General features: G+C 39.1%; 1 protein-coding gene across 1 annotated transcript; it reads left to right on the top strand.

Annotated features, from left to right (window-relative positions):
* Nucleotides 1–13,515: 13,515 nt before the first annotated feature.
* Nucleotides 13,516–18,992, top strand: LOC148011514 (alcohol dehydrogenase 2-like). The gene is made up of 10 exons (XM_087670872.1): nt 13,516–13,673; nt 13,849–13,985; nt 14,085–14,122; nt 14,415–14,755; nt 14,922–15,004; nt 15,284–15,359; nt 15,574–15,635; nt 15,910–16,005; nt 18,443–18,604; nt 18,725–18,992. Exons 1-10 carry the CDS (start codon nt 13,610–13,612, stop codon nt 18,851–18,853), a joined length of 1,188 nt encoding a protein of 395 aa, XP_087526998.1. The 5' UTR covers nt 13,516–13,609; the 3' UTR covers nt 18,854–18,992.
* The last annotated feature ends 53,097 nt before the right edge of the window (nt 18,993–72,089 follow it).

Raw genomic sequence — 72,089 nt, forward strand, 5'->3', positions numbered from 1 at the left:
CTTGAATAAGAATCCTTTCGCGCTTCTGTCCTTCTTCTTCTTCTTCTTCACTGGTTCCCTCCTTCTTCTTTGCAGTTGTCCCCTCTCATTTTGTGGTGGATTAGTGGTGGCAGTGACCTTTGTCTCTCTTTCTCTCTCTCAATCTCCCTTACGCATGTTGATCTCTCTCACTTCTTCTCTCTATACACTTCATCAACAAAAAGAAAGAGAGAGGTAAAGAAAAGAGAAAAACAAAGAGAGAAAAGATAATGTACTTACCTCAAAGCTTGAAGAAGAATCCTTTCGTGCTTCTCTCCTTCTTCTTCTTCTCCTTCATGGGTTCTCTCCTTCTTCTTTGCAGTTGTCCCCTCTCTTTTTGTGGTGGATTGGCGGTGGCAGCGACCTCTCTCTCTCTCTCTCTCAATCTCCCTCTTGTGCATGTTGATCTCTCTCACTTCTTCTCTCTATGCACTCTTCATCAACAGAAAGAAAAAGAAAAGTAAAAAAAAGAAAAAAACAAGGAGAGAAGAGATAATGCACTTACCTCAAAGCTTGAAGAAGAATCCCTGCAGTGACCTCTCTCTCTCTCTCTCTCTCTCTCTCTCTCTCTCTCAATCTCAATCTCCCTTGCGCACGTTGATCTCTCTCACTTCTTCTCTCTATACACTCTTCATCAACAAAAAGAAAGAGAGAAGTAAAGAAAAGAGAAAAACAAAGAGAAAAGAGATAATGCACTTAACACTTGAAGAGGAATCCTTTCGCGCTTCTGTCCTTCTTCTTCTTCTCCTTCACGGGTTCCCTCCTTCTTCTTTGCAGTTGTCCCCTCTTTTTCTGTGGTGGATTAGCAGTGGCAGCGACCACTTCTCTATCTTTCTCTCTCTCAATCTCCCTTGCGCATGTTGATCTCTCACACTTCTTCTCTCTATACAGTCTTCATCAACAAAAAGAAAGAGAAAAGTAAAGAAAATAGAAAAACAAAGAGAGAAGAGATAATGCACTTACCTCAAAGCTTGAAGAAGAATCCCCGCAGCGACCTCTCTCTCTCTCTCTCTCTCTCTCTCTCTCTCTCTCTCTCTATCTATCTCAATCTCCCTTGCGCATGTTGATCTCTCTTACTCTTCTCTCCATACACTCTTCATCAACAAAAAGAAAGAGAGAATTAAAGAAAAGAGAAAAACAAAGAGAGAAGAGATAATGCATTTACCTCAAAGCTTGAAGAAGAATCCTTTCGTTGTTCTCTCCTTCTTCTTCTCCTTCACGGGTTCCCTCCTTCTTTGTTGCAATTGTCCCCTCTCTTTTTGTGGTGAATTAGCGGTTGCAGCGACCTTTCTCTCTCTTTCTCTCTCTCAATCTCCCTTACGCACGTTGATCTCTCTCACTTCTTCTGTCTATACACTCTTCATCAACATAAAGAAAGAGAGAAGTAAAGAAAATAGAAAAACAAAGAGAGAAGAGATAATGCACTTACCTCAAAGCTTGAAGAAGAATCCTTTCGTGCTTCTCTCCTTCTTCTTCTCCTTCACAGGTTCCCTCCTTATTCTTTGCAGTTGTCCCCTCTCTTTTTGTGGTGGGTTAGCGGTGGCAGTGACCTCTCTCTCTCTCTCTCTCTCTCAATCTCCCTTGCGCACGTTGATCTCTCTCACTTCTTCTCTTTATACACTCTTCATCAACAAAAAGAAAGAGAAAAGTAAAGAAAATAGAAAAACAAAGAGAGAGATAATACACTTACCTCAAATCTTGAAGAAGAATCCTTTCGCACTTCTCTCCTTCTTCTTCTTTTCCTTCACGGTTTCCCTCCTTTTTCTTTGTAGTTGTCCCCTCTCTTTTTGTGGTGGATTGGTGCTGGCAGTGACCTCTCTCTCTCTCTCTCTCTCTCTCTCTCTCTCTCTCTCCCCCCTTTGCGCACATTGATCTCTCTCACTTCTTCTCTCTATGCACTCTTCATCGACAAAAAGAAAAAGAAAAGTAAAAATAAGAGAAAAACAAAGAGAGAAGAGATAATGCACTTACCTCAAAGCTTGGAGAAGAATCCCCACAGCAACCTATCTCTCTCTATCTCTCTTAATCTCCCTTGCGCACGTTGATCTCTCTCACTTCTTCTCTCTATACACTCTTCATCAACAAAAAGAAAGAGAGAATTAAAGATAAGAGAAAAACAAAGAGAGAAGAGATAATGCACTTACCTCACAGCTTGAAGAAGAATCCCCACAGTGACCTCTCTCTCTCTCTCTCTCTCTCTCTCTCTCTCTCTCAATCTCCCTTGCGCACGTTGATCTCTCTCACTTCTTCTCTCTATACACTCTTCATCAAAAAAAAGAAAGAGAGAAGTAAAGAAAAGAGTAAAACAAAGAGAGAAGAGATAATGCACTTACCTCAAAGCTTGAAGAAGAATCCCCGCAATGACCTCTCTCTCTCTCTCTCTCTCTCTCTCTCTCTTAATCTCCCTTGCGCACGTTGATCTCTCTTTCTTCTTCTCTCTATACACTCTTCATCAACAAAAAGAAAGAGAGAAGTAAAGAAAAGAGAAAAACATAGAGAGAAGAGATAATGCACTTACCTCAAAGCTTGAAGAAGAATCCTTTTGCGCTTATCTCCTTCTTCTTCTTCTCCTTCACGGGTTCCCTCCTTCTTCTTTGCAGTTGTCCCCTCTCTTTTTGTGGTGGATTGGTAGTGGTAGTGACCTCTCTCTCTCTGTCTCTCTGTCTCTCTCTGTGAATCTTCCTTACGTACGTTTAACTCTCTCACTTCTTCTCTCTATACACTCTTCATCAACAAAAAGAAAGAGAGAAGTAAAGAAAAGAGAAAACAAAGAGAAAAGAGATAATGCACTTACCTCAAAGCTTGAAGAAGAATCATTTCGTGCTTCTTTCATTCTTCTTCTTCTCCTTCATGGGTTCCCTCCTTCTTCTTTGCAGTTGTCCCCTCTCTTTTTGTGGTGGCTTGGCGGTGGCAGCGACCTCTCTTTCTCTCTCTCTCTCTCTCTCTCTCTCTCTCTCTCTCTCTCTCTCTCTCTCTCTCTCTCTCTCGTGCACGTTGATCTCTCGCACTTCTTCTCTCTATGCACTCTTCATCAATGGAAAGAAAAAGAAAAGTAAAAAAAAGAGAAAACAAGGAGAGAAGAGATAATGCACTTATGTCAAAGCTTGAAGAAGAATCCCCGCAGTGACCTCTCTCTCACTCACTCTCTCTCTCTCTCTCTCTCTCTCTCTCTCTCTCTCTCAATCTCCCTTGCGTACGTTGATCTCTCTCACTTCTTCTCTCTATATACTCTTCATCAAAAAAAAGAAAGAGAGAAGTAAAGGAAAGAGAAAAACAAAGAGAGAAGAGATAATGCACTTACCTCAAAGCTTGAAGAGGAATCCTTTCGCGCTTCTGTCCTTCTTCTTCTTCTCCTTCACGGGTTCCCTCCTTCTTCTTTGCAATTGTCCCCTCTCTTTTTGTGGTGGATTAGCAGTGGCAGCGACCACTTCTCTATCTTTCTCTCTCTCAATCTCCCTTGTGCACGTTGATCTCTCTCACTTCTTCTCTCTATACAGTCTTCATCAATAAAAAGAACGAGAAAAGTAAAGAAAATAGAAAAACAAAGAGAGAAGAGATAATGCACTTACCTCAAAGCTTGAAGAAGAATCCCGGCAACGACCTCTCTCTCTCTCTCTCTCTCTCTCTCTCTCTCTCCCTCTCTCTCTCTCAATCTCCCTTGCGCATGTTGATCTCTCTCACTCTTCTCTCCATACACTCTTCATCAACAAAAAGAAAGAGAGAATTAAAGAAAAGAGAAAAACAAAGAGAGAAGAGATAATGCATTTACCTCAAAGCTTGAAGAAGAATCTTTTCGTTGTTTTCTCCTTCTTCTTCTGAATCGAACTGTAACACACAATCTCTTTTCATAAAACATAAATCCATCATTATAAGATAGTGAATCAATAGGAATTAAGTTATTTTGAACTAATTTATTCTAGTCAGCATGAAAAGTAATATCTTGATGATAAGTATCTTTCATAGCAATCAAAGAATCAAAAGATATAACATAAATATTATGAATGGCAGGTCTTCTACTTAATGCATCAGCCACTACATTTTCTTTTTCAGGTTGATATTGAATGATGATAGGATGAAAACTTTGAATAAAGGATGCCCATTTGATATGTCGGTCAGATATTTGAGGTTGGCTAAGTAAATGTCTAATACTTTGCTGATCGGTCTTAATCATAAATTCAGAGCCCATTAAGTAGTGTTTCCACTATCTTAAGGCTTGTACAACAGCTAATAATTCTTTGTCGTATATGAAATATTTCAGTTCAGAGGGTTTCAGCTTACAACTAGAATAGGCTATAGGATGATTGTCCTGCATAAGTACGGCTCCTATTCCTGATCCACTAGCATCAGTCACTACTAAAAAGAATGGTCTATTAAAATCAGGCAACTGTAGGACACGGGCATGGGTTAATGCATGTTTCAATAAGTCAAAGGATTTCTATTGATTATCGAACCAATGATAAACAATACCTTTCTTCAGAAGTTTGGTTAATGGTAAAGCAAGTAATGAAAAATTACGCACAAACTTCCTATAGAAACTAGCAAGACCTAGAAATGATCGTAACTCATGCACATTTTTAGATACAGGCCAATCCAATATTGCATCTATTTTCTTAGGGTCAACTTTAATTCCATCAGATGATACAATATGACCTAAATACTCAATTTTTGTTTTAAAGAATTCACTCTTTTCAGGATTTGCATACAGTTGATTATCTTTTAATAATTGAAAAACCAATGATAAATGCTCATAATGTTCTTTCTCATTTTGACTAAACACCAAAATATCATCAAAAAAGAAAATAACACAATACTGATATTTCAAAAATATATGATTCATCAATCTACTAAACATAGCAGGTGCATTAGTCAATCCAAATGGCATCACAAAAAATTCATAATGACCAAACTGTGTCCTAAATGCAGTCTTGAATATGTCAGTCTTGAATATGTCAGACTTATCTAGTCTCACCTGATGATAACCAGACTTAAGGTCTATTTTACTAAATATAGCAGAACCTTGCAGCTTGTCCATAAGGTCATCGACTCTAGGAATTTGATACCTATTCTTTACAGTGATCTTATTTAAAGCTTGATAGTCAATGCACATACGATAGGTATTATTATTCTTCTTTACTAACAGAACAGGTGCACCAAATGGAGAACTACTAGGTCTAATCAATCCTCTATTTAGTAATTCCTCAACTTGACTTTGAATTTCTTTTTGCTCTATTTGGTTATGCCTATATGGTGCTTTGCAAGGTGGTTGGGTACCAGGAATCAAATCTATTTTATGGTCTTCTGGACATGAAGGAGGTAAACCAGGTGGTAGATCTTCAGCAAAACAGTCTTTAAAATGTGCAAGAAATTCTTTATGCCTAGGGTGCATATGATTGTCTTTTACTTGCAGTTCATTCACCCAAATGAGATAAGATTTACTACTCTTGCATAATGCTCATTTAGCTTGAGTATGCGAAAGTAGTGGAAAAGCATTAAATGCATGCATACCATACAATGTAATATATTTTCCTTGAAATTTAATATTAATTGAATGTGTGAAATAATCTATATCTAGATTATGCTGATGACGCCAAGCCATACCTAAAATAATGTCACTCGACTGTAATGGGACAACTAGAAAATTTCTTCTTTTAGTGTATTGACCAATTTGAATTTCTAAATCATGCACTTCATGTGTACCATTATACCTAGTGCCTAAGAATGCTGCTTTAATGCGATAATGCGTAGGAACAGTCTGTAACTTCAATTCTTTCACTAGCTTTGTAGAAATAAAATCATGAGTGCTACCATCATCATGCAAAATAATCTTTTCCTTTCCATGCACTAAACATTTCATTGTCAATAAAGAATGTGGAGTTGGCATACCTGGTAAAGTATCCGAAGGAGTAGTAATGTCATCTTCATCTTCCGTGAAATCAGGCATTTCTTCATGTTTGTCATCTTCCATTGCTCCAAGGTAGTTGATATGGGCAAGTGGCTTCTTCGAATGGCAATTTGCTGCTAGATATCCAGGTTGGTGGCATTTATAACATACTATAGGTTTGGCTTTGGTTACATTGTTTGCAATGGCAGGAAGTCTAGATACATTAGGATTTGGCTGTGGAATAGGCTTAGGGTTTTGATTGGCATTGGATGGTAAAGCAGGTGGTTTTGCCCAATTCTTATGGAAAGATGATGAAGTGAAACGACCTTGATTAAATATTCTAAAATTTGAGTTGAATTGCTTAGATCCATAATTACCATTGGCTTGGAATTGCTGTGGACGTCTGTCTCTACCTCATAGCTTGTCTTCAGTGTCGTGAGCTAATGAAATTGTGTCTTCAAGAGTAACAGGCTTGAACATATTAACTTCAGTGTAGTAATGCCCAAGGAGTCCACACATATACTTATGCTTGTGTGTCGCTTCAAGTACGTCTTCAAGCATGCATAACTGGAGTAATGCATTCCAAAAACGCTCGGTGTACTGAGGGATAGGCTCACAATCCCGTTGTTGAAGAAGGTCCCATTGCTTTATAGCTTTCTCATGAAATTGTGGAGGAAGGAAATTTTGCATGAACTTCTTCTTGAAATTCTCCCAGGTAGTGGGACAATCTATACTCTTGTGAACCACAGTCCACCAAAGAGATGCTCTATCCACTAAATGATTAGTGACACACTTGATTTTATCTTTTTCTGCATAGGTTTCCTCATGAAAGTAGTCATCAAACTGACTAATGAATGCAAGAACAGTTTTTCCCTCTCGAGTGCCATTGAAAGTACGGAATTTGAAACTTCTTTTACTTATCTTTGATTCCTTGCGGATAGTTTGAGCTTCGAGATTCGCGTCGATGGTACGTAGGATAATATCTTTAGATTAAGATTCCTCTTTATCGGTAGTCGATATTTGTAAATTTGCCAATTGAACTTGCAATGCTTGCCTAGCTCGTCGTTCTTCATTCAATTGCATCATAATTAAATCCAACTTTTGCTCCATTGTAGGTTCAGGTAGGTCGTCTTCAACCATTAAATCATCTATATGTGGTTCCATTATCCTGCAAAACTCAAAAGACCCCACACTCTCAAAATCAAATTAGCAGGATGAGCGTAGCTCAAGATCGAAAATACAAGGCTTATATATCTTTGGGTGTGGCTTTCACAATCTTTGAAAAATCTGTGTTTTATCATTCTTCGTATGCTAAAAATGCTTCAGCAAACCTGCGTATGCGTAGAGTACCTTCCAATGAACAACTTTGCAGTTCGGAGTTTCTGCGCAGGAACAGCCCTTCTATGAGTTTTGAACAGAAGTCAGTTTTGACTTCAGATGACTTGTCTAACTTGCAAAGTACCAGACTTATGTGACTTGCAGAGTACCAGACTTATGTGACTTGCAGAGTTTGTAGACTTGCAGAACTTGGTTGCTTTATGTAACTTGCAGAACTTTGACTTAGAATACTTGCAGAATTTGATTGGTTGTCTGTGACTTGCAGGATTGAGAGAACTAAGGTGATTGGAGCTTAGGTGATTAAGCTTTAGGCTTAATCTTACTGAAAACGGCAATTCGTGGGGGGGGGAGGGGGTGTTTTTTCAGCCGGCGGAAAAATCGCGGGCATATTCTTGTACCTCACGATGAATTTGAGAAGCTTAAAGCTTCTTTAAGCTTTAGTTGAGCTTCTTAAGCTTTTAAACTTATGATTAGAAGACTTATCTCTCTGAAACTCCATGACTTGATGAAGAGGATGTAGGAGTGGTCCTCCACCTCTACAGGTTGGTCCTTCGCAGTCTGATGATGGAAACAGAGGTTCTTGATTGCCAGGAATCCAACTGTATCGACCGTTCGCGACGAAATTGATCGTAGAGCTCGATCGTTCCAGGAGCTCTGCCTTCGCACAAGATGGGTAGCAATTGGAAGCTATTGATCTCAGCTTCGCTCTGATACCACTGGTGCGCAAATCGGATGATGTACGCTCGCGTAGTGAATGCCGGAAGGTTGCCAAGAACAATAGAACTCTACTTTTTGCACAAAATTCAATGTAAAAAGCATGAATGACATGAACAAGAGACCAATTGGGTGCAATCTCCCCCCATGCCTTGTATGAGCACTCCACAAAGCATGTATTTTATGTATTATTCATCTTCAAGCTCCAATAATATCCCAAATTACAAAATAGCAAGCTTTTAGCTTTTGAGTTTGCTTTAACATAAAATAGGAATAAAGCTAACGGACAGTGCCCAAAGAGTCTGGCATGCCCAATACAATGTCCAAGTATAAATAACATAATCGTGCACCCATGCACATACAAAATAATAATAAATATCCAACGCCTCAATAAATAGGCGTGATAAAATATAGGCGTGGCGCCCATCAAAATATAAATGATAAATCGAATACTCGCTATCCTCCAATGCTTTCCTCCGCCACTGCTGCTATCTCTACACATCAACTGAAGCATTCACAATCGTTAGTAAAATAATACAATTAAACCGACAAAAGTGAATACCTAGCACTCTTCAGCTACATAAATAAATCAACTGGTTAGAAATCAATCCTAACCTTAATTTATTACGAGTGCGCACTCTAAACTCATAAACGTTTATTAATTTAATATGCATTTTGCGGAATCACCCGCTATGGAATTACCCATGTATACACTAAATTAATGAAACACCCGAAAAGCATAGGCATCCCCATCAACTTGTTGCACAAAGAATCCACTTTGTGTATGAGCCCCGATCATCAAAGTTTACGGAATTCACAGTAAAACCTCACGGAATCCACCATGGCACGGAATCCACCATGAAATATGCCTCCTAGCATCAACATATTTGAGCATGTGTAGTTGTAGTAGGGCATTCCAGAAACGTTCAGTGTATTGGGAAATAGGTTCGCAATCTCTTTGCTGTAAAAGATCCCATTGCTTAATGGCTTTTTCATGGAACTGAGGAGGAAGGAAATTCTGCAAAAACTTCTTTTGGAAAGTCTCCCAGGTAGTGGGACAATCAATGCTCTTGCGGACCACAGTCCTCCATAAGGATGCTCGATTAACTAAATGGTTAGTGACACAATTAATTTTGCCTTTCTCAGCATATGTTTCTTCATGGATGTAGTCATCAAATTGACTGATAAATGCAAGTACAACATTTTCATCTCATCATCCATTGAAAGTATGAAATTTGAAATTTCTTTTACTTATCTTTGTTTCTTTGCGGTTGGATTGGGCTTCAAGTGTCGCATCGATGGTACGTCGTATAAGATCTTCGGGTTGCGGTCCATCTTGGTCGGTGGTAGATCATTGCAAATTGGCCAATTGAACTTGCAAAGCTTGTCGGGCTCTTCGTTCTTCTTCAAGCTGCATCATAATCAAATCCAACTTTTGTTCCATTGTTGGTTCGAGTAAATCACCTTCAGCCCATAAAATCGTCCATGTTTGGATCGGTCATCCTGTAAAATTCAAAAGACCTCACACTCTCGAAATCTTATTAGCGGGATGAGCGTGGCTCAAAGACGGGTATACAAGGCTTGTAAATTTTGTTTGGCTTTTGTAGTCTTTGTCCTTTGCGTATGCGGTATTCATTGTCACAACCGTTGTCACAACTCTATAGAAACAGAATTTGTATCCTTTTTCACTAATTTGTCTATATAATGATTTATTAAATTTATTTCCTTTGCACTAATTAGATATAAAGAAAAGTGCATTGGAGCTAGCCACTGATGAGTGGTCACAGGTTATGGTGGACCCACGCGGTGGGTTAAAGAAAAGATAGTTCACACTTCCACCTATATGACCCGATTGGGTGCCTGTGACTAGAACTCACGCATATCAAGGTTAGACTCGCACATAGAAAGGATTGATGCCTTGAAGTGTGGGCTAGATCCACCAGAACAAACAGTTACAATCAACAAGATGGCATGATCATGAAATGCTTGTATAATGTGCATGTGTGAGCTGAAAGCTTGAAATGCACATTTCTTTGCACAGGAAAGTCACATGAAGATTCGGATACCATTTTTGCGATGTACATGGAAAAAGCTTTCATATGACACCCATATTAGGGGGGTTCCTAAATTTTAGGAGATCCCTAAATTTTAGGGACCTCCTAAAATTTAGGAGCCTCAAATTAGCCTAAAAATGCTAGTCCTAAAAAATAGGGATGTCATTCTAAAAATAGTAAGTTCTGTACTCTGACTGTGCTTACTAAATTTGGTTGTTTCTATTCTTGACAGTATTCAACACAAAAAGGAAGGCCATAGAGAAGAGACAAGTGTCAAGACACTTGTCACACAAGTTTCCAAGTGTCCCACCACTTGTCACATCTCATGACATGTGGCTGGACACTTGTCTTGTGCTACTCCACTTTTCCCTTTTGTACTAGCTCTCCCCTCTCCTATAAATAAGAGCTCGTTTTTCTTCATTCAACATCATTTTTCTTTGCTGTAAACTCATGTATAGCACCCACAGATAGCCAGAAACTGGCCCCATCCATCCCCATCATCATCCCCCACTTCTCCATTATCAAATTCCTCCATATTCCCTCTTCTATCACTGCTGTTTTACAAGACAACAAGCCTGTAAATTCATTACAATACCTTCTTCTCGAGCTATTTCTTCCATTTTAGCTACAAGAAGCAAGCCCTATCCATGTACTGCTGATCAACGATGGAGAAAGGCTGAATTCCCCTTTTTCTTCTCTCATACTGTAAAGAAATCAGTTCTTATCATTGCATAATAGATAATGCATGTGTGTTTGTACATCTTTGCATGATCTTGTGAGAGTGAGAATTACTTCTTCTCACTCTCAGGTTGATTGTAACTGAGCTCTTCCCTAAGGGACTTGGATTGAGCAGAAATACATTCCTTCGGGGGGGGGGGGGGGGGGGGGTTGCCCATCTTCAACCCTCAATCTTGTCTCCATTAGTTTTACATTTTCATGGCTGTAATTTTGTGAGTAATTTTCATTTTCAGCTTTAAGTGTTCATTCTCTTTTATATTAAATCTCGAAAACCAGCGAATATCATAATTGTTAAGCATACTACGTTGTTCGGGGCGTTTACAACCGTCTTCGTAGAAATGGTGTATAATCTTCGTATGACCTGCGTATGAACTTCTGTTCTTGTTGAAATTGGTTCAGCAAGTCTGCAAGTGTGAACAGAGTCTACCAAAGAGCAATAAACTGATTCTGTGCTTCTGTGTGTGAACTACCTTTATGGGAGTTATTGAATAAGTCTGTAGTGACTTTTGTGACTTGCAAAATTTAGTAGACTTGGAATACTTGGAGGATTAAAGAGCTTTTCAACTTTATGTAGCTTACGTTATTTTTGGGTATCTAAGGATGTTGGCGACGGATTCGATGTCGTCCAGGACATGCTCTTGCCGCCGATCATCTGATTCGTTTAAGTAATCTTTTTAAAGCTTACTATTAAGCTTAATAAACTTTGAGATAAAGCTTTTAAGCTTTTTGACTATGGAGCTTACTGTTTGTCTGTTTCAAAACGACTTAAAGAAGGAGATGTCCACGTGGTCCTCCGCCTCCACAGATTGGTCCTTCGCGATCAAAGAGTGTAGGTGGGGGTTTTTGACCACCAGGAATACATTGGTATCAACCGTTCGTGACGAAACTGACTATAGAGCTCGATCGTTCCAGGAGCTTCGCCTTCGCCCAAGATGGTAAGTGATTGGAAGCTCTCAATGTCAGCTTTACTCTGATACCATTGGTGCACAAATCGGATGTCGTAAGCGCGCGTAGTGACGTCAAAAGGTCCCCAAGAACAAAAGAACTCTACTTTTTGCACACAAATTAATGTAGAAAGCTTGTACGACATGAACAAGAGACCAATTGGGTGCAATCTCCCCCCATGCCTTGTGTGAGTGCTCCACAAAGCATGTATTTCATATATTAATCATGTTCAAGCTCAAATAATAACCCAAATTACAAAATAGCACGCTTTAGCTTTTGAGTTTGCTTTTGTGCCAAATAGAATTAAAGCTAATGGGCACCCAAGAAGTCAGGCGTACCCAAATACAATGTCCAATACAAATATCTAAATCGTGTGCCCATGTGCATACAAAAATAATAAATAAATATCAGCGCTTTGATAAATAAGTGCCATGCCTAAGATATATGCCCATCAAAATATTGACGATAACTTGAATACACGCTATCCTCCAATGCTTTCCACTGCCACCGCTGCTATCTCTACACATCAACTGAAGCATTCACAATTGTTAGTAAAATAATACAATTAAACCAACAAAAGTGGATACCTAGCAGTCTTCAGCTACATAAATAAATTGGTTAGAAATCAATCCTAACCTTAATTTATCACGAGTACGCACTCTAAACTTATAAACGTTTATTAATTTAAATATGTATTTTGCGGAATCACCCGCTATGGAATCACCCATGTACATACAAAATTAACAAGACACTCGAAAAAGATAGGCGTCCCCATCGACTTCTCGCACAAAGAATCCACTTTGTGTATGAGCCCCGGTAACAAAATCTTACGGAATCCACTGTAAAACCTCACGGAATCCACTGAGGAATATGCCTCCTGGCATCATATGTTGTGTATGCATGTGTATATACATGTATGCATGTGTGTATGCATTGCATGTATTTGTACATGTATATTTGTGTGTCTACATGTGTATGTGTGTGCATGTTTGTAAGTATGTATTTTATAAGTGTATTCATTCTCGATCCTTCTCTCTCTCTCTCTCTCTCCAATTTTTCTCTCATATATATCTACATGTGTATGAGCATGTATGCATATGTCTATGGGTGTATATGCACTCATGTGTGTATGTATTTACACATGTACATATATATGTATGTGTACATGTATATTGTTCATGTGTTTTTATAGTCTATATGCATTTGTGCATGGTTTTAGACTATATATGGATTGCATAGACATGTTCAACAGTTAAAATTATTATCTCATTTCACACATTCAATTTTAAAAAATTCTACTTTATTTTTATAGTGTAAGTGCGTTTGTGGGTGTTTTAGAATATGTACATGTTGCATGCACATATTCAACTATTGAAATATCATATCATTTTATATGTTTAATTGAAAAAGAAATCCATCTCTCTTGTTAGGGGAGAGAGGGAGAGAGAGAGAATATAAATTAACCCTCACTCACCCTTTTAAAAAAAGTCATCTCTATTTCTTGAATACTAAACTTCTCCTCCTCGTGCCACATAGGCTTAGGAGTCTTATTATAGGTTTGGGGTTCCCCAACCAAACCTCCAAATAATGTATAGAAAAAGTAATTCACACCTTTCATATAAAAGGTAAAACTTTCAGGGCCAAGGATTACTTGGGAAGGCTTCAACTTTGACCAACGAATCTAGTTCCTTTAATGCCCTTCAAATTATGCGCAGACCCTTCCACAGTCCACTTAAGGCAAGAAAGCACTGATTGGAAAGGACGCAGGATGATTGAAGCGCCCCCCCCCCCCCCCCGGAAAAAGCCCCTCCGGGTATATAAACCAAGGCCAAACCCCCCACCCCCCCCGGAAAGAAACCCATCTATCCAAACTTAGCTAATAAGGTAGATATCTACATTTAGCTATACCTTCACACACATAATGGGCAGCTTGTCGGACACTACCTTGCCTAACTTGACTGCAGGTCAAGTGATAACATGCAGAGGTTAGCTGCCATTTTTCGTTGTCGTCATCATCATCTTCTTTCAAGCATCCAATTTTTATGCCTTTGGAGCTGTATTAGTCTCTGTCTTACTTGGCTGCTGTAGCTTGGAAGCCCAATTAGCAGCTGTGTTAGTCTCTGTCTTACATGTTCTGTTTCTGATGTCCTTCCGCCATAGCTGCTGTCGCTTGGAAGCCCAAGGAGCCCCTGGTGATTCAGGAGGTGCAGGTCGATCCCCCGCAGGCCGGCGAGGTCCGAATCAAGATCACGCACACGTCCCTCTGCCACACCGATGTATTCTTCTGGGAGAACGAGGTATTGTTTGCAGCCTCATGGGTGATTATCTTAATTCTGCGTTGGGGGCTTGTTGCTGATGACTATTTTCTTTTGTGTTTTTGGTTTGATTAATGGCAGGGTTTGTTTCCTCGGATTCTCGGGCATGAGGCAGCCGGGTGAGGGTCTCTTGAGTGTGATCATCTGAGAGAGAGAGAGAGGGGGGGGGGGGGCGGGGGGCAACACTCTGATGGATTGATTGATCAATCTCAGATGATGATCTGCACTCAGAGAGACTGAGTGATGATCATATGTGTGTGTGAGGGAGAGAGAGAGAGAGAGAGAGAGAGAGAGAGAGAGAGAGAGAGTGTGTGTGTGAGGGAGAGAGATTGATTGATCACTTTTACATGATGATCTCTGGAGCGAGAGAGACACCGAGAGAAGATCATGTACTGCATATCAACTCTGCAGGATTGTGGAGAGCGTGGGCGAAGGCGTGACAGATTTGAGAGAAGGGGATCATGTCGTCCCAGTATTCACAGGCGAGTGTGGTGAGTGCCGGCAGTGCAAGTCGGAAAAGACCAATCTCTGCGCCAAGCTCAAGGTGAATCCTGGCCGGACTTTCATGTTGCACGATGGGAAGTCCCGCTTCTCGATCAGAACCAGTGGCGGGGAGCAGATCCCTGTTCACCATTTCTTGAGTGTGTCGAGCTTCTCGGAGTACACGGTGATGGAGGCCGGCTGTGTTGCCAAAGTCAATTCAGAGGCACCTCTGGAGAAGATCTGCCTCTTTGCCTGTGGAGTTCCCACAGGTAGGGACGTTTCTGAAAGTTGTCACAGCTAAACATGTGAAAATTATGTTACAGCGATCGTATATGTATAGATAGATGTATATGATCACGATTATATACCAGTTCCAGCAATCATCTACTTGTATTGATTCCATGATCATCCAACATATGTGTGTACATATTATAGGAGTTGGAGCTGCCTGGAACTGTGCCAAGGTGGAGAAGGGGTCTACTGTTGTCATCTTCGGGCTGGGGGCTGTGGGTTTAGCGGTAATTGCTGAAGTTTTCAAAATCTCATCTCTTCTTAGATGCGAGTAGATTGGTGCCACCCAGGGATCGAACTCATGCATCTCAGCCCAACTGGGCTATGACCCCAGTCACAAATTTCATCTCTGCTTATATACATACATACATATATATATATATATATATATATATTCCTGAAAAGGACAAAGGAGAAATGAAAGATGGCGCTCATGTGGGTTGTCCGATAGTGTGCTCTCTCATGTGGGTTGTCTGATCATGTGCTCTCTCAATTCTGTTGTTTAGGTTGCGGTGGGAGCCAAGATCGCAGGGGCGTCTCGCATCATTGGGATTGACATCAACCCAGCAAAGTTTGACACAGGTGAACACACACACACACACACAGAGACACTCAGAGGAGGAGAGTCTTTGCACCGATGAAAACAAGCCATCGTTTATTACTGGTCATACAAACATAAAGTATGGATCCAAACAAACTACTGTTCATTACTGGTTATACAAACATAAAGTAGGAGACTTTTTCTTGTCTCATCTCATCTCATGTGGTGTAATTTGTGTGTGTGTGTGTGTGACAGCAAAACCTTTTGGCGTTTCTGAATTTGTTAATCCTCGGGACCACACCAAACCAATCCAGGACGTAAGGCTCGTTTCTGTAACCATCCATTGTTGACAAGATGCATAATTGATAATGTTGCTGAAAAGACCCTTTTCCATAAAATCTATATATTTGCAGTGACTATGGGTGGTACCTTCAGTGCTAGAAAGTGGAGATGTGATGTGGTGTGTCTTTGAGATGCATGTGTCCGTCACTTAGGGTATCTCATGAAGTAATTTTGTGTGTGCCTCGAGGGTTGTAATGCCATGAGCTTTAACTTTTCCTTTTGCGTTTGCTTGTGCACATGTGGAGGCAGGTGGTGAAAGAGCTAACTGGTGGGGGTGCGGATTATTGTTTCGAGTGCGTGGGCAATGCTGACCTTATGTTATCTGCATTTGGAAGTTGCCATGAGGTGAGTATTCATACTTGCATGCACACACACGCAACACATTGATTTTCATACTGGAAGCAACTTGCAACTTCTATAAATTCCATTATTGCTTTACATAACTAGCTAATAAGTAGTTTAAATTTAAATGCCAAAGCCTTAGTAATTGGGTCTGACTCATGCCACTCCTAATACACGTTGTTGTACAATACATATTAGCAACTCTGCCATGTAGCCTTAGTAATTGGGTCACTAACTCTTGCCACTCCTAATACGCATTCTTATACAATATGCATGAAGGCAGGACTTAAGTTTATTTGAGCAAAATTCAATAACTAAAATGAAGCATGTATAGCTAATATTTTAAGACATTACTAAACGCGCTATATATGCATGCCTATAGCAACTCAAGGGTATTTGCATCTTACTTCACATTCACAGCACTCACACACACTCTCGATCTATCTATTTCTTGTTTAACATCAAATGCATAACAAAGTTAATTAACACAATTGGAAAATCCTATTCACCTCAATTAAAGACGGTTAATTACCAACTATTCATGTAGGGAAGATACAACTCATTTCAATCAAAAAGAGAATCCGTTAGTTGCATCATTTTGAATCAAGAGGAACAACTAGGACAAAAAGTATGTCTGTCAATAATTAATCAAAAAGATATTCAATCTCCTTTATTGTTAGACTTGGTAGATATATGCATGCTTATTGAAAAAGAACATTCTAGTTGCATGATTTTGGATTCAGAGGGGCAACTAGGGACAAAGTATATGCCTATCTACAACTAGTCCAAAAAAATAAATAAATCCCCTCTTTATTGAATCATAGACTTAGTGAAAGCATACATGCTTGTTTTGTGGTTTGGACTCTTTGCTTAAACTCCATCACAATTATACTTAGTCTTGAACAAAGTTATACCTTTAAATCACAAAGGGAAATGCTTAATCCTCTCAACTTGCTTAGTCAACATGCACAAGTTTTGCCACTCATGACCTTGGTTGGTTTATAGCTTATGTCCATTTTGTCATTGTGGTTTTGGGCTTTAATCCATTATATACAATCCATTATGCATGCCTTTCATGACCATGACTAGACTTGATGAGTATTCTGTATTCTATTTTGTGGTGTTGGCTTTGGCCCATCTTCATATGCAATTTAACTTTTTGGTTTTGGGCTTTCACCCACCTTTATGTGATGTTTTAACTTTATAGACACACCACATGCTCTTATGTGCAGTGTACTTTTAGATATCTTGGATTTTCAACATATGCACTTACCTAGTAAAAAGAGTAGTAAAAAGAGTGTTCATAAGCGTTCGAAAGTTGTGGGACAGTCTACAAATTATGTGTTGATATCTTCTTACACTATGTACTCTTTGTACATGATATAATGTAGTTCATTATTTCTTTGTTTTTGAAATATTCATGAATGTGCATAGTTGAGACTTGAAAAGGAAAAAAGCTATTGTTCTTTAAAGTAAAGTACTCTCTTCTAGAAACAAAAGAGGTTGAGATTTTATTACTTCTCTTATCATATCTTTGTATTTGAGTTGCTAAAATTTAGCAAGATGCTAAAAGTTCGTGTGATTCATTTGAACTATAATATTTTAGGCAAGTTCCTTTAAATATTGAGTAACAAATGTTTTGAATGTTAGTCTTCTAACATTGCTCATTACATTATAAATGTTTGTCACATCAATAGACATCAAGTCATGCATTAGTGCTCTATGTTTCTCTCTCTCTCTCTCTCTCTCTCTCTCTTTGCCACATGTAAATAAATAAATAAATAAAGTTAAATAGGCATATTGTAATGACCATAAATCTCATATTGCATAGATAAAATTGAATGAACTATCATTTGTGTTAGTCACCACTATAAAACCCTTAGAACTCTTAACCAAGTTACTAAATGTCCTAAATCATAGTTCTTTTCCAATTAGTCACACATTCATAGGATAAATGTTAGGACATGTTTTAACTTCTTATGTCGTGACACTAGTAAGGTTCTTGAATCACTATAATCCTAGAACTATGATATGTGTGCTCTTAGGGACCTAATGATAAATTAAGAGAAGCTAATATTTGTATATGGGTGTTAAAGGTCTATTTATTATGTAACAAAGAATAAGGAGTAGATTTGATCTCAATATGATGAATCTTTTAAGTATCATCATAATGTAAGGTTGATATGGGCTTTACTATTGTGTATGAAAAAATGTCCCCATAACACATATCCTTAATGTGTGTTTCTCTAGCTTGCTTATATCCTTTTGAATGCACCCACACACAAAGTAAACGATTGTATGAATGAATAGATATACATAGTCAATCATTGATATAATCATAGTGGGCGATAAAGTTCTTCCCTTGTTCCTTCTTTTGTAACACGTGCATAAGATTTTGGTGCATGTCTTAACCTAGATAAATTTCTATTGATTCATGTAGGGATGGGGAAAGACAATATTGGTGGGCATCGAAGTTAGAAGGGATAAGTTGCTAAATTTGCACCCCATGCAATTTTTTGATGGAATTGAGATCAAAGGCTCTACTTTGGGTGAGTTCAAAAGGTCGCAAATTCCAAAACTTGTGGACATGTATATGGACAAGGTATGTTACATGGTTTCAAAAGTTAAATAGTAGTTGGCATTTTAATGTATTGTCCATGACGTATGTTGATGTGGTTTTGTGTTGTATTCTTTTGTAATTGGGTGGGAAAATGACATGAAGACATTGAGAGTGGATGGTTTTGTGACACATGAGCTACCTTTTGAACAAATCAATGATGCTTTCAAGCTTCTTATGGAGGGAAAAAGTTTGCGATGTGTCATGCACACAACACATGCTGAAAATTTGTAATTCAAAACATGTTCTCCAAAGTGAATACTTTTATTTTTTTTGGTCTAGTTAATATCAACTATTTGTATCAACTAGCATTGCATAACTTTTTGCATATGGAAACTAATGAGGAATGCTAATACAAGTAATATTGAAAGTTGTACCAACTTTACACAAATAGTAGAATCAAATAACTTTTTGCAAATGGAAACTAATGTGGAATGCTAATACGAGTATTGTGAAACTTTATACAATCTTCCATGGATGATTATGGGATGAAAACTTCTTGTTCACTTAGTATTAATATTACTTTATTGCATGAATCAATTACGATGGTCTTTATGTAATGTCACAATGTTTTTCAATAAAAGCATATAAAGCAATTATTAGGTTAGATTGTTCCTACTCATTCCTCATTCTAGTTATCGTGGAAATTTAAACCACCTTTCATAGATAATGAACGGGTAAAATAGTTCCTGATAAATTAGTACAAGTTCACTTTTTTGCACGAAACAATTACAAGGGTCTTTATGTAATGCTACAATTACAATGTTTTGAATGAAATAAGTTGGGAGAGCACAACTGGCAAGAAATCGGCGGTTCTCGACAAAACAGTGTGTTGAATGTCAGGCAATTCTCACAAGATTGTATTGCATGCCTTGTCTTTTCCTTGGTTGCATGAAGAGGAAAAGACCTCCAAATCCTCTGATTGTTTCTCTTGAGGAAAAGAAAGCTCAGAAGGAAGGGCAAGATGATGAGATGGAAATAGCATCTTTGTCAAACATGTGAAAAGACCCATCTATGATAGAAGATGTGTTTAAGTCTATGGTTACTGACCTTAAGGGGATTTTTGCCAAGGTTCTAAGGAAGGCTTTAGGTGAGGGTAAGAATTCATAAAGCTCAAATTGCACTATTCATCTTGGGGGGGTGTACCTATAAGAAATTATCCATATCACATATGTAAAAGATTATTTAAAAATTCATTTACATATTAAATGTATTAAGATGACCCCTATTTTTGTAGGAAAATTATGGTCTATCTTCAAATTGTCATAAAAAATCAATTTGGTAAATGTAGTCATGTAAATTTTAATAATTAAAATAGCCCCTTTGATGATCACACTTTGTATGCTTACATCTCGAGGTGCACTCCCAGAGTTGTCCATGGAGTTGATGTGTCACATGTATTTTGAATATTCTACTTTCAGGAGATGCTCGAGTTGGTTGATGGTATGGCAATCAAGATTGTGTGCATTCTCAAGTTCTCACCATTACCTAACTTGTGCTATGTATACATGGGCATTTTGCCAAGAGTTTTCCCAAGAAACAAAACATACAAGTGGAAAAGAAAGAAGATAAGAAATTGGAGGAGAAGCCATTAGACAAAGTGGTAGGTCCTTTGGTAGTAGAGAAACCAAAAGAGGCAGGTCGAGCTTGGAGTGGAGATAAAGATCCTAAGAAGAATCCTGAGAAGATTTAGTTGCCAAGTCACGTTGAGAAGCAAGTTAAGTCTAAATAGACTTTTTATGATAATAAAAAGAACAAGACTCCAAATCAAGAAAGAAGCTCAGATTGGCAAAAAAGGCTCAAAGACCAAGACAAATGACTTGATCACTCAAAAAGTTAGCTAGAAAAAGCCAAAATTTTGTCAATGTTTATGTGTCTCTGGGGGAATTCGATATAAACATGTAACTTAGACATGAAATGACTTGAGATGATGTCTTGGGATGTCTGAGGGATTGGAGCTTACCCCAAGAAAGAAGTTGATATAGCCTTGATTAAGAAAAGGAAAGTAGATGTGATGGCCTTACAGGACAAGAAATAAATTATTAAAGACTCAATTAAGAAAAGAAAAGTAGGTGTGATGGTCTTATAAGAGATAATATGGCGGAAATTTCCCTATTCGCTTAATGACTACTCAATCTATAAGAATGCCCCCAAAAGAGTGAAATCATACTTTGCAAAAAAGATTTGGAGACTATTCTAATTAGTCATAGTGAGAGAAGCAAATTTGTCACAATGAAAGTTAAGTTTAATAATGTAGAATTAGCCATCATCTCGATTATGCACCCAATTAGTTCGAGGGTAGGGCTATTGTGTGGGACAAACTTGCCTCAATGGATATAGGTACATATATGATTTTTCTAGGTGATTTGAATATGGCATTGGCCCTCTTTTTATTGCTCACATAAGTCAAAGACCAACAATGTTGAGGGTGTTGAAAATCCAAGTCCTAATGATGTTGCTATAACTAATTGTAAAAAGTTGTGTGACATTCATTAGGGGAGTTTTGAGGTCTCGAAAATGCATTTTAGGATGTGGAGAGAGAGTGCTCTAGACCAATAGGAGTAAAACCTCCGTAACAGAACTTCTATTTTTTAAAATTTTATTTTATTTTACAAAAATATATAAATATAATAATATTACGAATTTGTATTTTTATTATCTATTTTTAGTCTCTTATATTCGTAATTATGACATCTTTTGCATTAATGGCATAGAGTCTCGGTTACTTTTATTTAATGATATATCTAGATTAATGATAATGACTGATGTAATCTAAATTCAAATTAGTGAAAAGCATGGCACTCAGTTTTTTCCCTCCTTTCTTTTATTCCTCTATTGCTTTTCCCTCCGTTGTGGTAGCCTAGTCCTCTCTCTCTCTCTCTCTCTCTCTCTCTCTCTCTCTCTCTCTCTCTCTCTCTCTCTCTCTCTCTCTCTCTCTCTCTCTCTCTCTCTCTCTTCTACTATGGATATAGAAATTTGACCTTCAACAAGGCATCCAAGCTCCCAAATCATATCCATATCAGTGTTTAACTCATTCCAAACTGATGGAAGATGGATTCCTACTATCATTAGCAAAGGTAGTTGGATCACCATGCAATAAGCAAAACGTGGAAAAAGGCAAAGACATGAGAGCTCATTTATCTCTGCTTGGAAGGGCAGAATCCGAGATTTTAAGCTTGGAGCAAATAAGAATAGCATCTAAGAGGTACTAGTGCAACATGTGTTCATGCATAGAGAGCTCTGTTTAGAACTTGGATCTTCAAAGCTTCCAATGCATAGACCAAATTGTAAGAATTTGATTCTTAAAGTTTTTCCTTTCTTAAACATGGTTTAGGTTTTTCCATTATAATATTTGTTTGTCTTGTAGATGTCTATCCCTCTAATCTTGAGGGATGGCAACCACTGGAGTCTATTGTTGATATTATTGATGTTATACATGGTTCAATTCGAGAAGAAATGTATAGAGGCAGAAAGAAGACAGAGCTTACAAAGAATGGAATATTCTTTTATGACCATTCTTATGTTATTCCTATACGGCATTGCCAATGGGGATCAATAAACCTCCTTCATTTTGCTAGATTTTTCAAGCTTTGAGTGGCCTTTGCCAAGTCCAGCTACTAATGAGGGCTATAGATGTAAGATATTATCTGAGATCCAGAAAGCATTCAAATGTAATATCTCGTAGGCTAAGCAAACTTACTTTGTTTTGCCTATTAATATATTTATTGAGTTCTTCTCTAATATGGAGATAAGAATAACAAAAACCATGCTTTCAGTGATGAAGAGACTAACATATGATCATGTCATACAATTTGTTGATGAAGGATGGGATACAAGGACAGAAGGAAAATTTATATGTAAGATAGATCAAGACTCTATAGCTTGTAAATATATGATTGCTACTCAAAATTTTATCCTTAGCTTTTACTATAGTTGATAGCATTTTGTTGGTAATAGTCTAGTTGCTTTAGACCAGAATCTTAATGATTTCCGCAAAGATCCTATAGTGGATCTTGATATTTGGTTCAATGAGGATATTATTGCAATCTTAAAGATCAGAAAATCATGTACGCTACATCAAGTGAGGATGGATTTACAAAATGAAGACGTTGAACTACCATGCTCCATTGTATTCCAACTTGACAAGAAACGAGTAAGTTTTCACATCATATTATATCTACTTAGATGTATATCAAGATCTCACTTCCTAACTAACAAAAATTTGTAATTTATTTTTTGCAGATATCGAAAAGGAGAGAAAAGAATATACACTACAAGGACATTCAAGAAAAGATATATTTACTGTCAATATAAAATATATGTACAAATTTTGTAGCAGATGTCTATCTGCCATCTCTATGAGATATACAAGGACTGAAGGGCAAATTTATATATATGAAGGCTTACAAGGTGATATAGAAAAGCTATTTCTTTTTTCGAGAACCATCCTTTCTAAGAGTCCTTTTGCCTTTCTTTGATGCCTTGGGTATAGAAGGTGTGGGTAAATGTGTTGAAGCTGTGGCTTCACCTTCCGTGGTTATAGGCACTGCATCTCCTTCATTGTGTAAATCGCCACCAATCTCTGTTGTTGGTTGTATATAATTGACCATTATATACTTCAAGAGCTTTTCTTTGACGTACCAAACATGCTCAGATGCATAGCAATCCTTCGAAAACTGCCACACATTTATAGGAAAAAGAGTTTTAGTTCATTATTCTTACAATAGACTATATTTTTATCATCAATGGACTATTTGCAATGAATATCTATCTTAAAGTTTAGCATCTTTCATATTACCTTTACATGTTTATCATCATTAAGATAAACAAAGTTAACTATTCTTCTAGCATTTGCAATCACCCTCTAGCCACAAGAATGGCTATCATCCTGATGAGGACACTGCAATCACCAACACAAAGTAAAACTATGAAATTTACGGATTGTAGTTCATAGAGTAAACTTATGTTTCAATTATTTTAATCAATAACTTACCACAACTTGTCTATATTGCATTGTTGTAAGCAAATCAGATGGCATAGGGAGCCTTTTCTCTAGCTCTTCAATTAATCTTTTTTCACCTCTATATATAAAATATATTGAAATTTAGAGTACTTAAAAAAAAAGAATTGAAATATCAAGGAGCCCTTGGATAATATAACTTACAATTTAGCATTTCCATGGCTTTCTTTCATAGAGTTGATTTAAAAACATTGCTTATCCACACAGTCTATTGCAATCAAGCTGCAATGAGAACTGAAAGCAATCATATCTCAACAAATTAGTAGGATAAAATCTCAAAAACTCTAATAGAATATTGAATCACTTACTTTTCATTATATGGAATTATAAGGAGCTCCAAAGTATCGAAGTCAATTAGATTGAACCACTGCTCAACAAAACTTGTATCAAGCTCGTTCCTCATAAAGTATGAGATAGATGGATCAAGAACCTCAATTTTTTGTTGCATATTCAAAGGAAACTCATGCATTACACACCTAGAAAAGGCATAGAAATAGTGAGTATAAACAAGAAAAATCTTATTGTTAAAAAATAATCAAAAAGTAAAAGTAACTATATGTGGATATACCTTAGGCTAGCAAGAATAATACTGTCATTTATTTCTCTTCTTTTATCCTCAAGAATCTGAACACAGGTAGTATCAAAGGAGATAATCTCAGCTCTTTTACCTAAGTCACAAGGTAAGAAATAAAACTCATTGAATCCTTTTGGATTAGCTGCTTCAAGAAGGGTGGCCAACTCATTTTCAAAGGGCTCTAGTTGCTCTGCTTCCCTTTCTTCAGCCCTTTGCCTCCTATACTCTCTCCATTTATCTACATGTTCCTCTTTAGCTTTCTTCTCTTTTTCATGTTGCCTTCTATCTCTCTCATGGGTGGCATCCTCAACCTTGGGACCAGAATCATCTTTCTTTCTCCTAGCTGGGGGCACATTAAGGATATTAAATGTCTTCTCATCAGTGAGAGGGGAACTGGCTCAAGGACCTTTGAAAATCTTTATCTTAGCCTCCTAAGAATTACCATATCCTTGTCCATGAGTGTGAGCCTATGAGCATGAGCAGCACAAATATAGGCATCTTGAAAAAACTCAACTAAAAAATCCTCTGTGGCTTCCTGTATGCAATTAAGGGTTGTTCTTGTCCATCTAAAACTATTCAAACTATATTTGTCATAATCTCCTTGACAAGCCTTTGAAAAGACAGCTTTGGAATTGCATTGTTAAGAGCCTAGAAAACTTTCTCCTTGGCTTTGACTTTCTAGAGAGCTTCTGAGGCTTTGAAGATTGATGAATCTTTGATGCTAAACCCCTAGGATCAATCTTCTCCTTCCTTGATGTTGCTTTAGTCCTAACCATTTGCCAAAAAAAGACATGCTATTTCTTGTCCAGTGAAACACGAGTTTCAAAAAAGAGACCTCCTTGCATCATGTTATTTTCGTGTTTCACCAGACAACACATAAATAGCAAAACAATCAACAAAACCAAGGAAAACAAAACATTAACCTAAGGAATACCATAACAATTACCTACAATCTCTACACCATTAAAGCCATAGAAGCAATGTTATAAAACATTAGGGAAAAATAATTCTTTATAGTACCACCAGATTATATCATAGACATGAACTTTTCAAACGCGAGTCAAAGGAAAAGTGTAGAAAACCATACCTTGTCTCGCGCTTTGCTGGAAAAAGTCCGTTTAAAACCAATTTTGTGAATAACTCTGGTGAAACACGAATACGGTCTTCACAACCACAGCTCGAAGACCCTGCTGCATGACCACGAAAATGTGTTGCATGACCACGAAAATGTGAAACAAAATTGGCCGTTGTTTTCCTTTATTGGGGGACTTTTCTAAAAATTGATGGTACATGGATTACTTGGCGCTATGTTAAGTGGAACACATGCGACGTATTCTGAGACTGTTATTCCCGTAAAAAGGGAGTGCGCACGTATTCTGAGATATTTCATGCGGTGTGTTAAGTGGAACACGTACGCATGTTGTTACGCGAGTGGTGATCGAGAGCAAGCCTCACTCACAACCCGATAACGAGATGTTAAGGAGTGCCAGTTGGGGTAATTAACTTTGTCGAATGCACAACACAACTTGAAAATTTCAAATATTTGATAATACACTGCAAGCCACATATAAAAACAAGACAAAACACAATGCCTCTTGAAGCTTAAAATAAGTAAAAACCCGAATGCGGTAGAGTATCACACAACCACAACACAATGAAAATACCAATACTCGGAACGCATTTGGTCGACAAGCCATCGTGAGTAGAATTACAAAAATCCATAAAAAATTGGCAAAAGTATTGATATTCATAAATCACATCATTTTTCTCCATCTTTTATCTTAGACGACTTATTCTCTTCCTTGGCCTGTTGTTCTTGTAATTACATATACTTTCAGCACACATGTCCTCTTTTTCTTCAAGAAATACTTGCTGACGATGTAAAACGTACGACCTTTTCCTTTGATCCTTGAGTCTTCAAAATAAATATTCTTTGGATATGAACCTGTTTTTTAATGCAGTTTGCCGTGGCAGGAATATGCTATGAAATAGAACTTTGTGCTCAACCATTCATGATTTGGAAAAATATGCAATGTTGGATCCATGATATGCAACCAATCAATTGATGCTACACACAAAAATAATGTATGCATTGAAGAAATTGTGCCTAGTCTATCTACATGTGATCGTGTATCATGCAAAGTGCAAACAAAAGTTCATTGATTATTTTAATCCTTAGCCTCACCTCTCAACTCTCATAAAAAAATATCAATCTCCGCTCCACCCATCCAAAGTCTCACAATCACTCAAGAATTTGATGATCCTCAAGATGTTGACCAAATATGAGCAATCCTTCTCACAATTGATGGCATCCTTCATGACCCTCTAACTCACCCAACCTCCTTACACACTCAACCAGAGGTTCCTAACTTTGTGATGAACATCCCAAATATCATGTATGCAAGAAATGTGTGTGCTCAATGATAGGTGCTCTCTCATGTGCGCGTGCATCTAAAACTTATTGCATATAGCTGCAGTGGACCTCATGTCATGCTAGTGCTCAACGATGGTGCCAAGTGTGCATAATCCCAACCCATGGCATGGAAATATTTGATAGGAACAGGAGATGACCCCTGAGTGTAGTGCATCAACAAGTGCAACGTGAAGTGCTCGTGAACCCATAGTCCCTGTGATGTGCAAGAGTCTCGACAAGAAAATATACATTGTTCCTCAATGTTCGATAGCTAATAACAAACTTCTACTTCAACCTGTCCAAAAAAATACCAGGCTTGACCAAGGCTATCAAGTTTCGCACTCAACAAATCAAACAAAATGACAGAAGCAAATCCTAGGCTAAACAAACACAAGAAATCCAACTACGAAATAACAAAACAAACTTTCACACAAATAGCTGAGCTAGCAAAGATAAAAACTAACTATAGTTTGACTAGGGCTTTTCAGTTTTCAGAAAAACACTTGACAACATATTCTGAGATATTTCATGCGTGCGAAAATATTGGAAATTTTCTCGAAATTTGCGATCGCCTTTATTTTACCATCATTACGTTAAGTTTTTCATTGGAACTATCAAAACGCGTTTGACAATCAATATAAAAGCTTTTCGAAATCATCTTCTCCGATATTATCTTTCTTTCTTCCAAAATTTTGCTTCAATTTTTCTTCAAGGTCCTTGCTTCCTGTTTGAAGAGCACTTCAACAATTTCTGATAGGTAATAAAATTTTGTTATTACAAGTATCTGAACAAAATTTCATTGATTAGTATAGAAAGAATTTTTAATAACACTTGAAAAATCACAGATGTCATGTGCTTTGTGTCTTTCAAAAGGAGCATGGCACTTTCAGAAAGGATTTTATCATAAATTTTTGTGTTTTAATAGAATTAATTCATAGTTCATGTTTCTCTTCTTATTTTGCAGCTATTGACCGATGAAACGTGAAATAATGTCTGTGGTTAGTGATGTCTTGCTAACTATCGTATTTCACCAGTCAAATGTTGAAATAACGCTTGTTTTCAAGTAGTGTCCGATGAAATACGAGTTCTTCACTGGCTTTGGCCTTTGGACACCTGTTTTTGTGTTTTATAGTGTTTTACCGGTCACATAAAAAAATTTCTCATTTTTCGATCTTTTGTCTTGTGAAACACGATTTTGGGGCTTGTTTCCATGGTTTTATCGCATTTGATTGGACATTGTTGCTATTCTGCTTTGTTTGTAGGGATAAATATTTTGTTGGTCAAGATGACAAAGAGAAAGCTATCTTTGGAAGAAATGGATGAGGAGGAGCTAATGGAGACTTCTGATGATAGGCTCTTTGATTTCTTACATACAACTGGAAATTCTTCCAAGTTTAGCTATATCAGGGAAATTTTCAATGTTCCTTTTGATTTGAAAGAGTTATTGGAGGATCTTGAAGAAAAACTTAAGGAGTACAAATATTTTTATGATAGACATGTGCAAGGTTTAGAAGTTAATGGATTTGTTCATTATAGTGATGTCATGGGAGCCACCAGTACAGCCAGATCAACTTTGCTAGGCAGGTTCAACCTCATTGATGAGGAATTCAGGAAGAGAGAAACATATTGCCCTTTCCACAGGTATCAACACCAATGCCTTCTGATCCACAAGGATGTTGGATTTATTGTGTATCTTCAGTACATGAAAAATTATTCTCCAGATGCAGCCCAATAGAGAAAGCTAGAGGATATTGCAAGTATGGATAAGGAGGTCAAAGAGAAGGAGGAGATGTTCCAAGAAGATATTGAGAATCAACTTGTCCAAGGTTTTGATGTAGGTTTGTTTAAGAGTGACAATATCACAATGGTGGAAGAAAAGGAGATCGAGCCAAGTGCACAGGTTGATGAAGAAGGTCCTCTTGCATGTGTTCCAACATTTCCCACTTATCTTATCAACAAGAAGAGATATGCGTTGCTAAATAATATTCAACATATTTTTTATCTTAGAGAAGATTATTGCTTGGCAATCCTTGTAGGTTGGGGCCAAAATGACATGAATTTTATAGGTTATGAACAAGAACCACTAGCAAGTCTTGATGTTGAGGGAGAGAATTTCCAAGACAGCTCTATAGCCTTACATACATGTATTAATCAGATTGTAGAATACAAAAAGTGGGGGCTATCTACAGAAGAAGAGTTCTTGCAGGTCTAGAAGAGACTTTGTATTGATGATATAGGGTATGAAGAGAGATTGAAGTCTCCATCAGATGAGAAACCCAAGAGTTCAATAAATCTTTATGATGATAGTCTTCTCAAAGAAGACGAACACCCTAAGATATGAAATATAATTTGAAGTTACCCATTGAGTTTAAGTTAGACTTTATTATGCATTATAGATAAATATCTTATATCTTATACTATTTTGGTTTGTTGTGTAGATTGAGATTGAAGATCTGGACAAGTTTCTTGGAAGGGCCAAAGGCTCTAGGCCAATGAAACTTGGGAAAAATCAAAGCCTTGGCCATTATATTGCAAACTTAAACAATCAAACAATTGTAATATATCATAGTAGATTGTCAAGCTCTCCAAGTCTACCAATGATGCCTTTGAGAACTATCTCGAAGGTAATTGGATCTCAAGTTTTCAGTAGAGGTTTGGATAAGATCATTTTAGTGGAGAAGGAAGAAGCCATAAGAGTTTTTGGCTTCATGCCTGGATACTGTAGATCTAGAGCTGGATATTTTGGAGTTCTTGGCTTCTATTTGCTCTCTTATGTAGGAGATAGTAAGAATTTGAAGCTTCTTCCAGGCTATCGGAAATAGGAGTTTTTGAAATACAGAGGTCTTATTGAGTGGGATGAAACAAAAGATTCCTCTAGAGGCCATGTCGAGCTACTTGAAACCAAGGACTCCTCTGAAGGCCCTGTTGAGGTGCCTGAAACTAAGGACTCCTCTGGAGGCCCTTTCAAGGTGCCTGAAACTAAGGACTCTTCTGCAACACAATTAGACTAGAAGATGCCAAAGATCAAGGGTTTCTTGAAACCTATCTTTTCCCAACTCTTTGTTTAGTTTGTAACCATTCTGTAAATCTTTCCTTTGCACAAGAATTTAAATATCTATCTTTTCTTCTTTGGGTAACAATTTGTATAGTCCTTGCTAAAGATGATGTATTGCTTGATGTGGTTGTATCTTTAAGCTTGAATTTATACCAAATTTTTCGATAGAACCATTGAAAGACCTCTAATAAACTATTGGTTTTGTGTCTTCCACCTCCATGTCTTGTGTGTCTGAAATACTTTGTTCTTGCTTAATAATGTGATTTTTCCATACCTTGGGTTGACCAGATAGACAGAGATCCATATTGTTTAATAAAGTATGGAGCATGGTTGTATAAAATATGCTGCATAGTCAATAAATAAATAAAGTGATTAAAAAACATTATATGAGTTTGACAATGAAGAAACAGACATATACAAACTTCTTACCATATAGTGAGTAAAGTGTTGATCACCCCAAGCTTCTGTCATTGCCTTTTTGAAAAGGTTCAATTGGTTTTTAAAGTCTTTGAGATCATCATCATTCCATTCAATCTTATCACAATAAAAAAACACTTTGTCTAATGTTTTCCAAACTTTAGCTTTTCTATTCTGAGCTTGTCCATTATTAGTGTGATCCTTAACTGCATTATGTAGGGATTTCCACTCATTAAATTTAATAGTTGAGCCACCATTTCTCGAGTTTATCTTTCCAAGTCTCCCATGAAAGCCTAGAAACCTTCTAGCCTTCTCTCCACCAATAGATGGTTTTTTTGGGACACAATTACCATCCTTAGACTTCTGAAGATCTGGTTTAATAACAACATTGTCACCATGAAAATCAATTGTAGAGAGAACTTTTTCAACCTTTGTTATAGCATCTGTTCTAGTTGATAATGGCTTCAGCTTCCATGCAAATCCTATATAGAGATGAACAAGCTTTTCAATTATCCTGCAAAGTGCATGAAGTGTACAAATATGGGCATTCGCTAAAGGAATGTCCAAGACTAGTTTAAACTATGGATTCTTATTGTGCCTAGAGGGAGCTCTATTCCAATTGCTTGAGTTTAACTCTGCAGCTGGCGACATGTAGTATAAGCAAGGAGATCTCGAGTTGGCTCCCTTTGATACATTATACATACATTTGAGTGTCTTTAGATCACCAGCTATGTGCCACTCAATCCTATAGTTCCCAAATCCTTCAACAAATAGCTCTTCTCCTGCTTGTTGCCTTTGAATAACATTAGGTATTGATGTTTGATGAAAAACCCAATATAATATATCAAAATTCTCAGTATCTACCTCAAATGCTCCTAGCCACCAGATGTTATATTCAGATTGAACACTAAATGATGTTGAGTGATTGCAATGACCTGACGAAAGTGCTCTATTCATCAAGGTGATAGATATTCTCTTCAAATTTTTACATTTCAGAATCTCACTTTCATTAAGTTTAATCACAAATCTAGCCACTCCTTGTGCCTCTGCTATTGACAAGTCATAAAATTTGATCATTAAAAATTGTAGGGTGGGAAAATCAAGGAAAATATTGTTAAATTCATTGAATGTAACCTCCTTTTTCTTGCCCTTGAAGGTAGCCTTGATATGAAAAGGCTCACCTAGAATCCCCATCACTTTGTTATTAACTCTTTGTCTGATAGTCCTAACCACAAATGGCTTCGGAAGTATGCGATTGCGTACCTGTCCTTGCTTCATATTTGATTGTAAAAGCTAGAAAAGTTGCATATAAGCATCTCGGCTGATACCAATACTATCCAGTGTCTTCTGTACTAACTCAGAATCCAAAGAATGATCCTTTACAAATGACTCCAAGCATTGTTTCTTTGCCTTTTTTAATTTCTTCTTCTCCAAAATATCCTTTGAAACTACTCAAGGAAGAAGATGATAATAAAACCGAGCTGCTTTTAAAGGATCTCTTTAGCATCCAAATTTCCGTTAAAAAGGAGGCTTACCTCCATTTTTCATGTTTTGCATCTCAAGAATTGATTTTATGGACAGTGATCAAACCCACCATTGGTCTCCAAATAGCGTTGGCCATCACTACTTAGCATGGGCATGGTTCCACATCAATTTGATTCAAGCCGGTCAACTGATCTCCATCCCAATCTTCTCTAAATAATTCCAATATGAACTACCCATTTGAAGGAGAGAGAAAGACTAATCTTCCAGCTTCCTAATCAAGGCATCATTTGGGGAGCTAATATTAGCAATTGGAGATGAAAATTTTGAGGAAGAGACTAGTGAGATTGGATTATATGAGTATTCTTTACCTTATTAGCTCCCCCCTCCATTTACTATCATTGCTTGTTAGGACGCCATGCCTTTTTTTGGTTAAAAAACACCCCCCTCAATGCATGAGTTTTTTGGGGGTTGGGGGCTCCTAAAGGTCACACCCCTTCCCCCTTTTAGTCTTTTTACATTGCACTTTGGACCCTTCTTGCTTAGATAGAGCTATCTCATGCATTCGACGACCAAATCACGATCCAAAAATTTCTATCTGTCCACCTCGGAGTCTTGCACTACTAGAACTTGTTCCACTTTATTTTAAGCAGTTGTGGAAGGCACTTTTAAATCTTGCCTTCCACAACTGCTTAAAATCATCAAATTTGCATTTGTGCCGCTTCCAACGAGCTTCAATTTATGCCTCAAATTAATAGAATTTGGCACTTTTTTGGCTCTTCTCTAGGCTTAAAATTGTACTCTCACTTCAAGAATCTATAGGTTGATCCTCGTGAGATGAGGCTAGATGCTTCGCTTGTGACATGAATGTAGGGAACACCTAGTTGCCTATACATGCTTAGAAGTAGCATGAATGGTCATTGTTAGTATCAAGTCCCTAGATGACTACCAAATTGCCTACCCTATGATTTAGGGTCTCGCACATTTCAGTAAGATTGGTGGCCAAAGTATTTAAGCAAGGAAAAGATATGGATCGTGATGAGATCTTTTCATTTGCTGTGAAATTAACTACTTTTTTCCCTATCCTTTTTTCCTCTTGTAAAAGAGTGTCAAGTTCCCTCCCGTGCAAGTTGTAAATGAAAAGGCGCCATATTAGTCATTAGTGTCAGTGTACGTATTGTGGATAGTTCAAAAATACTAGATTTTTGGACAAGTTTAGCCTATTTTGATATTTTTGATATTATTTCTTGTAAAAATCTAAAAGCTACTGACCACTTCTAGAATAGGATGACATGTAAAAAAAGCAAGTGGCTTTCAATCATTTTTGAGGGATTTTATGCAAAAATAAAGATTGACAAAATCGTGCGACGTGCGATCATAGTTCACAGGTAGCAAACAACACTCCAAACTGGGAGGAGGAGTGACATGGGAGAATTCTGACTAGGTGTCCTTATGGACCTTGTACATCTATAATTACTTTGGTTGCTTAGGATGACATGGGGCTTGTAAACTTGGATATTAATACAATATTTCTATACAGTAGTCTCCATGGTGAGACCTACAGGTAGTATCCATATGGTTCTATGGAGCATGGCAAAGAAAATATTGTTTGCAAGGAAAACACTACAAGGAATTGGGCAATTAGCGACGCCGATTAGCGACGGCGGATATTGGTGTCGCTATTTGCCACTATTTGTGTCGCTAAAATGCGACGCAAATAGCGACGCAAATAGCGGCAAATAGCGACGCCAATAGCGGCAAATAGTGATGCAAATAGCGACGCCAATAGCGACGCAACGCAAATAGTGGCAAACAGCGACGCCGCAGGAAAAAAAACGCGACGGAAACCCGAGCGCCATTTTCATTTCTTTTGTTTTGCCTTTTGAGAGCGAGAGCGAGGGAGAGAGCGAAGGCTTTGTGAGAGAAGAGGAGGAAGAGACTTACTGCCGCCGCCGCCGCCGCCGCCGCCGTTGTTCGCGAAGGAGAGGAGGAGCCCTCGTTGCAAAGAGAAGCCGCCCACGCTCGCCATATCTCATTGGTGAGTCTCCCTCTCTCTTTCTTTTGCTTGTTGAAGGTTTAAATCGTTCTCTTTTGCTTGTTTAGGAGAGGAAATGAAAGAGAAGGAGAGGGAGAGGGGGAGAGAGGGAGAGAAAGAGAGGGAGAGGGAGAGGGAGAGGGAGAGGGAAAGAAAGAGAAAGAGAAAGAGAAAGAGAAATAGAGGGAGAGGAAGAGGGAGGGGGAGGAAATGAGAGAGGGAGAGAAAGAGAAAGAGAGGGAGAAGGAGGGAGAGTGCATTCTCTCTCTCCCTCTCCCTTTTGCTTGTTTAATGTTTGAATCACTTTATTTTTTGCTTGTTTAGGAGAGGAAATGAGAGAGAAAGAGAGCGAGAGGGAGAGGGAGGGGAAGGAAATGAGAGAGGGATAGAAAGAGAAAGAGAGGGAGAGTGCATTGTATCTCTCCCTCTCCCTTTTGCTTGGAGGATGTTTAAATCACTTTATTTTTTGCTTGTTTAGGAAATGAGAGAGAAAGAGAGATAGAGAGGGAGAGGGAGAAAAAGAGAAAGAGAGGGAGAGGGAGAGGGAGAGGGAGGGGAAGGAAATGAGAGAGGGAGAGAAAGAGAACGAGAGGGAGAGGGAGAGGGTGAGAGAAAGAAAGAAAGAGAGGGAGAGGGAGAGAAAGAGAGGGAAAGGGAGGGGAATGAAATTTAAGATAATAGAATTATTGATAATGGTATGCAATGTGCTTTGCCATGGGCCACGTACTTCATCAAAATGAACCCAAAAGTATTGTTATAGAAGAAGAAACCCTTAAATTGAGTATAGGATAATTTCTCTTAGGTCTTATGACTATGAGTATAATTGATTGAAATAAATTTTATTACTATAGTTATAAAATTTCATAGATGGAGCGCATTAATTTTAAAATGGATTACTTATACTCAAAGCCGAGATATAACAAATAATTATCTACCAGGACAAACAAAACGTTGAGCATGATATAAGGCCGAGATATAACATCGGAAAATCTCTCAACTACTATATACAATGTAAGATTTATGGTCAACTTGCAACTTGACGTACATCTCCATAAAGCTATCCATTTAAGCCTCGTTTGCTGTAATGTAGATAAGATGGCAAACAAAGAAGGTCTTAGTGTTCAAGACCGTGAGACGTATCTTAATCAGCGTGTCCCATGTCCTTGCTCTCAATGCAAGTTGGCAATTAGACGAAAACGCCGATTGTCTATAGAACACGTACGACGATTTGGCGAGTTTCAATCTGAGATCATTGATCAGGCGATTGCGGATTTTCAAAAAACGGTAATTTGAAGTTAGCATTTTTCATGCATTGTACTCTCAAGCTAATTGAAAACCATACACAATAAGATTGGGTCTTGTTGGCAAATTTTGTATCCAGGGGGGTGATGTCTCAACCCAAGGGGGAGTGCACCCTTTGCGGCCAATTAGAAGAGTTCGTGGACGTGCGATGGATGGATTGCAGGAGCCAATCGACCACTCGCAAGGCCCATCTATACGGTCAACGCCAGAGGAGACAGACAACCTTCCCGACCTGCCTACAATCTTGGAGCCTGAGATGGAGGCAATGATCGATGCATTAATTCCCATGGATATTGAGACATCTGACCCGCTTAGAGAGGAAGCATCCATACCATTATATGATGGGTGCCGAGTATCTCGGTTGAAGACATTGCTTGCACTCTTAAGTGTGCAAGCAAAATACGGTTGGAGCGATACGAGTGTGACTGAGTTATTCAGGTACCTTGCACACAGACTTCATTGATTTTTTTTTAACAGTATTATTGTAAACATTTGTGTTTTTTCAAGGTGTTTTATGTTTTTTTTCAAGTTATTGAAATATCATATATTGCCACCTGCAAATACCATGCTTGAGTCTCGTGATGATGCACGACATGTTTTACGAAAGCTTGGCATGGACTAAAATAACATCCATGCATGTATCAACGACTGCATATTGTTTCGAGATGAATATGAGACTATGGAGACATGTCCAAAGTGTGATGCTCATAGGTATCGATAGGACTTGCAAGGGCAAACCATCCCTCAAAAAGTTCTCAGACACTTTCCGCTCATCCCCCGCATAAACCACATGTTTCGCACGTCTACCATGGCAAGCTTGACAACATGGCATGTGTAGAATAGGTCCACGGATGGAGTTCAATGAATATCAATAGATTCGCGCGCATGGAGCCACATTGACTCTACCTTCCCAGGCTTTGCGCGAGAGCCAAGGAATCTTCAGCTCGGTCTCGCCATGGATGGTGTGAACCCATTCGGTCTGCGCTCGACTTCTTACAGTGCGTGGCCTATAGTGCTTGTCAACTACAACATCCCTCCATGGCTTTCTACGAAGAAAGGACATCTCATCCTTGGCTTGCTCGTCCCGGGCCGCTACAAAGTAAAAAATATGGACGTGTATCTTCGTCCATTAGTCGATAAGCTTAAGATTTTGTGGGAGGAGGGGGTCACGGTGCAAGATATGAGCAGACGCGATGGTCGGCGGTCAGTCAACATTCGAGCCATTCTCATGTGGACAATGCATGAATTTCCAGGATTGGGAGAGTGCTCAGGTGAGCAAACCTTTGTTCTCGCTGGCAATATCTATATTTTATTTCATTCAATCAAGTATTCACTAGGTCGTGGATCACCTTGCAGGTCTGGTTACCTCAGGTTATCATGCATGTCCATTGTGTGGGCCACAGTTAGACTCCCGAAGGTCACGAACCGTGAAGAAGATGGTATATCAAGTACACGCTGCTTTCTTGCCGGAGGATCATGAACTCAGGGAAGGTTTTCTTGGACGACCTTCAGCACGTATGAATGCTGCAAGCTGGTACGAGCTAAAAATGGTAAACACGGAATCACATCCAAATGGAATGCGACGGTTCTCAGTTTTCTACGAGTTGCCATATTGGACCCACTTATAGGTCAACCACTTGTTGGATCCCATGCATATTTTCAAAAATGTGGGCAGCTTGCTATGGGACCACATCAGAGGAAAGAGAGACACTATAGGGTCACGAATGGATTTAAAGGAGGTAGGTAAGATGGAGGCACTTTGGCCGCAGTCGAGTGTTGAAGGGGGAGTGCAGCTTCCTCATGCTCCCTGGGTTTTGTCTACCAAAGAAGAGCGCATTGTGAAGCAAGTAATCAAGTCTATCCGCACTCCGACGGGTATGATGCGTTCTCTCAGGTCCGCATTTTCTAAAGATGACCAAATGTCTGGGCTAAAATATCATGATTGGTATAAGATATGTCAGGTTTGTGAACAGAATGGATTTTAATTAGCGTGGACATTTTCAAATTTGAAAAATGACCATTATTCTTAATGCTTTCTCATTTGTGGTAGTTTGTTCTACCGATCGCGATCGCGGGATGCCTAACTCCAGAAATTCGCGGGGCCATTTACAAGTTGTCGACTTTTGTGCAATGGATCTTACAGAAAGAGATTAAGACGTCCTTTATTGAATCCGCAAGGCGGGGAGCAGTTGAGACGGTCTCTCTCTTTGAGAAATACGTGCCCACTAGCATGCTCACGATACAAGTTTATCTTCTTGTGCATCTTGTGGACGAAGTGGACACTACAAGATATAGACCTTATAGCGACGTTTAAAGCGACTAAAATACAAACAACAAAATTTTTCCCCGTCGTCGCAAAAAGCGTCGTTATTGACGACGCCATAGAATCGTCGCTATATGCGTCGCATATAGCGCCACATATAGAGACGCATATAGCGACGGTTACAGAGAATTTGCAACGCTGATAGCGACGACAATAGCGACGCGTGCAGTAAATTTGTGACGCAAATAGCGACGGCGACAGAGAAAAAAAAAATTTGTGGTAGGGCAGCTTGCTGCCCTGCCACATATAGCACTGTGTGCTGTATGAGAGCCATACACAATAGTTTCTGCACTGCTGCATACAAAGCGTTTGCAAACAAAAAGAATGTATACTGAAATCATAAAACTGATAGATGAAATAAATACATGATATCGCATAAAATGCGATTGGTACAATTATAAAACAATATCACTAATACATAGAAAATGTCTACATAGATCGGGCGACTAAAAACTAAAGGTATGTGAGCTCTAAGGATCCAAGGGTGAGCTACAAATCATCGTCCCCCGAAAGCTCTTCTCGCTGCAAAGGAGCATCAAACGGATTCTGCAGAAAAAGAAACAACATATCAATCCACCATACAATAATGCATTCAAATATCTCATGGTAACTACGGACAAGAAAGATGAGTGACTTACTGGGCCGCCGCACCTATACAATCGGTCGATCAATGATCTGAGACCGTGCCTCTCTGCATATCGAGTCTCAAGGCCCTGTGGATCGCGATTTGTAATGGAGTGCTGCAAAGAAAACAAAATGCTAACTGTTAGAAACATGATTGTCAGTACAAAGAATATCTCAAAAAAACAAATAAGCAAAACAAAAGAGAAACTTACAAAGTCCTCCAAATATTTCCTGTGGCCGCCACTCCCAAGATGATGTACCGATCCGGCCTCGATTCGTGCCCTCGCCGCCTCTCGCTGCTGCTGACTCCAACGTCCTCGCGAATTTGTAGCCTCCTCCCTCAGTAAGCACCGGTCGTCTGCATCTAACCACTCGGGCTTTGGAGCCCCACTCTTGATTGCCTTGCGTGCGTCGGATTGTCTATGTGACATGTATGCACGCATGCAATCCATCATCCAGCCCGTAGAGAATGTATCCACTGCGGTTGGCACCGGGAACTCCTCGTGCAAGGATGCTACTATGTACTCCTTGCTCCCCTCTGGTATGTTCCTCCAATGATCCAGGACGTTGTGCCGAAAAACTTGTTGGCACAACTCCCTCATGCGAGCCATCACCCTCCTCTCCTCATCATTCATGATGATGGCTCCTGACCTGCCATCCACTAGGTATCCATAATCCCTAGGAGTGTGCCTTGTATGGGCCCTCTCCCATCTCCATCCACGCTCCTGGGCATATCCAAGAGACCCCTGTATATCTTGTGTACCGACAGGGGTATCCTCTCCCGGAGTGCCACTCAAAGGGGTGCCACCAAAGGGGGTGCCACCAAAAGGAGTGCCACCAAAAGGCGTGACATCTGCCGACGGCTGTGCAAAAGCCGGAGTAACTGGAGTGGATGTCCCCATAGGTGTGACAAATCCTGGAGGTGACCGAGCTCCAATTGAACGACGAGACGGAGACACTACATCCATGTCTCCACAGCAGCACCCCCCTGATCCTTCTGCAGTCGTAGTCCCTCCCTCTGGCCCAAGTCGCGAGCGTTGAGATTGTCTGCTCGAAGCTGAAGCATCTGATCGCGCTGAAGCTGATCTAGCAGAGCGCCCTGACGAAGAACGAGACAGCTCCTGATCTGCCATCTCTCTGAATCTCGCGAGCTGATTTGGAGACATACGTGCCATCATCTCCTGAAACTCCTCATCGCTCATCCCTTGACTCATCCTGAAAATGTCGATACCTGCACAAATAAAAAATAATGTTAGAATAATCAATTTAAACTATACAAAGCACATTAATATAAATCATTTTTGAAAAATCCCTCTTAAAATGCATATCTTATCTACCTTTATGGAAGATCTAAACAACGAATTGAGTAATACAATTCTCCAAGAATGAAGTATTCTATGGTCCCATGTTAATCTCCTGACACAACTCTACATACACTAGAAGGTCGATAGACATGTCACCACAAAAGAACGAGTCTGCCTCGTTCTCAAAAAATTCTACGACTTCTGTATTTCCATCATTGTTAGCCGATGCGGGCTCCAAGCTTGCGGTGGCCTCCACCCCTTGTAATTTCGATCCCTCTATTTGCATATTTTCTTCATCTATGCCTGGAACATCGCTTTGATCGTATACTCTCGCACCTCAAGGAGTTGAAGGTATAACATACCACCATCGAGGTTATCGGGGGTTTGGATAGAATACCTGTTCACAAACACTTACAAAGCGGCTTCAAACCATTGTGACATAAAGCATGTCGTATTACAATTAGTAAGCAAATGACTAGTTGTACCTGTTCACAATGGGCCGACAACACAAAGGTGTCGCGCAAATCCATCCATTTTTTTTCGGAATCTATTTCAAGAAATCCAGATGGACCTCGTCGAACTGTTGCGCCAACTCCTCCAAGTACCACTTTGAACCACTACACATCGAATATTATCATGGAGAAGCTACGGTAATCCACCGTAATAATACTTTGCAAGTTCCCAAAATACTCCATCTCATCCACAACCGTGTTCGGATCCGTTGCTCGTCGCCGGCTCTCTTGCTCAAACCTTGCCATGACACCACAGTCCATTGTGGAGCACATTTTGTCAATACGCTCCACCCGAAAATGCCATCCGCGCGACCACGCTGCACTATATATTTTGTACTGTACATTGAAACACTCAAATTAGATGTAGCAAGCAAATTTAGATACGACACATTCTAAACCCCTCATTACCTTTGGACTACATCCCCTTGAGAACTCCCACTCCTCCATTGAGACCTCTGTCCCTTCGCTGGATGTTGCGGTCAAGGCTCCATGCAACCATTGTGTTGACATAAACCACAGCATCTCCTCCATGCCTTTGGGATATCGAATCGGTCGATAACGCGTACTGCGTCGGAATTCAGCTCGCGCTTACTCTTGATCTTGCCTTGCAATTTGGTACTTGGCGAGCCACGTCTCCATGGAGGCATGGTGCAACATACAAAAGCGATTCACCTTCTCTTCCATTGAGGCATCCATTCTTTTTTCTACCCCATTTCCAACCACCACATCTTCAGTTAGCCTATCATCGTCCTTCAGCGTCCATAGCATTTCATTGTCTGGTTCCACCATTGGTAGCCATTGTGAGATATGCACTAATGCCTCTGACACCAACCAACCTTCCTCCATGCTACCTTTCAGACGAGCTCGTTGTCACACAAAGCCTTTCAAGGTTTTCATGAAGCGCTCCAGGAAGAACATCCATCGCGTATGGATAGGTCCAACAATCTCCACTTTATCCACAAGATGCACAAGAAGGTGAACTTGTATCGTGAGCATGCTAGTGGGCAGGTATTTCTCAAAGAGACAGACCATCTCAACTGCTCCCCGCCTTGCGGATTCAATAGAGGACATCTTAATCTCTTTCTGTCAGATCCATTGCACCAAAGTCGATAGCTTGTAAATGGCCCCGCAAATTTCTGGAGTTAGGCATCCCGCGATCGCGATCGGTAGGACAAACTGCCACAAATGAGAAAGCATTAAGAATAATGGTCACTTTTCAAATTTCAAAATGTCCACGCTAATTAAAATCCATTCTGTTCACAAACCTGACATATCTTATGCCAATCATGGGATTTTAGCCCAGACATTTGGTCATCTTTAGAAAATGCGGACCTGAGAGAACGCATCATACCCGTCGGAGTGCAGATAGACTTGATTACTTGCTTCACAATGCGCTCTTCTTTGGTAGACAAAACCCAGGGAGAGCGAGGAAGCTACACTCCCCCTTCAACACTCGACTGCGGCCAAAGCGCCTCCATCTTACCTACCTCCTTTAAATCCATTCGTAACCCTATAGTGTCTCTCTTTCCTCTAATGTGGTCCCATAGCAAGCTGCCCACATTTTTGAAAATATGCATGGGATCCAACAAGTGGTTGGCCTGTAAGTGGGTCCAATATGACAACTCGTAGAAAATTGAGAACCGTCGCATTCCATTTGGATGTGATTCCGGGTTTACCATTTTCAGCTCGTACCAGCTTGCAGCATTCATACGTGTTGGAGGTCGTCCAAGAAAACCTTCCCTGAGTTCATGATCCTCCGGCAAGAAAGCGGCGTGTCCTTGATATACCATCTTCTTCATGGTTCGTGACCTTCGGGAGTCTAACTGTGGCCCACACAATGGACATGCATGATAACCTGAGGTAACAAGACCTGCAAGGCGATCCACAACCTAGTGAATACTTGATTGAATGAAATAAAATATAGATATTACCGGCGAGAACAAAGGTCTGCTCACCTGATCACTCTCCCAATCCCGGAAAGTCATGCATCGTCCACATGAGAATGGCTCAAATGTTGGCTGACCGCCGACCATCGCGTCTGCTCATATCTTGCACCGTGACCCCCTCCTCCCACAAAATCTTAAGCTCATCGACTAATGGACGAAGATACACGTCCATATTTTTTACTTTGTAGTGGCCCCGGATGAGCAAGCTAAGGATGAGATGTCCTTTCTTCGTAGAAAGCCATGGAGGAATGTTGTAGTTGACAAGCACTATAGGCCACACACTGTAAGAAGTCGAGCGCAGACCGAATGGGTTCACACCATCCATGGCGAGACCGAGCCGAAGATTCCTTGGCTCTCGCGCAAAGCCTGGGAAGGTAGAGTCAATGTGGCTCCATGCGCGCGAATTTGCTGATATTCGTTGCACTCCATCCGTGGACCTATTCTGCACATGCCACGTTGTCAAGCTTGCCATGGCAGACGTGCGAAACATGTGGTTTATGCGGGGGATGAGCGGAAAGTGTCTGAGGACTTTTTGAGGGATGGTCTGCCCTTGCAAGTCCTGTCGATACCTGTGAGCACCACACTTTGGACATGTCTCCATAGTCTCATATTCATCTCGAAATAATATGCAGTCGTTGACACATGCATGGATGTTATTATAGTCCATGCCAAGCTTCCGTAAAACATGTCGTGCATCATCACGAGACTCAGGCATGGTGTTTGCAGGTGGCAATATATGATATTTCAATAACCTGAAAAAATCATAAAACACCTTGAAAAATCCATCCATGTTTGCAATAATACTGTTAAAAAAAAAAACAATGAAGTCTGTGTGCAAGGTACCTGAATAACTCAGTCACACTCGTATCGCTCCAACTGTATTTTGCTTGCACACTTAAGAGTGCAAGCAATGTCTTCAACCGAGATACTCGGCACCCATCATATAATGGTATGGATGCTTCCTCTCTAAGCGGGTCAGATGTCTCAGCATCCATGGGAATCAATGCATCGATCATTGCCTCCATCTCAGGCTCCAAGATTGTAGGCAGGTCGGGAAGGTTGTCTGTCTCCTCTGGCATTGACGGTATAGATGGGCCTTGCGAGTGGTCGATTGGCTCCTACAATCCATCCATCGCAAGTCCACAAACTCTTCTAATTGGCCGCAAAGGGTGCACTCCCCCTTGGGTCGAGACATCACCCCCTGGATACAAAATTTGCCAACAAGACCCAATCTTATTGTGTATGGTTTTCAATTAGCTTGAGAGTACAATGCATAAAAAATGCTAACTTCAAATTACCGTTTGCATAGAAATTACGATCTCAGATTGAAACTCGCCAAATCGTCGCACGTGTTCTATAGACAATCGGCGTTTTCGTCTAATTGCCAACTTGCATTAAGAGCAAGGACATGGAACACGCTGATTAAGATACGACTCGCGGTCTTGAACAATAGGACCTTCTTCGTTTGCCATCTTATCTACATTACAGCAAACGAGGCTTAAATGGATAGCTTTATGGAGATGTACGTCAAGTTGCAAGTTGACCATAAACCTTGCATTGTATATAGTAGTCGAGAGATTTTCCGATGTTATATCTCGGCCTTGTATCATGCTCAACGATTTGTTTGTCCCGGTAGATAATCATTGTTATATCTCGGCTTTGAGTATAAGTAATCCATTTTAAAATTAATGTGCGCCATCTATGAAATTTTATAACTATGGTAATAAAATTTATTTCAATCAATTCTACTCATAGTCATAAGACCTGAGAGAAATTATCCTATACTCAATTTAAGGGTTTCTTCTTCTATAACAATAATTTTGGGTTCATTTTGATGAAGTACGTGGCCGTATGCAAAGCACATTGCATACCATTACCAATACGTATATTATCTTAAATTTCCTTCCCCTCCCTCTCCCTCTCTTTCTCTCCCTCTCCCTCTCTTCCTCTCTTTCTCTCACCCTCTCCCTCTCCCTCTCGTTCTCTTTCTCTCCCTCTCTCATTTCCTCCCTCCCCCTCCCTCTCCCTCTCCCTCCCCCTCCCTCTTTCTCTCCCTCTCTCATTTCCTTCCCCTCCCCCTCCCTCTCCCCCTCCCTCTCCCTCTCCCTCTCCCTCTCCCTCTCCCTCTCTTTCTCTTTTTCTCCCTCTCCCTCTCTATCTCTCTTTCTCTCTCATTTCCTAAACAAGCAAAAAATAAAGTGATTTAAACATCCTCCAAGCAAAAGGGAGAGGGAGAGATACAATGCACTCTCCCTCTCTTTCTCTTTCTATCCCTCTCTCATTTCCTTCCCCTTCCTCTCCCTCTCACTCTCTTTCTCTCTCATTTCCTCTCCTAAACAAGCAAAAAATAAAGTGATTCAAACATTAAACAAGCAAAAGGGAGAGGGAGGGAGAGAGAGAATGCACTCTCCCTCCTTCTCCCTCTCTTTCTCTTTCTCTCCCTCTCCTATTTCCTCCCCCTCCCTCTCCCTCTCCCTCTATTTCTCTTTCTCTTTCTCTTTCTTTCCCTCTCCCTCTCCCTCTCCCTCTCTTTCTCTATTACTCTCTCGTTTCCTCTCCTAAACAAGCAAAAAAGAAAGTAATTTAAACATTAAACAAGCAAAAGGGAGAGAGAGAGAGAATGCACTCTCCCTCTCTTTCTTTCGCTCTCCCTCTCCCTCTCCCTCTCTTTCTCTCCCTCTCTCTCCCTCTCCCTCTCCTTCTCTTTCATTTTCCTCTCCTAAACAAACAAAAGAGAACGATTTAAACCTTCAACAAGTAAAAGAAAGAGAGAGGGAGACTCACCAATGAGATATGGCGAGCGTGGGCGGCTTCTCTTTGCAACGAGGGCTCCTCCTCTCCTTCGCGAACAACAGCGGTGGCGGTGGCGGCGGCGGGAGCAAGTCTCTTCCTCCTCTTCTCTCACAAAGCCTTGGCTCTCTCCCTCGCTCTCTCCCTCGCTCTCGCTCTCAAAAGGCGAAGAAAAGAAAATGAAAACGGCGCTGTGGTTTCGGCCGCGCTTTTTTTCCCTGTGGCGTCGCTATATGCGTCGCTATTTGCGTCGCAAATACAACGCAAATAGTGACACATATAGTGACGCAAATAGCGACGCATATAGCGACACCGATATCCGGCGTCGCTATTGCCCCATTCCCTTGTAGTGCAAGATTGCTGAACCTGTCCATACGCGATGGATGTTCTGCCTGGAGTGCTTCATGAAAACCCTGAAAGGCTTTGTGCGACAACGAGCTCGTCTGAAAGGTAGCATGGAGGAAGGTTGGTTGGTGTCAGAGGCGTTAGTGCATATCTCACAATGGCTACCAACGGTGGAACCAAACAATGAAATGCTATGGACGCTGAAGGACGATGATAGGCTGACTGGAGATGTGGTGGTTGGAAATGGGGTAGAAAAAAGAATGGATGCCTCAATGGAAGAGAAGGTGAATCGCTTTTGTATGTTGCACCATGCCTCCATGGAGACGTGGCTCGCCAAGTACTAGATTGTAAGGCAAGATCGAGAGGAAGCGTGAGCTGAATTCCGACGCAGTATGCATCACCGACGATTCGATATCCCGAAGGCATAGAGGAGATGCCATGGTTTATGTCAACACGATGGTTGCATGGAGCCTTGACTGCATCATCCAACGAAGAGACAGAGGTCTCAATGGAGGAGTGGGAGTTCTCGAGGGGATGTAGTCTAAAGGTAATTAGGGGTTTAGAATGTGTCGTATCTAAATTTGCTTGCTACATCTAATTTGAGTGTTTCAATGTGCAATACAAAATATATAGTGCAGCGTGGTCACGCCGACGGCATTTTCGGGTGGAGCATATTGATCAAATGCACTCCACAATGGACTATGGTGTCATGGCAAGGTTTGAGCAAGAGAGCCGGCGAAGAGCAACGGATCCGAACACGGTTGTGGATGAGATGGAGTATTTTGGGAACTTGCAAAGTATTATTACGGTGGATTACCGTAGCTTCTCCATGATACTATTCGATGTGCAGTGGTTCAAAGTGGTACTTGGAGGAGCTGGAGCAACTGTTCGACGAGGTCCATTTGGATTTCTTGAAATAGATTCCGAAAAAAAATGGATGGATTTGCGCAACACCTTTGTGTTGCCGGCCCATTGTGAACAGGTACAAATAGTCATTTGCTTGCTAATTGTAATATGACATGGTTTATGTCACAATGGTTTGAACTCGCTTTGTAAGTATTTGTGAACATGTAATCTTCTATCCAAACCCCCGACAACCTCGATGGTGGTATGTTATACCTTCAACTCCTCGAGGTGCGAGAGTATATGATCAAAGCGATGTTCCAGGCATAGATGAAGAAAATATATAGTGCAGCGTGGTCGCGCGGACGGCATTTTCGGGTGGAGCGTATTGACAAAATGTGCTCCACAATGGACTGTGGTGTCATGGCAAGGTTTGAGCAAGAGAGCCGGCGACGAGCAACGGATCCGAACACGGTTGTGGATGAGATGGAGTATTTTGGGAACTTGCAAAGTATTATTACGGTGGATTACCGTAGCTTCTCCATGATAATATTCGATGTGTAGTGGTTCAAAGTGGTACTTGGAGGAGTTGGCGCAACAGTTCGACGAGGTCCATCTGGATTTCTTGAAATAGATTCCGAAAAAAAATGGATGGATTTGCGCGACACCTTTGTGTTGCCGGCCCATTGTGAACAGGTACAACTAGTCATTTGCTTACTAATTGTAATACGACATGCTTTATGTCACAATGGTTTGAAGCCGCTTTGTAAGTGTTTGTGAACAGGTAATCTTCTATCCAAACCCCCGATAACCTCGATGGTGGTATGTTATACCTTCAACTCCTTGAGGTGCGAGAGTATACGATCAAAGCGATGTTCCAGGCATAGATGAAGAAAATATGCAAATAGAGGGATCGAAATTACAAGGGGTGGAGGCCACCGCAAGCTTGGAGCCCGTATTGGCTAACAATGATGGAAATACAGAAGTCGTAGAATTTTTTGAGAACGAGGCAGACTCGTTCTTTTGTGGTGACATGTCTATCGACCTTCCAGTGTATGAAGAGTTGTGTGAGGAGATTAACATGGGACCATAGAATACTTCATTCTTGGAGAATTGTATTACTCAATTCGTTGTTTAGATTTTCCATAAAGGTAGATAAGATATGCATTTTAAGAGGGATTTTTCAAAAATGATTTATATTAATGTGCTTTGTATAGTTTAAATTGATTATTCTAACATCATTTTTTATCTGTGCAGGTATCGACATTTTCAGTATGAGTCGAGGGATGAGCGATAAAGAGTTTCAGGACATGATGGCACGCATGTCTCTAGATCAGCTCGCGAGATTCAGAGAGATGGTAGATCAGGAGCTGTCTTGTTCTTCGTCAGGGTGCTTTGCTAGATCAGCTTCAGTGCGATCAGATGCTTCAGCTTCGAGTAGGCGATCTCGACGCTCGCGACTTGGGCCAGAGGGAGGGACTGCGACTGCAGGAGGATCAAGGGGGTGCTGCTGTGGAGACACGGACATGGTGTCTCCGTCTCGTTGTTCAGTTGGAGCTGCGTCACCTCCAGGATTTGTGACACTTGTGGGGACGTCCACTCCAGTTACTCCGGCTTTTGCGCAGCCATCGGCAGATGGCACGCCTTTTGGTGGCACTCCTTTTGGTGGCACCCCTTTGAGTGGCACTCCGGGAGAGGGTACCCCCGTCGGTACATTGGATGTATAGGGGTCTCCTGGATATGCCCAGGAGTGTGGACAGAGATGGGAGAGGACCCATTTTAGGCAGACTCCTAGGGGTTATGGATACCTAGTGGATAGCAGGTCAGGCTCCAAAGCCCGAGTGGTTAGATGCAGACGACTAGCGCCGACTGAGGGAGGAGACTACAAATTTTCCAAGACGTTGGAGTCAGCAGCAGGAGGCGGCGAGGGCACGAATTGAGGCCAGATCGGTACATCATCTTGGGAGTGGCGGCCACATGAAATATTTGGAGGACTTTGTAAGTTTCTCTTTTGTTTTGCTTATTTGTTTTTTTGAGATATTCTTTGTACTGACAATCATGTTTCTAACAATTAGCATTTTGTTTTCTTTGCAGCACTCTATTACAAATCGCGATCTGCAAGGCCTTGATACTCGATATGCAGAGAGGCACGGTTTCAGGGCATTGATCGACCGATTGTATAGACGCAGCGGCCCTATAAGTCACTCATCTTTCTTGTCCGTAGTTACCATGAGATATTTGAATGCATTATTGTATGGTGGATTGATATGTTGTTTCTTTTTCTGCAGAATCCTTTTGATGCTCCTTTGTAGCGGGATGAGCTTTCGGGGGATGAGGATTTGTAGCTCGCCCTTGGATCCTTAGAGCTCACACACCTTTAGTTTTTAGTCGCCCGATCTATATAGACATTTTCTATGTATTAGTGATATCGTTTCATGATTATACCAATCACATTTTATGCGATCATGTATTTATTTCATGTATCAGTTTTATGATTTCAGTATACATTCTTTTTGTTTGCAAACGCTTTGTATGCAGCAGTGCAGAAACTATTTTGTATGGCTCTCATACAACACATAGTGCTATATGTGGCAGGGCAGCTTGTTGCCCTGTCATAATTTTTTTTTTCTATGTTACCGTCGCTATTTGCGTCGCAAATTTACTGCACGCGTCGCTATTGGCGTCGTTATGAGTGTCACAAATTGTCTGCAACCGTCGCTATATGCGTCGCTATTTGCGACGCATATAGCAACGATTCTATGGCGTCGTCAATAACGACGCTTTTTGCGATGACGGGGGCAAATTTTGTTGTTTGTATTTTCGTTGCTTTAAACGTCGCTATAAGGTCTATATCTTGTAGTGAAAAAAGGAGTCCTTATAAATTAAAATAGGTTCCATGGAAATAATATAATAAGTAAGATTCCTTTATGTAGTCTCTTGGCTACAAGAGAAGTGAGACATACAACTACTTATATATTATAAAGACTAAAGATGATAGTTTGATAGTGTTGATCCTTTATGTGGGAGTTTAATAGATGGGAAAAAAAAATATAAGATTGATGCCTTGAATATAAGTTTCATGGAAAATTTTGAAATTAAGGATTTGGGGCATGTAAATCATATTCTTGCTATGCACATAATCAAGGATAGAACAAATACATTTCTCTCTCTATTCTAAAAGAATTATATCAATAAAGTTTTGCAACATTTCAATATGGAGAATGAAAGGAAATTAATACTCCATTTCCTCCTAATCTAAGACTTAGCATTGATAATTATCCCAAATCTAATAAGGGAAATTATATGGCCAGGGTTTCATATTCATTATGTGGGGCATTCTCAAATATATTGTGATTGTTGCCTACCCACTTGGACATTCCTTTTATAGTGGGATTAGTGAGTAGGTATAGTCAAATCTTGGCAAGAAGAAGCATCTCAAGGTACTAAGTAGTACAAGAGATATATGCATATGCTTTAGGACTAGTAGTATTGGTGTACTTGGGTACACAGATGTAGACTAATAAATATTGGCAGTAAAAAGTCAACCATATGATATGTTTTTACCTTATATGGTGGTGCAATCTCATGGATGTCCCATTTTGCAGAAATGTGTTGTATTATCTATACTAAAGTTGAGTATATTGTACCCATAAAGGCATACAAGGAATCCATATTAATTTCTTGTCTAGTGGGAGACTTGTGCCTTGATGAAGACATGTCATTCTTGCACAATAATAGCTAGAGTGCCATCATGTTGGTAAAGAATATTGTGTTTCATGCAAAAACTAAGCAATAGAAGTGATGTATCACTTTATTCATCATGTGTTTGAGGACAAGTGAGTTGGACATATCACATTTCATACTAAGAAATATTGACAGCAAAAAGTCAACCATATGATATGATATGCCTTTACCTTATATGGTGGTGCAATATCATGGATGTCTCATTTGCGAAAATGTGTAGTATTATCTACACTAAAGTTGATTATATTATAACCATAAAGGCTTACTAAGAATCCATATTTATTTCTTGTCTAATGGGAGACTCGGTCCTTCACGAAGATATGCCATTCTTGCACAAAGAATATTTTGTTTCATGTAAAAACTAAGCAATAGAAGTGTTGTATCACTTGATTCATCACGTGTTTGAGGAAAAATACATTGGACATATCAAAGTTCATACTAATGATAACCTTGTAGAATTTCTCACAAAGATTCTAGCTTGTGAAAAGTTTGCACATTGCAAGGAATTGATGGGAATTGGGTGAGGGTACCTCACGTGGTTTTATCTCACATATTCTCTTATTCTTTTTCCTCCCTTATCGGCATATTGGACTTTAAGTGGGAGGTTGTTGAGATAAAGGCCAATGTGTCCAGCCACCTGTCTTACTCACTAACCCTAGAGTTACATGTATACACTCATTGTTTACTCTTATAATGATAAGGAAACAATATACTTCTCACACAAAAAAGCTATTGGAGACATCACAAACATAATGTCTTCTCACTATCTTTCTCTCCATCTTTGTGCAATCTCCATTCTCCTTGCAGCTCCATTAGTATGAGTGTAATATTGCTTAATACGCCAGTACATAAAATATCCACATTCATTGAAGAGTTGATTTGTGGATTGAGTAAGCTAAGAAACCTTCGGTGAAACACATGGTTTAATGAAACTTGATAAAAATTTAGATCATAATATGTATCTAAAAGGGACACAATCACTTGTTTATAAAGTGTGGAGATTGTACAGTAACTTTTCTATCATAATTGAATATTTTGGTATTCGCTTGAATCTTGCTATCTAGATTTTCTCTAATGCTACAAGTATAACCTTTCTTCAATGTTGTCCAAGTGCACTTCTTGGCATTCACACATCTTGTTAGTTTTTAAGTATACAAGATGCACTAGACAAACAATACTATATGTATACAAGTAATACATCTCTCCCTTTCTCTATGTGTATGTATGCGTGCCTCACATTAGTGTTTACTTCTGGGGGAAAACCTAACTAGGGTAGAATCAAGAATAGAAACAAGCAAAGGCTTTCTATTTCTCATATACTTTTTCAAAGAGGCAACTAGAAGCATTGATTTGTCATCATTCTCTTGCATAACAAGATTACAGTATCTGATTTGTGAAGAGGCTTTTGTGGTCTAACAACTTTAGTAGTTTTTGCATGTCATTTTTTATGGAAGCAATTAGGAAAAAAATGAACTCACAAATGGGCCTTTTAGCCCCCCCTCTCTCCTCCTTAAAACAAGGAAAAGAGGAGAGAAGAATAGTAAAATAATCCTCCTCTCTCTTCACTTTTGCAATCTCGTTTTGCCTTTTTTATATTATCTACAAAGATATACTCAGATTCCTTCTCTCTCCTCATTCAAGAAATATTTTTCAACCAAATTTTATATTAAAAAAGGAGTTAGTTATGGGAGTGTGCTGCTTCATTTTCAATGCAAAATGATTAGTACATATGAGGTAATTGATTTTTTAATCGAGAACAAGGAAAATGAAATTTCGAAAGTTCCTTTTAAGATATTTTGGAGATTTTTTATATCCTAGCTTTTGGTAAAAAAACAAACCAACTGGTCAAATTTCGTGTTTTTTGAAGATGTTTTTGGAGGCAAAATAGAAATATCTAAAATATGAAAAGTCTTGGACATCCCTATCCTCTGAGCTATTTCCCCCCATATCTATACTCTCTCATTTCTCTATTGTGACCTTTCTTCAACCCTACCACTTGTCCTATGAGAAGTGGTTCAGTTGAATGACCTCACTTCATAAACAACAACTCATAGGACAAGTGGTACAGTTGAATGACACTATAATTCAACAAAACAATCAAATTATTTCAGTGCAGGACACTATCCATGACGTTGGTATTTCATATGAGGCAAAGGCACAATTAGATGACTTGAGAAAGATCAACAACAAGCTAACACAGGAGCGTAAACGAAAGAAGAAGCCAATCAATGAGTTAATTGTAAATAGTGGCCAGTGGAAGTGATGTATCAAAACATGTAAGGTAGCTCAAAAAGAGAATCTAGGTGAGGGTGAGGTTGGATCGTGTATTAGTAGATTGCTGAAGGAAAGTACATTGGAAAACGCTTTGAGCAATCCTAAGTTTAAGGCTGTGAAGGAAAAGGTAATTGAGTGCACATTAAAATATGTGTCAAATGAGTTCTTAGCTGTGGATGCATAATCTATTTGTGATAGGGCCGGCATTAGCACAACGACTTACTCAAAGATATTCAAAGGTGTGAAGGCTGGGTTTGGTCGTGTGCTAAAGAGAAATAGAATCGTACCTCTTCCTCAACCTTCAAAGTTAATAGAGGCCTGACGACAACTTAATACAAAGGTTTTGGAGTTGATAAGAGATCCTATGCATGTTCAATGTGTGGAAACACTAAAGGTTGGGACCAAAAATGCATATGAGGTGAAGTTCACTGAACTCAATAATTACTATTTAGATTTGAACAAGGTGCAGTCAGCAATGGTAATGTACTACAATATGTCTGTTGAGGAATGTAATGGTAAATTATAGTTTGCTATAAAATTAGATGAAAGCGAGGTCGTCAAAGGAGTAAAGCTTGAAAGAGTTAGTATAACTTTGATGAATAGAGCTTTACAATTCAACAAGAACAACCTAGGGAACTTTAGTGTTCAATCTGAGTGCCATGTGTGGAGGCTCAGTGCATTTGAAGTTTCTAAGGAAACATTTGAGGTGTTACAGCTATTCTTTATGCACACAAGCGTTCCAAGCATCATCTATCATCAGGAACATGGTGAGATGCTCTCGATTGAAGGGTATGGTCAATACTGGTTGAATGGCATCTTGCAGGAGACTTGGAAACTTTAAAATGCATATGTGGAATCTCCAATGGTGAAAATACAAAGAATCCATGCCTATATTCTTGACAGAGAGGGTGGAAGCAAGGGACAGAAATAATAACTAGCGAAAGGTGACAAGTGCTACACCGATGTGCAATAGAGAAGATCCCACTTGGAAGCCCATCTTCAACATTCCCTTGGATCACATTCACATTTTTTCATTGCATGCTTTTGTTAGAATCATGGAGAAACTTGTATATGAATACATTTGATTTTCTTATAGGATGCAACCAGAAAAAGAAGCCATTGCAATGTGTAGGAATGCAGAAATTGGGCTACACAAGCATCAAGTGACAATTGAAAAAGATGAGAAGAGATCAGGAAAATCTGGTAACTTGCCAAAAAAGCCTTGCTTTGGGGGAGCAAAGGCTAGGAAGTTTCTCTCAATACCCATCAATGAGGAAGGGAATTTCATGGTGGTTTGTAGGCTACAGGACTACGATGGGTGGAAAAGTCACATTTTGCAGTTCTTGATCAAAATAATGGAGGAAAAACAAGATTAGCTAAGGTTTGGACAAGTCTTAACAAATTGACTCTCTCACTTCGCAAGATGGTGTTTAACAATGAAGATAAGCAAGAATTTATCAATGCTGTGCATAGCTTCTACAAAAACATGGTGGAAACATGGGGCAAAAGCTCTATCACACATTACATGGTGCGCTCTAAGTTAATATTTTAAAATTATATGAATTGTATAAACTACTGAGCATAGTTTTACTCATGTGTGATATGTGTCTTTGTAGCATATCCTTGAGGCACATGGGCCATACTTTGCAGAAATGGGAAGCATTGGAATTTGGTCTACACAAGGGATGGAAAATTCACATTGGATAGCGCATGGTGCATACCAAAGAAAAATTAATCATGGTGGAGGGGTGAATGGTAGCAATTCAACGATCCAATTGCTATCTTGGTGGTATAGGATTATAGTAGCGGATGAAGCTAAACTCTCGCAAAAGAGAGCAAATGAAAGTGTTGATGAATCGGCTGCAGACATGATGGAATCACGTCGTGTCACTAAAAGAGTGAGTTATAAAGCCTCAAGTGCAAAAGAAAACCATGGCAAGTGGCTAGAAACAAGGCTTCGACAAGGCAGCAAATGGGTTCGAAGAGAGCTAAGATAGTAAGGTGAACAATATCAGTTAGTGTGAATGCAATTCATAGTTTAAGAGAGAAAGCGAGAGTGTGCATCTATGTGAAGGAGTTTCACAGTTTAGGGTGATATAAAAGAGTGTTTTACTTTCTATCTTATTCATTGAGTTCTCACATCTCTTGTGTAGGAAACTTGCTCTTTTGATCTCATCATTTCGAAGGAGAGCTTCTCGAAACTTGTTCACGAGATTGTACAATACCTCTACCGTAGAGAAAGCAAGAGATGGTTTTTGGCACAAGGTCAGGATAGACCTGATCGCTTCACAAAAGAATGTCTTCATGCTCTACAGTGTGCTGGAGAGGCCTTTTTAGTGGACTTAATAACTGATGCTCAACGTTGTGCAATACATGCGAAGCGTATCACTGTAACTCCCAAGGACTTCCAACTTGTAAGAAATCTTCAAGCAGTGAAGGATGCATTCGTTCCAATGGAATAAACATAGTTTGTAATGTTATCTTTTTTGGCATAGTGTTATCCTTGTGCATTGGACATATGACTATGTCCCAATAACACCATATTGGGGAATATGGGAATTTCCCATAAGTTTGGGACACGTGGTCAAATCTTTGGATTTGTCATAACTTGAAAACTATAACTCCAAATGGAATGCTCTATAGCTCAATAGATTCAATTTTTCAAGCGGTTTCCAATGATAGGTCACATCATATGGTTTTGAAAAACTTATGGGCATGTTATTCGGGTGCCACCTTTTTAGTATTCAAAAAATGGGAATTGGGAGATTCCCAAACTCACTAATATTGTGTTCAATGCAAAACTATTGTATGCACCCTTAAAATATGAATTAAAATTTTACACTTTTCCTTCGCTCTCAACTTTGACTGTGCTGTGCGTCTTCGTTATATTTTCAATTCTTACTTACAGTTTTTGTTAACATTGTCAATTTCAATAGGAATAACATGCAAAAATTTACCAGTTCTTGTTGTTCACTTTACTCCTAATGCCTCTGTATAGTCTATGTGGTGGGAAGTTTCTAAAGGCTAGTAGTCACGATGTTGATTTCTCAATTATCAATCCATCTATAATTTTTGTGTAGGATAATTTTAAAAATACTAAACTGTATTGGAATGGAATAAAACTTCACACGGGCACTCGTTAGGTGGCCAAGAGCCCTTTTTTTTTTTGTTGAAAAAGAGTGCTTGCAGACCCTTGGTCCGAAGTTGTGCGTCTGGAGCCACTTTTCTAGGTCTGGAAGCACTTTTTTTTTCAAAAAAAAAGGGGCTCCAGACGCCAAACTTCGGACCAGGGGTCTACAGGCACTTTTAAAAAAAAAGGGTATTGGCCACCTAACTAGTGCGCATGTGAAGTTTCGTCGCATTTCGATAAAAGGTTATGGATTTATGATCACACGATGGACAGTGCGTATGAGGTTGCATTAATCCATTTTTGGAGTTTAAATGGGTTAAAAGTTCATTCTTCTTTTCACTTTCACATCTTGATTTCTTTGCTTCCTCCATTTTCACATTCCCAACTTCTATCTCTTCTCCGTCTTGGCCTCCTTGAGCTTGCATGGCACGCACCAAGCAAGAATGTCGCCATTTTGGCATTGGGAAGACATCACACCAAGGCCCGCCACCTGGAGCACAAGTTGGAGCCTCCTCTAGTGCAACAATAGGTACTCCCTGTAGAGCACAAGGACCACCACAGAAGAAGAGGAGATGGAAACTGGGCACTGTTGCCCTTCGAGAGATAAGGAGAATCAAATGCGGATACGAGCTTCTCATCCTGAAAAGTTATTTTCATAAGGTTGTTTGAGAAGTCATGCAAGACGTGAAGCTAAAAGGGATGGGAAGATTTTGGACATGAGTGTGGGATGGCCCACCAACAGGAAGGTGGACTGTTGCAGCTATGGAGGCCCTACAAACAGTTGTAGAGGGGTTTCTCATCAACTTGTTCGATGATACACAGCTTGCGGCCATCCATGCAAAGCGTGTCACAATCATAGATGAAGACATGAACTTTATCATTCGGCTTCAACATGGCAAGGGGACTCCACCATAGTTTACTAGATTAATGATGCAAGGTTTCTAATGAGTGTTACAACACCATAACATCTTGGAAGGCCAAAATTTTTTTTATACTCAGCCACATTTGAATATTTATTTATATATACATAATATCTCATGCGATATATACTGAATTCAAATAATTGAGTAAAGTTGTTTTGTTTTGTTTCTTGAAACACATGGCTCTTAATTTTTGTTTAACATATGAACACGTCAAAAGTAGTAATATGTATGGATACACGTTACGTTATTGCTTATGCACAATCGCAAGTGTAGTACTATGTATTGAATTATGTTAATATATGCGAATGCGTCATTCACGTACCATACATTTGTCAAGATTGTGGGAGAGAAGGAAGGAGTATCACTTGTAGCTTTCTTGCTTGCACAATGGGGGAATACACACAAGGGTGGAGGCTGAAAACAATTTTCCTCTACTTAGTTGTGTAAGCCAAAAGAACTCTAGTACAAAGAAATAGAAGAACCCTATATATGGGTCTCAAACCAAACTCAACTAACTAAGGTGGCATACTAATTGAGCCACGAACTAGAGTAGATAAGGATAGCTATCATGTAGTGATTATTCATGGGCGGTGTACCAACCGCATCTACAACTGACACGTCGGTGACATAAATGCACAACGGTCACCCTGGCATATCATGAGTGGAGCTCGATATCTCAACACTCCCCCTCGAGCTCAATCCCAATTCCTGCACACCAAGCAGGTCTCTAAACTTGCGCAGCTTCTCTGTGCCCAATGCCTTCATGAATATGTCAGCTACCTGATCCTCTATACTGACATAAACTAGATCAATAAGACCTAGTAAAACCCTCTCCCGCACATAGTGATAACACACCTCAATGTGCTTTGTTCTAGCATGATAGACTGGGTTATTTGCCAAGTGTATACTACTCATGTTGTCACAATAAATGAAAACTGGCCCATCTGTAGACTGATGCATATCATAAAGTAGCTTATGCAACCAAGCTACCTCACATGCAGCCATTGCTGCGCCCATGTACTCAGCCTCTATGCTGGACAAGGCAACTATAGGCTGTTTCTTGCTGCTCCAAGTGACTGCAACACTCCCAAAAGAGAACACATATCCACTGGTAGATCGTCTATCAGAAATACTACCAGCCCAATCAGCATCAGTGTATCCATGAAACTGTATCTGAACCCCAGTCTCATAAAGTAGTCCGTACTGCAATGTGGACTTCACATACCTGAGTATGCGTCTAGCCGCATCCAAATGCAGTTTCCTTGGAGCCTGCATAAACTGACTTACTAGCCCAACAACATAGCTCAAATCTGGCCTGGTAATAGTCATATAAATCAAGCTTCCTACTATGCGTCTGTACATAGTAGGGTCTTCCAGAAGCTCACTTGCATCTGCGCTCAGCTTCACATTCTGCTCCAAAGGAACTGAAATAAGCTTACAGCCTGTCATCCCATATTTGGAGAGCATGTCCAATTCATACTACCTCTGCAAGAGCTGTATCCCACTTGGTGATCTAATCACCTCAATGCCCAAGAAATAACGCAGCTCTCCCAAATCCTTCATCTCAGACTTCTACTTCAATAGCGTTTTCACATGAAGGATATCTTCATCACTGTCACCTGTCATAATCAAATCATCAACATAAATGACAAGCAACATAATACCTTTCTCTGTTTTTCTCACATAAAGTGAAAAGTCTGCCTTGGAAATCTGAAAGCCAATAGTGACAAGATATTGTCCTATCTTGTCAGACCATGCTCTAGGTGCTTGCTTCAAGCCATACAATGCTTTCTTCAACGTGCAAACAAACTCAGGATAAACAGCATGCATATAACCTGGTGGCTGCTCCATATAGACCTCTTCTTGCAAATCACCATGCAAAAATGCATTCTTTACATCCATCTGATGTAAAGACCATCCCTTTGATGCAGCCATTGCAATGAATGCTCTTACGGTTGCCATCCTTGCAACCGGATTGAATGTTTCTTCATAGTCAATGCCATATGTTTGTGCATACCCCTTCACTACTAATCTTGCCTTGTATCTGTTCACAGAACCATCTGCATTGTGCTTCACCTTATAAACCCACTTACAACCAAATTGCATTTTTACCTTTAGGCAAAGATACCAACTCCCATGTAGAATTTGCTTCCAAGGCATCCATTTCTTCATCCATGGCTTTTTTAGCCTATCCACAAGATACCTAGCTCTGGTAGACCTGTGCAAAGTAGGTTCACTCCTAGGTGCTCTCAAAATATTCCTGGTCTTCCTTACTCCAGGTGTGACAATAGAAGGAATACCCAACTCATCATCAATGCTCTGTTCTGAGCCATTGGATTCACCATCCACATAAGAGTGACCTGCATTCGCATCAAACATGGGCTGATCTACCTTCTCTTTTCCTTTTCGTGATACCTGCATACCATTATTTGCATTGTTTTGAGGAGATTCTCCTGATCTCAATTTTCCTGTCCATGGCGAAGAATGTGAACCACTGCTAGAGGACGCTCAAGGTTTTTCCACAAATCCTGGTTTTTCCATTTTCCTTGCATCCTCCATCCATTCTACATGACCTGTCATGTGGTTTGATGCACCTGAGTCAACATACCATACATCGTTGCTTTCTTCTGCACTTGTCACAGAATTATTCATGTGCTACACCATAAACAAATGCTCATTTCTGTCATCACCCTATCTACTAGAAGATGCATAATTCCCTTGTTGCAGTTTTCCATTCATGATGTCATTCTGCTTTTTATAGTAGTCTTTAGCCATATAATCCATTTTACCACAATAGTAGCATTCAACATTACTGTTTGCATTTTGGCCTCTTTGCCATCCACCACGACCTCTTTGGCTCCCCCTGCCTCTAGAGTTACCACGTCCTCCTCTATAGGACTGGTTTTCTTGAGTTTGCTGCATATTCTGATTTCTACCACGGCCTCCAAATCGGCCTCCTGTACCTCCGTCTCTACCTCTTTCAGCATTTGAGTAGAAGACAACTTCTTCTGAAGTTCCTCCAGAAGAAGATTCACCACCATTTCTCTACTCCTCAGAAATTAGAAGAGCAATCAACTCCTCAAAATCAGGAAATCTTTCACGGACGGAAATGGATGTTCGGAACTGTGCATAATCCTTTCCTAGACCATTCAAGGTCACAAAAACTAAGTCATCATCTTCCACTGGCGACCCAATGGAAGCAAGTGCATCTACAATCTTCTTCACCTTCATGTGGTAGTCATTGATGCCCATATTTTCTCTTTGCACATTATGCAACTCTTGCTTGAGCTGCATTTTTCTGGCTTGCGTATTTGTGCTATACATTTTTGACAAAGTATCCTGTGCCTCCTTTGGCATACTTGCATTCTAAATATGCACAATCATAGAGTCTGAAATGCTGATAGACAGCCAATACATAACTTTCTTGGCTCTCTCATGCCATGCTTTAAATGCCTGCATTTGCTGTTGATTGGGAACATCAGGAAGAACCAGTTCTTCTTCATTTCCTGCAACAAATTCCCAATATACTTTTCCCATAAGGAAATTCGTCATTCTAAACTTCCATGCTTGGAATTTTTTCTTGTCAAGCTTTTCAGTTACAATCTGTGAAAGAGAATCAAACGCCATTACAGAACACTGCAAAAAATTCTGTCACTGCAAAAAACACAGCTTCACCCTCACAAGGGCAAATCTGTAAAACTGGCGAAAGTGGTATTTGACCACACAGTCACTTCCTAGTGACGATTTTCCATAAACAGGAACCAAGGATGATTCTGTAACTCCCAATGTCTCTGCACACAAGCATACGATGCAATGTCTGTGGTAACTTTTCACCGACCTGTAGAATAGTGGTCGCACAGCATAAAACAGGGCCTTTTCTTGAGTGCGTGCAGAGAACCTCCGCCTCCAAAACAGACCTCGAAATGGCCTCAAATAAAAAAAATAGGGTCGCCTAGAGGGCTAAAGCCCTTTCCCGCAACATATACTGCCCTCTTGCTTCACCGCGAAGGGTGTCTCAACTTGAGACAATGCACTCCTGCACTTTCCGAGGCTGTGCTGCATGCAGAGACTTGCTCCCAAAACAGAAAATGAAAGCAACACTGCTCCTCTTACCAGAACACTGCGAGCTTGGCTTTCTTTTTTTAGCTCCTTAGCACGAACAAGGCTCTAATACCATGTCAAGATTGCGGGAGAGAATGAAGGAGTCTCACTTGTAGCTTTCTTGTTTGCACAATGGGGGAATACACACAAGGGTGGAGGCTAAAAACACTTTTCCGCTTCTTAGTTGTGTAAGCCAAAAGAACTCTAGTACAAAGAAATAGAAGAACCCTATATATGGGTCTCAAACCAAAATCAACTAACTAAGGTGGCATGCTAACTGAGCCACGAACTAGAGTAGATAAGGATAGCTATCATGTAGCTATTATTCATGGGCGGTGTACCGACCGCATCTAACACGTCGGTGACATAAATGCACAACAGTCACCCTGGCATATCACGAGTGGAGCTCGATATCTCAACAACATTATCATCACACTTACACAATCGCAAGTGTAGTACTATGCATTGAATTATGTTAACGTATATGAATACGTCATTCACATACCGCACATTATCGTCACACTTATATGAACCACACATTTATTCAATAAATATTTATTTGTAGGGACAAAGTAAAGTATCTTATATTCATTAAGAAAAATACATGTGATGGCTATTAGTGATGGTAGATATAAAAAGACGATAGCCAACAAGAACTCTCAATTGTTCCTTGGTTTATTCATCGGTGGAAAGGAGGGGCTAGCTTCCGATGAGAATATAAGTTCCTTCTTTGCTTCAAAAATGATGCGCTCCCTCTTTAGCTCTTTCTCTAGGAGAAGTGGATTTGACACTTTAGCGAGGTCGCCTAATGTAGCAAGCACAGACATTGCTCCACCATGTGTTTGATCAAATAAGTAAAGAAGCTTTGACCGCTTGATTAGCACTACCTTCTCCAAGATAGATGTCATAGGTATCGCTCAAAAAGGTCCAAACTTGGTCAAAAGCTCGAGTTTTTATGATTATTTCTTGCCCTCCTGGTGAGCACTTCTTATGGAAGACCACCAAATCTGCAACATCTCCTTTCGTTGATGCAAACTCATCTATATACAGTATGTCCTAAATGACAAAGTTAAATCAAATAATATATTTAACGACTAACCTAGAGTTATCAGAAAGCGATGAAACTTGACAGACAACACTGGTTAGCCCAGATGCCAGACTTCAGATAGGGCAGCTGCAGGTATTAGTTTTGGCCAAGATTTCACTGATGGATTCCGGGGGACCTACACATCCAACCATCAAGTTTCATTGCATAAAAATATATGGTAGTTAGAAATATCACTTTCTCCAGATCATCTTGTATCTTCATTTCCTCATGTGTTAGGGAGGCACCTCTTTGGGCAGAGAGATCTACAAACTCCTTGGTAGGAAGTTGGGGCCTTGGTCCAAACAAATCATGCTGTAGTGCTTCAAATTCAGCATCTGGCATAAGGTAATCTTCTTCAACCGAGGTAATATGCTCCCGTGTTGCTATAATCGCACTCACAGTATCTAATCTTGTGCCATCAGATCTTCCAATCTCTGTCATTGTTGGATGCACATCCATGTAATCATAATCGATCAAGACTTCCATTGAATCCCTGATTAGGATAGAAAACAACTCTTTTTCCTTCATTTCTAAGTATTGTAGTACATCTGATAGAAGCAAGTATTTTACACCATCTACTTCAATGGGTGTCAAGGAGACAAGGTTGGGTTTGTCGACTTGTGACTATTCTGAAGAAGATGGTACCATGAGAGCCAACCCTTTCTCTGCCACCACTCAATGTTCCTCTTCAATATTTATGAGCTCTTCAATCGGTTCTTCTCCCGTATATGTGATAGAAATAACATGTGGAGTTGTATCTTTATCGCTCTCCTCCTTTAGGAGTGTATCCAATGCAAGGAGGTAAATTGCCAATACGCAATCACACTCCATGAGATCTAAAGGTGATGTACCTAGTGAATTTCCCATGGGAACAGTGCATACTCTATGCAAGGGATCCACATGGGCCAGACACCTATTCACCACTTTTTGGTGATTCTTCCCTGCTTGAAATACCATGAGCTATTCCAGAGGCACCCAAGTCATGTCGAATCCCTTGATGGAGTATGTGCATGTAGCAATGGTGCTTACAAAGTCTTCCAAAACCTAAAGGGGGGGATCCAATGATGAGAGCATGCTTTCAAGGTTGAAGTTCTTAGAGAAAACCTGGAATATCTTGTCACCTTGGTTGGCAAAGATAATCTCGTGGATCCACTCATCAAAGTGTTCGCAAGCATCCATCATAGTAGGTAGGAGGAATGTGGTGGATATACAGAGATGAAGAGAGAAAGTGCGAAATGAAACAATGAAACAAGAACTAAACTAGTTCTACTTTAAAAATATTAAGTTTTAAACCATTAAGGGTTGTTCGCATACGATATTTAGTTATGGCTTTACTTACATCTTTATAAAGTTTACATGCATATGTAAATGTGTTGAAGTGAAAAGTGTATAACAAGTGTATGATTTTGCATAAATACCATAATTTTTAAATGTTGCAAGTTTGTAAGCGACAATATTCTATTGGCAAAAAAAATCCAAAAATTTTATAGGTGTTGGATATTACAACTTGTGATGTTGGGATTTTTAGAGAGACTCTACAATTTCTAAAATATGTGGAGCCACACACTTTCCGCTGGTAACAATATCCTCAGCTCGGCTTCAAATTTTTCTACCATCATCTAATTTAAAATAGAAGCTAACAAGTGGATTCTGCATTAACATTGTAATTCCCTGGCGCATTATACTCAAGGGCCAATCATCCTCCATTTGCAACACTTGGGGCTTGGGGCCCTCACAAATGATAGTAACATCCATAGCTGCACTTTCACGAATGTCTTGATCAAGGCACAACCATTTACCCTTGAGCATCCTCCATCTACGATACTTGAACACTAGGCATAAAGTTTGTCGTGCGACAAAGTACTTGTAATTGGAAAGGAAACTTAGCTGATTCATCCCAAAGTAAGATAATAATCAACTAAGAGAGAAAGTTTTTACCTGAAAGCCATGTTCCTTGTTGTGACTTAACACTCCACTATGTCAGGATTGTGAGTTGTTTTTTATGTCCAAGTTTTGCCTAGAATCCTTACATAATCCTCTGATGTATTTTTTATGATGTACGTGCTTTTGGTACGTCTCAAACCCTTACATTCCTTGAATATGTGTACAAAAATTGCAATCGATATGAACCAGCTTAGATGTACATTCTTTGAACTAGTGTTTGGTTTCATAGAACTCAATATGTCTGCTGAAATTTTTGTGCTACACATGTGCAAAATGTCGCTACTACACAATGGACATTCTATGCTATTGAGATTGGATATGTGCATATACTCAAGGGTTCCATATTCTCGACTCCCCTTGGGTAATATGTACTTGGAGTCATAGAAAAAAACAAGGTCCTCTACGAGTTGCTTAGCTATACGCTCCTCAAAGAGCAATCTACCAATTTCGAGGTGGTAACACTTAAAAGAACCAGTGAAACTCTCAACATTTTGCCACTCACAACAATCCGAAGGGTATACTTCTGTAAATACAAGACAAGTTGTTACATAGGTATCATGAAAGTTCTCATTCTCAACGAGTTACAAATACTCTCAGTTTGCAATGTTTTGTTAAAAGGGCACAGTGGGCGCAATGTGTATTTGTTTTTGTATGAATACATGTTGTACAAATGCCTCTATTACAAGGTGAGAATCAACGTTCCTTTGTCTGAGAGCTAACATTTTACCCTTTGAGTGCTTTGATACATCTGCAATTGCAGATGCTTTCATCCTGAAAGCTCCCTTTATACTTGGACGCATATGTACCCAAGACGAGCAATGATGCATATCAGTGATCCAATTCTCTTCTTCATATTTTCTGCTATGTACTTCTATCCAGAGAATGCTTGTTCTTATCTAAGGCATTATAACCTATGCATTAGATGTAAAGAAATATGTATTAACCCCTAAATAATAAGCATTTTAAGTCTCTGTCCAGTAATCACCAATATGCCATACAAATCAACATGGCATTAAGAGATGTTTACACTTTTGTAAATAGACATAAACATCAATATTGAAACGCATATGGATATATACATCAACACAAAGTATAGATTTAATTTCGAGACATCACTTTAATCATACCATTCACATGAAATATAATGAAAGGAATAGCACAAGAATACTCAGAGAATTTTGCCAAAATAAGTTTTATTATAATGAAGAGGAGTCTCATTTGACTCAATACATTGTATGAAATGTGGGTATTATAGAGTAGTTGTTACAAGGAGAAAGAGAGAGGGAGAGAGAGATAAGAACTTATGCAATGTCACCCAAAATGATCTTTGCAATAAAACAATAACAAGGGTTAGAACTAACATTATGTTGTGTTGAAAAGATATCAACAAAAAAAAACCAAACAGAGAGAGAGATTAACACATTTGCCTCTTGCTCCAAATAAACTTTGCAAGAAAACAACAATTAGAACCAACATCAAATTCTATTGAAAACACAATATAAAAGAGAAATGACACATAGAGAGAGGGGGGAAAGAAAGGAGAGAGAGATGAGCACCTTTGTCTCTTGCCCCAAACAACCTTTGCAATAAAACAACAACAACAGTAAGAAATGACATCAAACCCTATTGAAAAAATAGCAAACAAGAGAAAATGCAAAGAGAGATGGGCACCTGTGTTTTGCCCAAAATATGGAGCTATGTGGAGAAGAAAGTGCAGAGGTAAGCAGAACACTCAAAACCCTAATTACTCTTAGCAAGGATCTTCAATGGAGATAAAAATTCACAAGTATAGAGAAGAGAGGGAAAGTGGTCCGTTGCTCAACTTTTGGGTCAAACTGATTTCGTGAGAGGGAAAAAAATCGAAATTTAAAATTCTCCAAGAAAAGGGGAAAAATATGAGGTGAGAGAAACTCAAATTTTGTACACTATTCATTCTCCCTTTTTTTAATCCCCCACTACCCCGTTTTTTAATAGAAAACCCAAGATTTGGAGAGAGAAGATTCACCCTCCATGGATGTCAACATCTAGCCTTCCTATTGGACAATCCAAAAGGCCCATATCTTAAACTATATTATTTTTAAGGGCTCATTTGTGAGTTTATTTTTTTTCTAATGCCTCATGGTCTATCTTCTCTAGATAGTATGGCCTTAACAAGTTATGTAACTTTGAAGACAAATTTTAAGCTAATCATGGCCTTATCTTTGTATTGGCTATGGCATAATCATGTCTTAGGATCATGTATACATAAATGAATAAGAGTATATACATGTACATTATATATATATATATATATATATATATATATATATATATAAGCTCATAATGTCACCCACACAATTATACAAAGGAAAAGTAAAAGATGTACATGCGCACATGTGCTTTTCCACACACACACACACACACACACATACACACACACACACACACACACACACACAAATAAACACAATATATATAAGCTATCAAAGTTTTTTAATTAGAAATAATTAGAGAAAAGATTTGGGGACTCTCAAGGTTGGCTTCTTTGTGCCTCTAATACCCATTACTCTCACGGATGCTTGATTAGAAATATAGAACAAGTTGTAACACCCATTACTCTCAAGGTTGGTTTCTTTGTGCCTCCAATACCCATTACTCTCATGGATGATTTTTTAGCAATATAGAATAAGCTGTAACAACCAAGAGGGCATACAAGATGATTTTGTATGCATGCCATATAACCAAAACACAATACCTATATGTGAATCTGTTTATAATATGAAGCATGTTTTAGGATGATGAAAAGTGCCCTTATTGTTAATAACACTATTTTTTCAATTGATGTGAAGCCTAGGTTCTATTAGTGTGAATCATTAGTAGACTAGGCAAGAGCACCTAGTATATGATTATTAGAACCTTTCCAAAGATATCAAGCTAGGCTTGGGAAGAGGGGAGGGGGGGGGGGTTGTTCCTTTGCAAGGGATCCATATACCTAATAGAGACACATTTTGGTACATGAGAGCAAAAAAGAAAATAGCAAAGATGCATGATAAGATCCACCATTAATTGTGATTGAGAAGGTGGAAAAATAAAATTGAGACTTGAAAAAGGAGAGAAAATTAGAAGAAAAATTAAAAGCATAGAACCTAAAATTAGATCCATGAAATGAGAAAAGGGTTACATCAGAGGGACAGACAAGACTATGTTCTCAAATCTCAAACCCGAAACAAAATGAGGGCACTTGCATGAAATAAGAGCAAAAATAGAATGATTAAATTCAAAGGATTGGAAGGTCATTTAAGGGTGTTGTAAAAAGTAAAAATAAATAGACTATCCTAAGAAATGTGGAAACATAAGACTTGGTGTTGGGAATCCAAGAGGAATTGCTCACATGGAGCACATGTTTTATGCATATGATCAAGAAACATCTAATTAGTTGGACCATCCCTATTGCTTGAAAGAAACAATGATTCTCATAGATAACATGGAGTAGAAGGACCAACTATTAGATCACTCTCATGGATGATGATTGGTGTCCAAAAATCAAGATGAATGCATGTAATATGAGGAATGTGTCCCAACACTTAAGGCATGGACTATCAAGGAAGGGGAAGACATAACCATGAACTTTTAAAAAGATATTGTTAGGACTACACTGAATGTTCCCACTCTTAAGGCTCGAATCACTTGTGCTACATTGAGAATGAAAACTCTAATCCATCATGAAGGATAACTTATGGCTATGAAAACTTAGCCTGATGATTGTCACTAAAGCTTTCTAATGATGTTGATTTTTCATGAATTATATAGATCTTTAGGTCACAAAGGAAGGAACCACATAGCCATGAACCTCCAAAAACCAAATCGTTACTACAAAAAAGGATCACAAGGATTGAAATTGAAATTTTCTCATCAAACCCTATCACATGCTCGACCATCCCATTGTGGATTGGAGGGTGATTTTGTCTTTATGCAAGGAATTGGTTAGGTAGGTATCTTGCAAACCACTCCTTAAAATATAAAGAAAATATTAGGGGAAATCCAAAGTAGAAAATACTTCACATTGAAGGTTGTTGCATGGTTGATTACACATTGAAGAACTTTTGACCTCACCAACAATTAGTTTTCTTAAATAATGAGGTCAACTCAAGATTATGCTCCAAACCCTTTGCTGAAACTAGCTTTATGTAGGGGAAATAAAGTGTATATTATATATATACCTAATCGAATGTTTAAGGTACAATGTCTCTACTAAATAAATATCATTCCACCATGCCAAGGTCAAGAACATTATTGATTGTCTTGTCTCCAAGATAGTTAAGGAAGATCGTGGATCTCTAGGACTAATGGGATGGTATTAAGTCTTCATTAAACATTGTTTCCTTATAGTAGCGCCCCTATAACTAATCTCTTCAAGAAAAGTTCTCAAATCATATTGGCAATAGAATACCACCAAGGCTTTGATAAACTCAAGGAATGTATAACCACACACCTAGTATTGAAACTTCCTGAATTCCTACAAGAATCTAAAGTAATAGCCAATGCAAATGGACTTGGGATTGAAGGATTCTTAGTAAAAGAAGGAAGACAAGTGGCTTATACTTCATGGAAGTTTAAGGCCTATGAATCCAACTATGCCACACATGATCTAGAGCTACTTGCAAAAATCATGCCTTAAAACTATGGAGACATTATCTCTTATGAAAGAGGTTTACTTAAGTGATAGATTTTTAAGGTCCCACGTAGTTACTCACTCAAATAAATATAAACATGAGATAAAGAAGATGGATTGAGATATTGCAAAAATTTGACTTTGAAATCAAATGCTAACCTAGAAAGGATATTACTTTTTGCAATTTCCCTAAGCCAATAGGCATTGAATCTTTACTAGCATTTCCAAAGTACAAAATCTTGGAATCATATACACATTTAAAAATTCTATCCTAGAGCTTGTACACTAAGCTATTCACCATTACAAAGAGTTTGAGATACACATAGAAAACATGCTCTAAGATGGGAAAACATATAAGGAACAATCCAAGATAATGACTATCATATAAGAAATGGATCCCTTTGTTACCAAGATCAACTTTGTGTTCCAAGGAATGAGGATGTTAAGGCCAAATTCCTGTGGAAAGCACATGATAAATCCTTTATTACCAATATTACCTTTGTATTTCAAGGAATGAGGATGTAAAGGCTAACATATTGTGGAAAGCACATGATGCCCAATAGTTAGGCATCATGTAATAGAAAGACTCAACATTACTCATAGGAGTTATTAGTAAGTAGGAATGAAAGGAGATATGTTATGGCACGTGACCCAATGCCTATCTTCTTAGAGAGTCCTTTAAAAAAGAAAAGATGTCTAGAGAGACTCGATATTCTTAATATTTTGTAGTTGAAGTGGGAGTCTATGACCATGGACTTTGTATTCAAAGTTAGCCACTTCTTCTGGATAGTGGATGTGATTTTATCATGGTAATAGTAGACAAGTTGACCAAGGTAATTCACTTGATTTCAATCAAAGTTGCCTACAAATCCTTCGATATTGCACAAATCTTTATCAAATAATATTCAAACTACATGGGTTGCCAAAAAAGCATGATTAGTGGCACAAAGATTCCAAATTCATCTTGAAATTTTGCACGTGTTCCAAGCCATCGAACTCAACTATTCTTCAAGAATTCTTATCATTTGCAAATTGATGGTTAAATTCAAAGAATCATTTAAGATATTCTAAGATCTTACTACATTAGAGAATGAAGAAGGTGGATTGAGCACCTATCTCTTGTGGAATTTGTTTACAATAATGTCCACCAACAAAGAATCAAGATGTCCCCATTTTGAGCTCTATGGACAAAAGTGTTGAACTGCAAAAATGTATAACCCCTAGACAAACTATAGTTAGGTTTGATTTTTGATAACTTAGATGTTTGCATGACAATTTGTGTTGTCATTTTGTAGTTGGATTTTCTGTGTTTGTCTAGCTTAGGATTTATTTTTGTCTTTTTGTTTGTTTTTTTCAGTGTAGAAACTTCATATCCTTGGTCGAATCTAGTATTTTTTGGACAAGATTGGAGTTAGAGTTTTTTGATGGCTACCAAACATCATGGAATAGATAAGTTTTCTTATCAAAACTCTTCCACATCACAAGGATTATTGGTTCAGAGCACTTCCCGTTGCACTTGTTGATACACTGCACTTAGGGGTTGTCTCCTAATCTTTTCAAAAACTTCCATGCCATGGGTTGGGTTTATGCACATTTTGCACCATCATTGAGCACTAGCATGGCATGAGGCCCACTGCAACTATATGCAGTAAATCTTAGTTGCATATGCACTTGAGAGAGTGCCTTCAATGAGCACGCAAAGTTTTTTACACGCACGAGAGTCAAGATATTCATCACCAAGTTAGGACCTCTAGTTGAGTGGGGAAGGTAGTTGGTGAGTTTATAGGGTCGTGAAGGATGCTGCTAGTTGTGAGATGGGTTGTTTTCCTAGTCAAAAACTTGAAATCTATCATTTTATTTTGAGCAATAGTGAGATTTTGGGTGGGTGGATTAGAGTCCAATATGATACATTCCTAGCCTTCTAATTGATCCTTTATTTAAAAAAACAAATGATTTAAAATCCAATCCAAATAACAAAAGTTCAAAAGAGTCTATATATTTATTATTCAAAAGGTAAGAAAGAAAAAATAAAAAATAAAAGCCTTGAGATTGCAGGGTTAAAGAAAAAAGTAAAAACGCCAAAATAAGATAACCATCACTTGTGAGGTCCTGGTAGGCTATAGGGATTTCCTTGACGAGTGCCCTACGTCCAATGCCTTGCATCTTTTTGGGATGGGACCTTTTGGGAAGGAGAATAAATGTATATACTCTTTTGGCATTGAAGTAAAACCACTAACAAAAAAATAGAAAACAAAAAACAAACAAACACTCTGGACAGTTGGAAGTTAGGAACCATTAACTGGTTATTCTAGTAGAAAGTGAAGGGTTTGCAACTTAACCACATGAGTTCTATTTGGTGTCGTAATATTAGCTTGCTTTGTTTGGGTTCTTTGTTAGGCATGGACCTTATCAATGAGGCTATTTGAGAAGCAATATTCCTAATGAGATAGTAGTCACTACAAGATATATGCCTTATACCAATGTTAAAAAAGCAACGAAAATGCTCATAAAGAAATTTACCCATGTCATCACAAAAAACATCGTTATTGGCGACGGTATAGAACAGTTTGTATCAGCCTCGTTATTAGCATTGCTATTTGCGTCGGTATCAACGTCGCATTTGCCATAGAACAATCATTATCAGCAGCATCGCTATTTGTGTTGGTACTGTGACACTAATATCGGCGCAAATAACAATGATGGTAACGATGCTTTGCAATGCATTTGGCAACGCTAATAGCGACGTGTGCAGTAAATTTGCGACGCTAATAGCAACGGTAACATGGATTTTTTTTTGTGGCAGGGCAGCTTGGGTCATACAAAATAGTTTCAGTAATGTGTACAATGCTCGCGTAAATAAAAGAAAAGTATACTTAAATCATAATACTTATACATGAAATAAATACATGATCGCATAATGAAAGCGACCAGTACAATCATGGCACGATACTACTACTACATAGAAATTGTCTACATAGATCACGTGACCAAAAAAGAAGGGTATGTGAGCTCCAAGGATCCAAGGGCGAGCTATAGATCATCGCCATCCGAAACCTCGTCCTGCCACAATGGAGCATCGAATCGCAAAAAAGAAACAACTATACATCAGTTCACCATACAATAATGCATTCTAATTAAACATGGTAACTACAATGCTTCCTCTCTAAGCGGATCAGAAGTCTCGACATCCATGGGCATCAATGCGTCGATCATTGCCTCCATCTCAGGCTTCAAGATTGTAGGTAAGTCTGGAAGGCTGTCTGTCTCCTTTGGTATTGATGGTATGGATTGGGTACTACCTTCCAAGTGGTGGATTGGCTAAGGCACTCCATCCATCGCACACCCATGAACTCTTCTAACTGGCCGCAAAGGGTGGACTCCTCCTTGGGATGAGATGTCACCTCCCTGGATAGAAAATTTGCCAGCTACACCTAATGTTTTTGTATATGGTATTCAATTAGCCTGCAAATACAATGCATAATTGATATACACTTTTCTTACCATTTTCTCAAAATTTGAGATCACCTGATCAATGATCTCAAATTGAAACTCGCAGAAGCATCATACATGTTCTATAGGTAATCAATGTTTTCATATAATTGCCAACTTACATTGAGAGCAAGGACATGGGACACACTGATTAAGATATGCCTCACAATCTTGAACATCACGACCTTCATCGTTTTCCATTTTGTCTATATTACGACAAACAATTTGTTTTTATTATCATTCTTTTTTCCTTTCTTAAATTGTTTGAGAATGGATTTTTCTCTTGTAACTCAACAAAATTAACGTATATAAAGTCTCTACCCACCTACAAATTAACGTAGGTCGGAGTGTTTTCTTTCTCGTGGTATTGCCTCGGACCTCACCGGACCTTGCCACCACTCTCTCTTTGTTTTTTATCCATTCATTCTCTTATGTACTTCCATCTCTCTCTCTTTTTCTCTTTCTTTATTATGTTGTATGTTTATTCCCTCTCTCTCATTCCTTCTTCATTTTTCTCTTCCTCTCCCTCTCTCATTTCCTTTAACAAAACGTCTCTCTCTCTCTACTACCAATTTCCTTTAACAAAACATCTCTCTCTCTCTCTCTACCACTACCACTACCACTACCACTACCACTACAATAAACAAGAAAAGAAGAAAAAACAACAACAACAACAACTAGTAGTAGTAGTAGTACTACAACAACAAACAAGAAAAGAAGGAAAAAATACTATTACTACCACTACTACAACAACAACAACAAACAAGAAAACCATTACTACTACAACCATGACTACGACAACTACGACTACCACAACAACAAATCACTACCACTACCACTACCACTACCACTACAATAAACAAGAAAAGAAGAAAAAACAACAACAACAACAATAAGTACTACTACTACTACAATAACAACAAACAATAAAAGAAGAAAAAATAACAACAACAACAACAACAATTAACAAGAAAACTGAACAACAATAAACAAGAAAAGAAAAAAAACTAGTAGTACTACAACAACAAACAAGAAAACTACTATTACTACTATTAGTACTACTACTACAATCACGGCTACGACGACTACAACCACGACTACAACTACCATAACAACTCTCTCTCTCTCTCTACTACTACTAC

The sequence above is a fragment of the Lygodium microphyllum genome, chromosome 28 (genome assembly GCF_053477565.2).
Source record: "Lygodium microphyllum isolate KBCC chromosome 28, Lygodium_microphyllum_v1.1.10, whole genome shotgun sequence".
NCBI classification, from domain to species: Eukaryota; Viridiplantae; Streptophyta; class Polypodiopsida; order Schizaeales; family Lygodiaceae; genus Lygodium; species Lygodium microphyllum.

What these genes read in the sequence shown, in the direction of transcription:
- LOC148011514 (XM_087670872.1), top strand. Translation starts at nt 13,610, where the DNA reads ATGGGCAGCTTGTCGGACACTACCTTGCCTAACTTGACTGCAGGTCAA. An exon ending in TGCCTGTGGAGTTCCCACAG is followed by an intron (nt 14,756 to 14,921) that starts GTAGGGACGTTT and finishes TACATATTATAG; the next exon opens with GAGTTGGAGCTGCCTGGAAC. An exon ending in TGGACATGTATATGGACAAG is followed by an intron (nt 18,605 to 18,724) that starts GTATGTTACATG and finishes AATGACATGAAG; the next exon opens with ACATTGAGAGTGGATGGTTT.